General features: G+C 44.6%; 1 protein-coding gene across 1 annotated transcript; it reads right to left on the bottom strand.

The window, feature by feature from the left end:
• Window positions 1-25,729: 25,729 nt before the first annotated feature.
• COMMD2 (COMM domain containing 2) lies at window positions 25,730-35,844 on the bottom strand. Its single transcript, XM_066347566.1, has 5 exons — window positions 35,695-35,844; window positions 35,524-35,601; window positions 34,681-34,763; window positions 32,440-32,613; window positions 25,730-26,103 (listed from the first exon to the last, which is right to left on the bottom strand). Exons 1-5 carry the CDS (start codon window positions 35,759-35,761, stop codon window positions 25,906-25,908), a joined length of 600 nt encoding a protein of 199 aa, XP_066203663.1. The 5' UTR covers window positions 35,762-35,844; the 3' UTR covers window positions 25,730-25,905.
• Window positions 35,845-72,089: the final 36,245 nt, after the last annotated feature.

A 72,089-nucleotide genomic window follows, 5' to 3' on the forward strand; every position in this document is an offset into this window, starting at 1 on the left:
TTTTTCGTTGCGCATTGTGACACATAGTTGTTCATTGATTGCTTTCTCATATGTGCCCTGACCGCGGGCCTTCAGCAGACTGAGTAACCCCTTCCTCGAGCCAGCGACCTTAGGTCCAAGTTGGTGAGCTTTTGCTCAAACCAGATGAGCCCACGTTCAAGCTGGCACCTCGGGGTCTCGAACCTGGGTCCTCGGCATCCCAGTTTGACGCTCTATCCACTGCATCACCGCCTGGTCAGGCCAGGCTGGCTTTCTTTAGTAGGGATCATCTAACTGCGTCCCACTTATTTTTTTCTTATCTTCAACCACGTTCATCTTCTCCAATTTTAAAAACATTGATTTAACAAACTCACATTCTAATAAAACATCTTTCTCAGGCAAATAATTTCTAGGGGAGAAAAAACTTAAAAAACAACTCTAATTCCTTAATAAAAAGACAAATAGACAAATTTAACCCCTTCCCCCCACACACACATACACACTGGAGGCCCCTGAGATAGAGGTCATGGAACCATCTGAAAATTTCTTCTCCAGAGGACTTGAGAATTTTGTTTTTTTAATTCAGTGAGAGGAGGGGAGGTAGAGAGACAGAATTCAGCATGCACCTCACTGGGATCCACCCAGGAAGCCCACTAGGGGGCGAGGCTCTGCCCATCTGGGGCGTTGCTCTGTTGCTCAGCAATTGAGCTCTTCTTAGTGCCTGAGGCTGAGGCTATGGAGTCATTCTTAGCACCAGGGGCCAACTCGCTCTAATTGAGCCATGGCTGCAGGAGGGAGAGAGAGAGAAAGAGAGAGAAGCAAGAGGGGTGGTGTGGAGAAGCAGATGGTTGCTTCTCCTGTTTGCCCTGACTGGGAATTGAACCTGGAACATCCATATGCTGGGCTGATGTTCTACCACTGAGCCAGCTGGCCAGGGTGAGAATTTTTGATAGGTAATTACTTTCTTGATAAAAAGATAAATCACTGGCCAAAACCTGAGAGAGGCATGTCCCTGAGCCTATGGAAGTAGCAAGTCTCCAGGAAATAAACATAAATCTTTGAGGAAGTACAACATGTTCACTGAGTCCAGCTAGGTAGCGGCTCTCAGGTAAACGCTGGGTCAGGGCAGCATTACCTGGGTCAGCACAGGTGAGCACCTGGCCCTCAGGAAGCCCAGACCGAGTGCACCATGGCCGTAGTGGCAGGAAAGTCTGCAGTCTTGAAGGAAGGGCTCAGGTGCCATCGCAAACCCACGGCGCAGACCCTGGCCTTCCAGGAAGGACCCCCGTCACCCATCAGGGTGAACATGCACCAGGAAGAGGGAAATAGGGGTCTGGGATTTCCTGGCACTAAAGGGAGCCCACAGCAACCTGGATGCCTGGTGGCCCACTGGCCGAGTGGGGTCTTTGCTACTCAGCGGATGGAGAGGGTTTGGGCCCAAGTCCAGCGCATAGGAAACTCAGCACCAGGAAAACCCCTTGAAGCGTGTCCTGGGCCCTGAGTGTGAGTGGAGCAGGCCTCCCCACAAGTAACAGAGGCCACCTGTTGACCCAACACGGCCCACATGGGAGCTTCAGGGGCTCACTCTGCCCATCAGAACCATAATCCAAAAGCAACATGGCATCACCAGCGAGCTGCATGGACAGAGCCGCCACCAAGACTGGCCGCAGGCAGAGACCGTGGGGCCCGTTGAGCTCCCACACACCCGGTGGATGATGTGTACTTGTGTGAAGATCAGGGAGCCTTTGGGGAATTCAGTGTGTTATCAATAATCTATTGCCACTGCTGCAGCATTCCCAGGGGCGTGCCTCTTCACCAAAGCATTCCCGAGGCGTGTGGCCCTTGCTGCAATGTCCTCGACTTAGCTAGTGCATTTCTCTTTCCTAATAAGCGGAGAGAGAGAAAGACAATGACCCCCTCCTCCCAGTTTACTCTCAACTCAGCCATGACAGCAGTGGCCTCCTGGGACCCTGGGACCTCCAGGGGTCAGGTGATATTTCAATGTGAACTAAGGGGTCTTCAAACTCTGAGCTAATAGGACTGTGATTGAATGTAACAATTCTATCATGGTCTCTAAGGGCTTGCTGCGAGACATTTCACTACTTCCTTGCCAATGACAGCAATGGTTCAGACAAGAGATCAGCGCACACAACAGTGTGCAGAATTTCCTGCAAAGCAGAGTGCTTCTGTACGGCTGGCGGCCTCGTCACCTTAAATCTCTGCTCTAATGGACACTAAGACCGATTCCTTCCCACCAGTTCATTCTTTCATTACTTTTTAAAAAAGAGAGAGAGAATCACTTTATTTTCACAGTCAGCTTCTACTTTTGATCAATAACTTCATCATACCTGACATGGAAATATTACACCCCTGAACTTTTTTATAATTTGTCAAATGGTAACTTTTGGGGAGCCAGGTTACATAGACTTACTTTTACTCTAAAACAAAGTACTATTGTCAGGGGCTTAATTTTTTTTTCCTCAAACAAATCAACTTTTGACCCTAAAAGCTTTTGTACCATCATGTCCCAATGCACCAAGACTGTAGAAACAGCAAACAGAGAGACAACATGCCTACAGACGCCAGGTCCCCTGTAAGCAAGTCTAAGCATTTTGTCCCACTGAACGTGGGGGGTGGCTCTGGGCTTCTGCAGGGACAGTGACTGGGACCACATCAGGTGCCAGCCCCTTCCTGACATGTATCAATTTCTCAGAGAAAAGGAACATAGATTGCTCTGGACATAAACAAGGTCTTCAGAGAGAGGTACTAATTAACCCAACAAAACCCCAAATGCTACAATGAAAAGTAAGGACAACTCCCTAAACCTGGAGACTCACAGATCAGACTGGTCTCGTGTTTCTTTGTCCCATTGACAGATGTTCCTCTTCATGATCCACCATCAGTAATAAACCATTTTACTTATTTAGTATGGCATATAATATAACACTATAAAGTATTATGTACTTTATAGTATAGTATAGAGTATAATACTATAAAGTACTACTAGGGTTTTGTCACCAAATTCTGCAGCTCTGCCAAACCACTGTGTCGTAAAAGTGGATATTTGATGGTCTCAGCATTGATGTTTCTCCCCCTGTCCTTCCTCAAATGCCTATGTTCACTTGAGGATTGCTATGGTTCCTTGGAAGATGACTCTACTCTTATTCTAGCACATTCCAACCCCTTGACCATAGCAATTGGTTTGTTAACTAAACCAGTGCAATCTAAGTGAATATGAAAACATTTTCTTTTTTTCTTTTTTTTTGTATTTTTCTGAAGCTGGAAACGGGGAGAGACAGTCAGAAGACTCCCGCATGCGCCCGACCGGGATCCACCCGGCACGCCCACCAGGGGTGACGCTCTGCCCACCAGGGGGCGATGCTCTGCCCCTCCGGGGCGTCGCTCTGTTGCGACCAGAGCCACTCTAGCGCCTGGGGCAGAGGCCAAGGAGCCATCCCCAGCACCCGGGCCATCTTTGCTCCAATGGAGCCTCGGCTGTGGGAGGGGAAGAGAGAGATAGAGAGGAAGGAGAGGGGGAGGGGTGGAGAAGCAAATGGGTGCTTCTCCTATGTGCCCTGGCCGGGAATCGAACCCGGGACTTCTGCACGCCAGGCCAACGCTCTACTGCTGAGCCAACCGGCCAGGGCCAAAAACATTTTCTAATAATGATGCTGGGAGAGCCTGACCAGGCAGTAGCACAGTGGATCGACACTGAGGACCCAGGTTTGAAACCCTGAGGTCGCCGGATTGAGCATGGGGTTGGCCAGCTTGAGTGTGAGATCATAGACAAAACCCCATGGTCACTGACTTGATCCCAAAGGTTGTTGGCTTGAAGCCCAAGGTCACTAGCTTGTGCCCAAGGTCACTGGCTTGAGCAAGGTGTCACTGGCTCGGCTGGAGTCCCCCAGTCAAGGCACATATGAGAAAAAAGTCAATGAACAACTAAGATGCCACAACTATGAGTTGATGCTTCTCATCTCTCTCTTCCTGTCTGTCTTTATCTCTTTCTCACACAAAATAAAATAATATAATATAAAATAGTAATTACAATGATACTGATATAAAGATGGAGTCACTTTCCCGGTGCCTTTCGCAGCTGCCATCTTTGGCCATGAGGAGGGCCTGAACTATGAGGAAGCCAACACTGAGGCAAGTAAGAAAAGCAGAAGGCCAAGTGGTGGTCACTGGGGCCATCACTGGGCCCCCAGGTCGAATTTGCCTGAAACCAATACCATCTCTGGGCTTGAGAGGAACTTGTACCGGGGAATTCTTTTTGCCGCATCAGCCATTCTCAGTGGCAGTTACAAGCACTAGTGGGGTTCCAGGTGCTGCTGAATCCAGAGTGTGTGAATTTCTTCAACAGGCTCAGTTATCCATCAGTGAAGCAAGTCACAAAGGAAGACACTCCAGTAACTGTCATGTTCTTAACTTTTGCTGCATGCCACAATCACGTGAAGAGCTTTTATAAATCTCAGGCCAATTAAATGAGAATCTATGAAGGTGGGACTCAGGAAACAGAGTTTTTTTACCCCCTGCCCCCAAGAGATTTCAAAGGGCAGCCTAGGCTGAGAACCACTGGTCTCAGTAAACATCTGGCTCTGTCTATTCAATGGAATCTGCAGACTCCATGACCTAACTATGTCTTCCCACTAAAGCGGAGAAAAACAAACAATAACAGCAAAAAGGCCGACTTGTAACTTGTGAGAATAATGCAAACCATTCTTGTGTGACAGGAGAGCAAAATTTATTTGGAGCCTATTTTACCTTTAAAGTTTGTGTATTATTTTCCATTTCATATTCCACTCTCCCTCTCCCTATCCCTCCTTCCACATTTAGTCAGAGCGTACCACATACCAGTCACAGGGAAAGACACCAGAAATCCAGAGGGAAAAAAAAGGAAACACATTTTCTGCAATCCAGTGAAAACAGGTAATTAAATTATTAATTATGACAAAACCTGTAAACCCTGTGATAAGGATCACATGAAGCACCACGTACACAGAACAGGGTCTGCCCTCCCAGGGGAAATCTGGTTTAAGCTAAAATCAGAGGACGCACATGAGTTACCTGGTCGATGATGGAGGACCCAGACCGTGGAGAGAAAGAGCTCATGTCGCACGAAGAAGAGGAGAGGACCAGAGAGATGAGGTTGGAGATGAAGACCAGAGCCAGGACATTATCCCAAAAGCAATGCAAGTAAACCAAAGGGCTTTAAGCAATGAATGTGATTTCTCTTTCTGAAAGAAAATTCTGCCCTGGTCTCTATCTCTCTTTCCCTCCCTCAGTTATGGCTCAATTGGCTCCAGCGAGTTGGCCCTAGGAGCTGAGGGTGGCTCCGTGGCCTCGCCTCAGGTGCTGAAATAGTTCAGTTGCCAAGCAGTGAAGCGGCGGCCCCAGATGGGCAGAGCATCGCCCTACAGAGAGGGCTTGTCGTGTGGATCCCAGTCGGGGCACATGCGGAAGTCTGTCTCTCTAACTCCCCGCCTCTCACCTAATGAAAAAGAAAGACAGAAAATTCTGGCTGCTGTGTAGAAGGAAGGCAGAGCTTAAGAGGGAGTCAGGGAGACTGGCTAAGTGCAGGCAGATACATTGTCCAGCAAGAACATGGTGGCCACAGGAAAGGCGTCAGGTGGAATAATCTGAGTGACATGTAAGAAGGTGGAGCTGACAGGACTTAGTCACTGACCAGCTGTGCTGACTGAGGGGCAAACAGAAGCCAAGAGTGACACACCTATCTCTGGTTTGAGCAGCTATGTGGATGGCAATGTCATTTCTTGAATAAAGAACGCCGGAAGAAAAGTGAGTTTATCCATGACCTGTGGTGGCGAGGTGGGTAAAGCGTCGACCTGGAATTGAGGTCACCAGTTCGAAATCCTGGGCTTGCCTGGTCAAGGCACAAACAAGAAGCAACTACTACAAGTTGATGCTTCCCATCCCACTTTCTCTGTATCTCTAAAAAGCAATCAATCAATCAGTCACTAAAAGAAAGTTACAAAAAAAAACAAGTTTGAAGGAGATGAGTTGAATTTTGCTTATCTTGAGCTTGAAGTGTCTTTTGGACATGTGGGTGCAAAGAGCTGGTGGATGGTTACACGTCTCTTCAATTCAGAAGAGCAACACGGGCTAGAGTTGTCTAGCTGACAGTCATCAGGACATTAATAGTAATTAAAGCCAAGAGAAGAACCGAATGACTTGGTGTAGGCCTGTCGAAAGCAATGGCTCAGGAAGAAGCTCTGAGGAAAATCTACAACTAAGAGGAGAGTAGAGGACAGTCTTTCAGAGAAATTGGGAACACATCACCAGAGATATTGGAGGAAAAACCGAACAGGAGCATGTTTTATACACACACACACACACACACACACACACACACAGATGGAATGGGTAGGGTTTTTTTGGGGGGGGGTTTGTTTTTTTTACAGAGACAGAGAGAGAGTCAGAGAGAGGGACAGATAGGGACAGACACACAGGAATGGAGAGAGATGAGAAGCATCAATCATCAGTTTTTCATTGCGACACCTCAGTTGTTCATTGATTGCTTTCTCATATGTGCCTTGACCGTGGGGCTACAGCAGACCAAGTAACCCCTTGCTCGAGCCAGCGACCGTGGGTCCAAGCTGATGAGCTTTGCTCAAACCAGATGATCCCGTGCTCAAGTTGGTGACCTTGGGGTCTCAAACCTGGGTCCTCCGTATCCCAGTCTGACACTCTATCCACTGCGCCACCGCCTGGTCAGGCAAGGAATGGGCAGATTTTTTTTAAAAGAAACACATAGTGATCAATCTGCCAAAAACTCTGGAAGGTCTAGTAAGATGAGGACTGAAAAACGTACATTGAATAGAGCAACATGGAAGGGTCTGGAAATGCTACCGACAGAAGGAACTCAAGAGTTTAAATGTTAGCTGGAGTCATGGTGGCTTTGGTTATGGTCAGTGGGCATGATGGTAAATGCAAGGAAGAGCTTTGTTCCAGGAGCTGGGAGGCCGGCACAGCCCTACAGGACTACCTGCTGGTGGTCCACTCTTGTCAGGCACACAGGACTGAACGAGGTCTGGGAGGGACCCACTGTTGTACCCCAGAAGACTGTAAGTAATACCATTTTGTGCCCCTGGGAGATCTGTGAATGCCCCTTCTTTGTGCTTCAGGGGACTTCCAGAAAAGCCTTTGTGCTCCAAGGACACCCGCTGACTATAACCCAATTCCCTTGAAATCCCCAAACTCCTACCTGCCCTCTCCTTATAAAAATGCCAGCTGGGAGAGGTGGTGGAGACAGTTTGGGAACGTAACCCCGTCTCCCCAGGTTACCGGCCTCCGAACAAAGCACCCAGAGAGGTTCAGTCTGTCTCTGAATGGGTGACGGGCAGCACGGACTGCGATGTATTTTCTGGCTTCACTACCAGGAGTACCTTGGGAAGGTGAACTTTTTAAAAAGTTAAGAAAGTGGAGAAGAGAGTGAGTGTGCGGTAACTGAAAAGGAATGTGGGTCAAGGGATATTATGATGACATATACTGGAATTTTTTTTAATGAAAAGAAATCAGGAAGATGGATAAGTAGAAGGATCAAAAGTTCACAAGTTTCAGGGTCCAGGAGTGTGCGGGATGTCTGCGTGACCAGACTGGAGAGGGAGGAGCAAAGTGCAGGGCACTTCGAGGGCTGGAGGTATGCTGCCCAGAGGTGGGGAGAACGCCTGTCTGCTCCCTGCCGTTCGTTCTGTGAAGGAGGCAATCCTGCAGCGGGTGAGTCAGAGGTTTCAGCGGAGTGGAGAAGACGGAACCAGCTAAGTGGAAGGACGGACAGGGGCCTTCATGTACAGTGGGCGAGACAGGTGCAGCGGTAGGTGAAATAAAAAGGACTTAGAATATTGGCAGTGATGGGCTGTTTGAAGTGATGGGATGTGAATCCAAGCGAGATAGGGAGGAAAACAGAGATAGGCAAGGACTGTCAGATGGAGAAGGAACTGACCGATGAGTTGGATCAATTTCAGAGGATGGGACATCTGAGACTGTGATTTCAGAAATGGAACCGTTCAGGCGGGGACAATGTCCAGGCTGTGCCGGGGGGAGCCAGTGGCTGAAAGGACCCGAGAAGAGCGTGGGAAATGAGGCCCAGAGAACGGGAAGCTGAGGTGCTGGATAAATGACACACTCTCTTTGATGGAAGACCTTGGGGGAGAAGAACACTGGAAGCCCAGGGTCCCACATAACCCAGTCCTCAGGTCACTGCTACCCACACCTGACTCCAGCCACGCCACCCTCCTCACACCCTCGCAAGCATGCCAACCTCATTCTCGCCTCAGGCTTTGTGTACATCCATCTTCCAGTCTTGAATACTCTTCTTGCAAATGGTCCACAGCTCCCGCCCTCTCCTCATTTTCTCTTCTTCCAAACGGTCCATGGCTCTAGCCCTCTCCTCGTTTATTCTTCTTCCAAATGGTCCACGGCTCACGCCCTCTCCTCGTTTACTCTTCTTGCAAATGGTCCACGGCTCACGCCCTCTCCTCGTTTACTCCTCTTCCAAATGGTCCACGGCTCACGCCCTCTCCTCGTTTACTCCTCTTCCAAATGGTCCATGGCTCACGCCCTCTCCTCGTTTTCTCTTCTTCCAAATGGTCCACGGCTCACGCCCTCTCCTCGTTTACTCCTCTTCCAAATGGTCCACGGCTCACGCCCTCTCCTCGTTTACTCCTCTTCCAAATGGTCCACGGCTCACGCCCTCTCCTCGTTTACTCCTCTTCCAAATGGTCCACGGCTCACGCCCTCTCCTCGTTTACTCTTCTTCCAAACGGTCCATGGCTCACGCCCTCTCCTCGTTTACTCCTCTTCCAAATGGTCCATGGCTCACGCCCTCTCCTCGTTTTCTCTTCTTCCAAATGGTCCACGGCTCACGCCCTCTCCTCGTTTACTCCTCTTCCAAATGGTCCACGGCTCACGCCCTCTCCTCGTTTACTCCTCTTCCAAATGGTCCACGGCTCACGCCCTCTCCTCGTTTACTCCTCTTCCAAATGGTCCACGGCTCACGCCCTCTCCTCGTTTACTCTTCTTGCAAATGGTCCACGGCTCACGCCCTCTCCTCGTTTACTCCTCTTCCAAATGGTCCACGGCTCACGCCCTCTCCTCGTTTACTCCTCTTCCAAATGGTCCACGGCTCACGCCCTCTCCTCGTTTACTCCTCTTCCAAATGGTCCATGGCTCACGCCCTCTCCTCGTTTACTCCTCTTCCAAATGGTCCACGGCTCACTCCCTCTCCTCGTTTACTCCTCTTCCAAATGGTCCACGGCTCACGCCCTCTCCTCGTTCAGGTTGCTGCTGCAACATCACCTGTTCAGAGTTCTCTCTCACCAGTCTACCTGCAATGGCAACTCCTGACTCTGACCCCTCTCCCTAACCCCTAATCAATCCAAGTTTATATACTGCTCACAAAAATTAGGGGATATTTCAAAGTGAATATAAAGCAATAAAAAAGAGAAGCATTTGATTTATTTTTATTAAGCAAGAACATCAGAAAAGCAAACAAGTCAAAGAAAGTTGTTCAATTATGCAAATGAGAGGCAAAACCAAGTTTTATTTCATTGGTGAAAATGCACCATGCAAAAGGCTGAAAGTGCCTGACCAGGCGGTGGCGCAGTGGATAGAGCGTCGGACTGGGATGCAGAAGACCCAGGTTCGAGACCCCGAAGGTTGCCAGCTTGAGCGCGGGCTCATGTGGTTTGAACAACAACAACAAAAAAAGCCCACTAGCTTGAACCCAAGGTCACTGGCTCCAGCAAGGGGTTACTCGGTCCGCTGAAGGCCCACGGTCAAGGCACATATGAGAAAGCAATCAATGAACAACTAAGGAGTTGCAATGCGCAATGAAAAACTAATGATCGATGCTTCTCATCTCACTCCGTTCCTGTCTGTCTGTCCCTGTCTATCCCTCTCTGTCTCTGTAAAAAAAAAAAAAAAGGCTGAAAGTAGTGGAGTTTCTGCACGTTCCCTGATCCCCTAACTTCTGTGAGCCATGTAGTAAACATTTATTATCTTTCTTATCTATCACACCACTAGGATGCAAGCTCAGTGAGGGCAGGGTTTTTCTCCCATTCCCACTGTATTCTCAGCACTCAATACAGATCCTGGAACTTAGTAGGTGCTCACTAAAAGCCAGGAAGTACATGAGAGGCGGCTGTTAATGATACGGGGCACAGTCGAATGGCACACCTGCTAATGGGCCAGGTCCTGAAACAAGAGGGAAAGGGGCAGCTGGAGACGCGAGGTGGGTGACACTGACACCACCACCACCCCCGCCGCCCCTCCTGACTTCCCCAAGGCTCCAGACAACACCCACCGGCCAAAGGAAAATGGGTCCTGAGGGGAGAACCAGGCCTGAGATTAGCGACAGGGTGTCAATCTGCACAGGGGCAGCCACAACCCCTACCACAGCTCGGCCGGTGACAGAGGGCGCCCTCTGATACCCCACGGCTGTGCCTCTGCTCTGCTCGTGGTCACCTCCTGCTCAGAATGCCCACCTCGCTCATCCACCTGCTCAGACCGGCCCTTCCCGCAACAGCTCGGGAGCGCCCCCTGACCACTTCCGGCCCTTCCCGCAACAGCTCGGGAGCGCCCCCTGACCACTTCCAGCCCTTCCCGCAACAGCTCGGGAGAGCCCCCTGACCACTTCCGGCCCTTCCCGCAACAGCTCGGGAGCGCCCCCTGACCACTTCCAGCCCTTCCCGCAACAGCTCGGGAGCGTCCCCTGACCACTTCCGGCTGCCCTGCTCTCCCTGCTCTGAAGGCCCGCAGGGCGCACTCAGCCTGCAGACTACTTGCTCCCTCTATCTACTCGTCCATTTGTTCATTCATTCTTTTTAACTCTCATGTGCCAGGTACTATTCCAGGCAGTTTCACTTGATAATTACTGTTTTATGTTTTTATCTTATCTCTACAAGCAAACTGCACTACACTGATTAAAAGGATTACAGTGAAACCACCAGATTATTGTAAAGTTGAAGGAAACAGTTTATAGACACGGTAGAGAAAACACGAGAAGCACATACAAGAATCCAGCATTCAAAGGCAAATGCTAATTAAAGTTGTTTTGAATCTTCACCTCCTTTATCAACTGTGAGAGCCTAATTATGAGTTTTGTTGCATTCACCCTGTATCCTAAAATAATGCTTAACTTTTAGATGCCCAACGATTTGTAGAGCTATTTTACAAAACTCTCATTTCATGAAATAAAGTACGCAATTTTCCAAAAACTAATCTAGTTGTATTACCCCAGTAATATTCAGGGTTAAGTTAAGCAGAGAGGATTCACTGGACGTGTTTTGGTACTCGAAGGAATCAAGGGGCAGCGCCTAGACCAGGACCTTACGGAACAAGCACAGGGACATGGCCATGAGGCCATGCCACCACCAGGAGATCATCAGCATCTCCTGAGGCTGCTACTACTACTCTCTCTGACGCCTCAGGTTTCAGAGTCCTCAGTGAGAGACTTAAGAGGCTCAGCACGAAGATAGGAAGGCCTGGTCCCTTGCCTGACAGTCACACCACACTACACGCGGCTGGGAAGATTATTCCCCAAACGGAATGGGAGTGTGAGTACTTGAAGAGCAAAAATGACCAAAGGGAAAGGAGCCTCCCTGGCGTCCCCAGCGAGCACTGCTTGCCCCTCCCTCCTCGTTTGTCGTACCCCTCCTGTGTGTCCCTGCGCTTTGCCTGAACCAGCGCCGCTCACCTTCCCCGTTCCTGCACCGGCCCGTGGAGCCCCAGACAGCACCTGCAACAGCGGATCATCGGGAGGACCATGTCCCAGAGACCCCTCGGTGCTCGACGTCAAAATTAGTTCAGAAATATTCTGAGGTGCCTGACTTTGGGGCAGTGGATAGAGCATCAACCTAGAACGCCTGAGACACTGCGGTCCCAGGTTCCAAACCCCAAGGTCCAAATGACCCCATGGTCGCTGGCTGAAGCCCAAGGTCACGGGCTTGAGCCCAAAGGTCGCCAGCTTGAGCAAGGCATCACTGGCTCCCCTTGGGCCCCTGGGTCAGGGCACCTATGAGAAGCAATCAATGAACAATTAAAGTGAGGCACCTAGGAGTTGATGCTTCTCATCTCTCTCCCTTCCTGTCTTTCTCGCTAAAAATAAATTTTTAAAAAAAATTCTGAGAAGTGAACCTAAGCAAAAGTAAATGTCTTTATTCCACTCCAGACAATTTTTATAAATTCTTCATGGTTTTATCTAATATGAAAAATATACTAAATGAATACAGGAAGACATAAATCTTAGTTGATTTCCTATCTTCTCTAAACCTTTAAAATGCCCACAGAACACTCCTTATGTTGAAAATATAAGTAGATTTCTCCTTTAGGAAATCTACTAAATAAATTAAAGAGAACACGAATGTAACTTTCTTGGGAGCTGATTTCAGCTAAATCTCCAACCATTTAGCTGACCAGCTACTTACCCGGTATAACTTTTTGAAGGAGACTAAGAATAAAATACTCAGGGCAGTGGAGAGTAGCTACTAGTAACTGGTACTTAGGAAGGAGTCACTCCCAGACTTTTCTAACTTATATCTGGGAAGATAATTCTAGAATACCATCCTTGTAGAAAATGTGTCGTTGGAGGCTCTCTTATTCAGTCAGAAGAAGGTATGAAGATCTGATACACGCTACAACACGAACCTTGAAAACGTCACACGCAGTGAGAGAAGGCAGACACACAAAGCCGTGTGTTGTCCAATCCTGCTGGTAGGAACTGTTCAGAAGAGACAGAGCCACAGACGCATCAGAGGCTGCCGGGAGGTGGCGGGAGGGGGCGGGGGAGAGTGACCGCTAATGGGGACGGGCTTCTTACTGGAGCGGTGAAAACGTGCTGTAATCTGACAGCGGTGATGCCTGCACAACTTCGTGAACATACTGAAAACCACTGAATTGCACACTTCGAAAGGATGAATTTTATGTGAACTACTTCTCAAAAATAAAAATAAAAAATGTAAAGGGAGGGAGGAGCCTTAATGAGAGGTTTGGCATGAAGATAAATTGTTTCAAGGGCCTAAGAAAAGCATGGAATTTGGTATTTCTGTCAAGGCGAAGATAAAAGAGTGGGAGAAAAAAGGCCATAGAAGAAAACACCCGATAATTACATCCTTGGAGTCTAAACTTTATTTTAAAAAGGTTTTAATTACGTTGCTCATATCATGAGACAAATTATTTTTGCTCTTTACATACTAAAAAAAAAATCTCCTGCAGCCTTTCCCGGTTGACCTAGTCTATGAATTGTGCAACCGTCTCAGCTGCAAATCAAGCAACCTAACAGAAGAGAACTGTCTTAGACGTCTTGAGCTTCCCGTGCTTTTGCCACTAGTAGGGAGAAGAAAAGGACAAAAGAGGGGACCCTAGGCCAAGCCTGCGTGTCCACCCTCGGCCTGACTACCTGATTCCTTTGGGGACTGAGTAGTTTTGAATACCTGAGTTTTCTGGCGAACTATATATATATGTGTATGTATCATTCCAAGAATTAAAACTTTGGATGGAAATAATACTGAAAATGTATTTAAATTTCCTGATCATTTTTTCTCCTTTCTTCAGATTTGCAAGTTGTATTTTTTAATATTATGCATTATCAAACTCATAAAAATGAAAGAGGAGAATCAACAGCCATAATCCAACTACCCAGGAACCACCAGGTAACAGTGTACATGGGACATAATTCAAGGCCACAAGATAATGAGACCTCAATCCTCACTTTTTTTTTTTGTATTTTTCCGAAGCTAGAAACGGGGAGAGTCAGACAGACTCCCGCATGCGCCCCACCGGGATCCACCCGGCACGCCCACCAGGGGGTGACGCTCTGCCCACCAGGGGGCGATGCTCTGCCCCTCCGGGCGTCACTCTGCCGCGACCAGAGCCACTCTAGCGCCTGGGGCAGAGGCCAAGGAGCCATCCCCAGCGCCCGGGCCATCTTTGCTCCAATGGAGCCTCGGCTGCGGGAGGGGAAGAGAGAGACAGAGAGGAAGGAGAGGGGGAGGGGTGGAGAAGCAGATGGGCGCTTCTCCTGTGTGCCCTGGCCGGGAATCGAACCCAGGACTTCTGCACGCCAGGCCGACGCTCTACCACTGACCCAACCGGCCAGGGCCTCCACAAGTATTTTCTTAAGTTTGGTACAATGCTAAACATTCTATACTCATAGTCTCATTTAGACCCCACAAGCCAAAACAATGTTAGTATTTCTATTTTAGAGATGAAGAAAACAAGACTTTGGGAATTTATCAAGGACCCATAAGAAGCCACAAAGCCTAAATTTAAACTCCTTCGTCCATCTCCAAAGACTGACTTAACTTTTTCACATTATCCCCTAAAAGGCCAAGTACTGCCATAAATAATAAGGACCCCAATACACGTGCCATTTCCACACAATGACTTTTCAAACTTTCCTTACCGTCTGGTTCTTCTCGTTCAGTTTTCAAAAAGATATATTTTCTTCCTACCATTTCCCACTCCCCTCCCTTTTCTAATTTACCCAAGCTTGGAAACATACAAACAAGCTCACTGAAATCTGAAACACCAAGAAGTTCAGCCGGTGAAGGACACAGGCTTTGTGACAAAGAGCATTTCTTCTTCACAGCTCTGTTCTAGGTTTGAGACAGGAAAGACATGACACTTACGTCTAAACATGCATCAGCTAATCCTAAAAAACCGGCACACTAATAACCCAAAATGTTTTACCCAGAGTCCAGACATATGAGCCATACAGGCAAGTAGAACAGTGATTGCATCTGCAGAAAATGTGTTCATATACAAGCTACCAAAAAACACAAAACAATCAAATGTGCCATAGAGCCAAGCAAGTAGAGCTGCCTACAAGGGTAGAGTATGTTTAAACAGGAAAAGAAAGAGGCTCATGTCGATGGCCTGTACTCAAGGTGAGCTCCAGGTTCAAAGAGATATGAGGAGACTGCTCCCAACTTACTCTGGCCCAAAAAGGCGCAGAAGGAAGACCATCAGAAAGAATAATGGAGAACAGAGAGGTGGCCAGGAAAGTTTGATACAAGTGCAGGACGTCAGAGTAATGGCAGGGTAGGAAGCGATACCGATAAATCTCCCCCAAAACTCAACAAGATCTTCAACCAGAAACAGAAAAACCTATACATGGAGCCTCCAGATGCTTCATAATACACCCAAAGGTATGGTCGAGTGAAAAATTGGCTAAATATATAACCAAACCCCAAAGGAAATAGGGAATAATAAATGCTCTGCCTTCCTCACTAACCTAAACAGGGCGGCTTTCTCTGGTAACTGTGAATATAGAAACTGAGGCGGGCAAGGGGGTGAACAGATCAAGGCTGCGGCACAAACGGCCGAACCAGGCTGTGGCACGGAGATCCAAACCGAGGAAAAACTGATCCTGTGGCAACCCAGGCAATACAAGCTAACACTCGCGCCAAACCCAAACAAAGAAAGACAAGCGGGGTGGCCATTTTACCCGGTCTCCTGGTCGGCGTGCGCGCAGTTAGTGGGCGAGAGATTTCTTCCTAGGCCCCGGGAGTGGGTGCCCGTGTTGCCCCACAGAGACGGCAGGGTCAGAGGCCTTTCTGTGGGCTGAGGGCAGAGTCTCTGGGCAGCCCCAGCGCCCTGGGAAAGCCACGCACGGGAAGGAGTGAGAACTAATTCCAACGGTGGAGATTTTCCATGCTGGAGGGGGTTTCACTCAGAGGGAAACGCGGCCGGCCTCATATCCTGATCTGCGCGTGCAGATAGGGAGTGAGAGATTCCTCTGAGTGCCTCGGCAGTGCACACCCGTGTTATCGCACAGAGGGGCAGAGTCAGGGGCCTTTGTGTGGGCCAAAGTGGAATCTCAGGCCGCCCCAGCGCCTTGCAAAAGCCACGCACGGGGACAGAGCGAGACTCATTTCCAACGCTGCAACTTTTCCCTGCGGTTGGGGGTTTGACTCAGAGCGTGAGACTGCTGGCCGGATATCCTGGTCTGCGCGCGCAGCCAGTGAGTGAGAGTTTCCTCCAAGCGCCCCGGAAGTGGGTGCCCGCCTGTGTTACCGGACAGAGTGGCAGACAGAGCCAGAAGTCTTTGAGTGGGCGGAAAGCCCGCCTGATTATGCTAGCAGCTCTGACTGACTGAGCCTTACCCAGAGCCCTGTGCTGAGTGGAAATAGAGTGGGGAGTTGCCAGCTCTTTGAGCCTCTTACTATCCAGGCAGAGGCAGCAGCAACCCCATAGCTGGATTATCAGGCTACTAATTGAGGAAGGAAAGACTAGGAGAAAGGCTCCAGGAACACGGACTCTCTCACTGTCGGAGCCTATAAATGCTAATGAGCCTCGACTGCCAACGAGACTAAAGCACAATACATGACATTGCCATAGAGACTTATCAACTGCAAACCTCTACCTGAGCGTGCCAAAGGGGCAGAACCCGGGGTACAGAGTCACCGACCAGGAAGAGGGAGAGAAAAGAAAAAGCAAGAAGATAACCTCTCAAAATCAAGAATAATCTGCAGACTTTATAACCTATCCCATTTTATTATATTTGTTCGTTTGTTTCTCTTATCTTCATTCTTGATACTTTTTTCCTCCTCCAATTTGGCCGATTAACTCTCTGCCAGTCTTACTCTCTCCTCTCCTTGAACTACACTACCCATAAGTGTTACATCTCCCATTATCTTTTCTCTTCTCTTCCTTTCTCTCTATGAGGGTTGCACTCCAAAACCCTTAACTCTCTCTCTCCTTTCTTTTTTCTTCTTTTAGTGGTTCCCTCTTTTTTTCTCTCTCTCTCTTTCTTTTCTCCCTCTATATTAGTTTCTTCCTTTCTCCTTTACATCTCCTCTCATTCAAACCTCAATAACAAACAAATTATCTTATCTGGGACTCAAACGTATGTTTGTGGCATTTTGGGGGGTTTTTACTTCACCTTTTTAACTCACTAGCAGTACTCCCATCCCTGGCTCTCCATTTTATCTAGTTCTTGTTCAACAAAATACAATAGTAATTTTTTAATTTTTCCCCCCATTTTTCCATTTTCCTCTTATTCCTCTCATCATAACTCTTAGACAACCAACACCTAAAAGCAAATCATTTTATTCCTGACCCAAATTTTTTCCTTATTTGCTTTGTGTGGGTCCATACGCTCTTTTTTTTTCTTTCTTTTTTCTTTTTTTTTTTTTTTTTGCCCCTTTATTACTTTTCCCCAATTCAGGCCCTCCATCACAGGCATTGTTTGTTATAATTCACAGTTCACCACAAGATTTCCTCAAGAAAGAGGGGAGAGGAGAGGAGAGGAAAAAAGGAGGGGGGGAATAATTTCCTTTTTTAAAAATTTTTATTTAATTTTATTTTTCTTTATTTCATTATTAATTTTTTTTTAAAAAAACTCGATTTTTTATTTTTTTTATTTTTTTTTTAACTTTTTATTCTTTATTAAATCTCATTAATACTATCAACAAAACCACTCTCAGATGCCATTAAGGAAGAGAAAATAGAATATCATGGATACAAAAGAAAGAGAGGTAACACAGCTAGATGAGGAAAAATCTATGGAGAAAAAATTTAATATATTGGAAACCTTGGAGCTAAATGACAGAGAATTCAAGATAGAAATCCTAAAAATCCTCCGAGATATACAAGAAAACACAGAAAGGCAATTTAGGGAGCTCAGAAAACAACTCAATGAACACAAAGAATATATGTCCAAGGAAATTGAAACTATAAAAACAAATCAAACAGAGATGAAAAACTCAATTCACGAGCTGAAAAACGAAGTAACAAGCTTAGCTAATAGAACAGGTCAGATAGAAGAGAGGATTAGTGAAACAGAAGACAAGCAACTTGAGGCACAACAGAGAGAAGAAAGAGACTCAAAAATTAAAAAAAATGAGATAGCCCTACAAGAATTATCTGACTCCATCAAAAAGAATAACATAAGAATAATAGGTATATCAGAGGGAGAAGAGAGAGAAAATGGAATGGAGAACATACTCAAACAAATAATAGATGAGAACTTCCCAAGCCTGTGGAAAGAACTAAAGCCTCAAATTCAAGAAGCAAACAGAACTCCGAGTTTTTTTAACCCCAACAAACCTACTCCAAGGCATATCATAATGAAATTGACACAAACCAACAGCAAAGAAAAAATTCTCAAGGCAGCCAGGGAAAAGAAGAATACAACATATAAAGGAAGGCCCATTAGATTATCATCAGATTTCTCAGCAGAAACTCTACAAGCTAGAAGATAGTGGACCCCAATATTTAAAGTCCTGAAAGAGAGGAACTTTCAGCCACGAATACTATACCCATCAAAGCTATCCTTCAAATATGAAGGAGAAATAAAAACATTCACAGATACAGAAAAGATGAGGGAATTTATCATCAGAAAACCCCCACTCCAGGAATTACTAAAGGGGGTTCTCCAATCAGATACAAAGAACAAAAAAAAAAAACAGAGCCACAAGTAAAAGCTCCAAGAAGAACACAATAAAACCAAATTTAAACTGTGACAACAACAAAAAGAAAGAGGGGGAGAAGATGGAGATTAACAGTAGCAAAGGACGATGGAGTGCAAAAGTACTCACAAAATAGTTCGCTACAATGAACAGGGTAGGGACCCTTTTCATGACTCAAAGGTAACCACCATTGAAAAAAACACCACAGAAGCACATGAGATAAAAAAGATAGCAATAGAGGAAAGATGTATGGAATACAACCAAATAAAAACAAAAGATAGAAAAACAAAAGAGAAGGATCAAACAAGACACAAAACTAACAGAAAGCAAGATATAAAATGGCAATAAGGAACTCACAAGTATCAATAATTACACTAAATGTAAACGGATTAAACTCACCATAAAAAGGCACAGAGTAGCAGAATGGATTAAAAAAGAAAATCCAACTGTATGCTTCCTACAGGAAACTCATCTAAGTAACAAGGATAAAAACAAATTCAAAATGAAAGGCTGGAAAACAATACTCCAAGCAAATAACATAAAAAAAAAAGCAGGTGTAGCAATACTCATATCGGATAATGCTGACTACAAAACAGGAAAAGTACTCAGAGACAAAAATGGCCATTTCATAATGGCTAAGGAGACACTGAATCAAGAAGACATAACAATTCTTAATATATATGCACCAAACCAAGGAGCACCAAAATATATAACACAGCTACTTATTGATCTTAAAACAAAAACTGACAAAAACACAATCATACTTGGAGACCTCAATACACCGCTGACGGCTCTAGATTGGTCATCCAAACAGAGAATCAACAAAGACATAGTGGCCTTAAACAAAACACTAGAGCACCTGGATATGATAGACATCTACAGGACATTTCATCCCAAAGTGACTGAGTATACATTTTTCTCCAGTGTACATGGATCATTCTCAAGAATTGACCATATGTTGGGCCACAAAAACAACATCAGCAAATTCAGAAAAATCGAAGTTGTACCAAGCATATTTTCTGATCATAAAGCCTTGAAACTAGAATTCAACTGCAAAAAAGAGGAAAAAAATCCCACAAAAATGTGGAAACTAAACAACATACTTTTAAAAAATGAATGGGACAAAGAAGAAATAAGTGCAGAGATCAAAAGATATATACAGACTAATGAAAATGATAATACGACATATCAGAATCTATGGGATGCAGCAAAAGCAGTGATAAGAGGGAAGTTCATATCACTTCAGGCATATATGAAGAAACAAGAGAGAGCCCAAGTGAACCACTTAACTTCCCACCTTAAGGAACTAGAAAAAGAACAAAGACAACCCAAAACCAGCCGAAGAAAGGAGATAATAAAAATCAGAGCAGAAATAAATGAATTAGAGAACAGAAAAACTATAGAAAAAATTAATAGAACAAGGAGCTGGTTCTTTGAAAAGATCAACAAAATTGACAAACCTTTGGCAAGACTTACCAAGGGAAAAAGAGAAAGAACTCATATAAACAAAATCCAAAATGAAAGAGGAGAAATCACCACGGACACCGTAGATATACAAAGAATTATTGTAGAATACTATGAAAAACTTTATGCCACTAAATTCAACAACATAGAAGAAATGGATAAATTCCTAGAACAATACAACCTTCCTAGACTGAGTCAAGAAGAAGCAGAAAGCCTAAACAGACCTATCAGTAGAGAAGAAATAGAAAAAACCATTAAAAACCTCCCCAAAAATAAAAGTCCAGGCCCTGACGGCTATACCAGCGAATTTTAGCAAACATTCAAAGAAGACTTGGTTCCTGTTCTACTCAAAGTCTTCCAAAAAATTGAAGAAGAAGCAATACTTCCAAACATATTTTATGAGGCCAACATAACCCTCATACCAAAACCAGGCAAGGATGGCACAAAAAAAGAAAACTACAGACCAATATCTCTAATGAATACAGATGCTAAAATACTAAACAAAATACTAGCAAATCGAATACAACAACATATTAAAAAAATAATACATCATGATCAAGTGGGATTCATCCCAGAATCTCAAGGATGGTTCAACATACGTAAAACAGTTAACGTAATACACCATATCAACAAAACAAAGAACAAAAACCACATGATCTTATCAATAGATGCAGAAAAGGCTTTCGATAAAATACAACACAATTTTATGTTTAAGACTCTCAACAGAATGGGTATAGAAGGAAAATATCTCAACATGATAAAGGCCATATATGATAGACCATCAGCTAACATCATATTAAATGGCACTAAACTGAAGGCGTTCCCCCTTAAATCAGGAACAAGACAGGGTTGTCCACTCTCTCCACTCTTATTTAATGTGGTACTAGAGGTTCTAGCCAGAGCAATCAGACAAGACAAAGAAATAAAAGGCATCCATATCGGAAAAGAAGAAGTAAAGGTATCACTTTTTGCAGATGATATGATCCTATACATCGAAAACCCCAAAGAATCCACAAAAAGACTACTAGAAACAATAAGCCAATACAGTAAGGTCACAGGATACAAAATTAACATACAGAAGTCAATAGCCTTTCTATATGCTAACAATGAAACAACTGAGAAGGAACTCAAAAGAATAATCCCCTTCACGATTGCAACAAAAAAAAAATACTTAGGAATAAACATAACAAAGAATGTAAAGGACTTATATAATGAAAACTATAAACCATTGTTAAGGGAAATTGAAAAAGATATAATGAGATGGAAGAATATACCTTGTTCTTGGCTAGGAAGAATAAATATAATCAAGATGGCTATATTACCCAAAGCAATATACAAATTTAATGCAATTCCCATCAAACTTCCAATGATGTTTTTTAAAGAAATAGAGCAAAAAATCATCAGATTTATATGGAAGTATAAAAAACCCCGAATAGCCAAAGCAATCCTAAAGAAAAAGAATGAAGCTGGGGGCATTACAATACCTGACTTCAAACTATATTATAGGGCCACGACAATCAAAACAGCATGGTATTGGCAGAAAAATAGACAATCAGACCAATGGAACAGAATAGAAAGTCCAGAAATAAAACCACATGTATATAGTCAAATAATTTTTGATAAAGGGGCCAACAACACACAATGGAGAAAAGAAAGCCTCTTCAATAAATGGTGCTGGGAAAACTGGAAAGCCACATGCAAAAGAATGAAACTGGACTACAGTCTCTCCCCCTGTACAAAAATTAACTCAAAATGGATCAAAGATCTAAACATAAGACCTGAAACAATTAAGTACATAGAAGACATAGGTACTCAACTCATGGACCTGGGTTTTAAAGAGCATTTTATGAATTTGACTCCACAGGCAAGAGAAGTGAAGGCAAAAATTAATGAATGGGACTACATCAGACTAAGAAGTTTTTGCTCAGCAAGAGAAACTGATAACAAAATAAACAGAAAGCCAACTAAATGGGAAATGATATTTTCAAACAGCTCAGATAAGGGCCTAATATCCAAAATATACAAAGAACTCATAAAACTCAACAACAAACAAACAAACAATCCAATAAAAAAATGGTAAGAGGATATGAATAGACACTTCTCCCAGGAAGAAATACAAATGGCCAACAGATATATGAAAAGATGCTCATCTTCTTTAGCTATTAGAGAAATGCAAATCACAACGGCAATGAGATACCACCTCACACCTGTTCGATTAGCTGTCATTAGCAAGACAGGTAATAGCAAATGTTGGAGAGGCTGTGGAGAAAAAGGAACCCTCATACACTGTTGGTGGGAATGTAAAGTAGTACAACCATTATGGAAGAAAGTATGGTGGTTCCTCAAAAAACTGAAAATAGAAGTACCTTATGACCCAGCAATCCCTCTACTGGGTATATATCCCAAAAACTCAGAAACATTGATACGTAAAGACACATGCAGCCCCAAGTTTATTGCAGCATTGTTCACAGTGGCCAGGACATGGAAACAACCAAAAAGCCCATCAATAGATGACTGGATAAAGAAGATGTGGCACATATACACTATGGAATACTACTCAGCCATAAGAAATGATGACATCGGAACATTTACAGCAAAATGGTGGGATCTTGATAACATGATACGAAGCGAAATAAGTAAATCAGAAAAAACCAGGAACTGTATTATTCCATACGTAGGTGGGACATAATAGTGAAACTAAGAGATATTGATAAGAGTGTGGTGGTTACGGGGGGGAGGGGGGAATGGGAGAGGGAAAGGGGGTGGGGAGGGGCACAAAGAAAACAAGATAGAAGGTGACAGAGGACAATCTGACTTTGGGTGGTGGGTATGCAACATAATTGAACGACAAGATAACCTGGACTTGTTATCTTTGAATATATGTATCCTGATTTATTGATGTCACCCCATTAAAAAAATAAAATTATTAAAAAAAAATGACATAAAAATGGTTTTTAATGTCAGAATAAATTTAATTTTGTTGTAAAAAAAAAAAAAAAAAGTGCAAAAAGACTAAGACATGCTTTCTTGTTCTGACTGGGGTGAGAACTGTGGATATGAAGTGGAAGAAAGGTTACCCCGAGGGGACACAGGCTATTATTTCAGTCTTGGCTGGGGTCAGTCCTGCTTATCTTCCACCAGATATGGACAAAAAAGAAGCCTCACAGGGCTGTCTTTATCATCACAGCTTGGCAGGCATGTTGCTTACAAAACAAACAAAATACAAACAAACAAAAACCCCCACAAAATATGCTACTATTTTATGCAATATAGTTTCCTTCTGTTTATGAGGTTGTAAAATAGGAAAGTTGGATTAATCAAGTTATCACTGTAATTAAAATATTTTTCTGATTAGTTTGCTAATAGCTGATGTGATTATTTTGCAACTGTAGAACATATCCCTATGGGAAAACAGTGACCCATAAACCTGCAGTGGGATGTTGGGTGGTGATTTCAACAGTGTTGTTCTTTCAATGGCCTGTTTCCTGATAAGAGTGGCTAGATGTAAACCTGTAAACCCATATCAAAGAAACACAATGTCACTTTGACCTGGAAATCTTTCACTTAAGACTGAATCCATTCCCACCCTTCCATGATTCTCCTCCCTGAGCTTCCTTTTCTCTTTAAGTCTCCCTCCCTGTGTCCCTGAACTCTGTCCAGCGGACCTGATACATCAGCATCTGAGTTTTTCAGAACAATAGCTTACAGTTACCTGCTAAAAAACAAAACAAAACAAAACAAAATTTGTAAGGAAGAAGGGATATCTCCCTGGAATGTAGTAAGCATGTTCTCCTTTGCCTTCTTTGTACTTTATTCAAAAAGAAATATAGAAAGTAACTGTAATTTCATTCATTCGCTCACAGCAAGATAGACACACAGACACACAGGAAGAGAGAGGTAAGCATGAATGCATAGTTGCGGCACCTTAGTTGTTCACTGATTACTTTCTCACACATGCTTTGATCAGGGGGCTCAAGCTGAGCCAGTGACCCTTTGCTCAAGCCAGCAACCTTGGGTTCATGTCGATGATCCCACACTCAAGCCAGATGAGCCTGTGTTTAAGCCAGCAGCCTCAGGGTTTTGAACCTGGTACCTCAGCACCCCAGCTCAATGCTCTATCCACCTGCCACCACCTGGTCAGGCTATTTACTTTCTTTTTAGTGAGAGAGGCAGACAGGAAGGGAGATGAGAACATTAACTCGTAGTGGTAGCACCTTTGTTGTTCACTGAATGCTTCTCATATGTGCCTTGACAATGGGGCTCAAGTTGAGCCAGTGGCCCTTTGCTCAAGTCAATGACCTTGGGCTCAGTCCAGTGACCTTGGGGTTTCAAACCTAGGATCTCAGCATTCCAGATAGATGTTCTATCCACTGGGCCACCACCGGTCAGGCAAAAGTGACTATAACTTTTACCCAGACAATTAAGAATCAATTCTATTACCCCTACATGTTTATAAAAGTGAATGAAAGCATGTCTCCTAGATGCTTTGGATACTAGGGGGAAAAGGGAGTCCTTACCCCTTTAAGGAGTGAGTTTCTTTCATGCTTGCTGACCCTCAGAAGTGAGTTTTGTTTTGTTTTTTTAAAAAAATAAAATTAGTTCCAGTTACAGTTTTATTAACTTATAATTGTTTGATAACCAATTTATGGAAATAAGAAAAACATACATTTGCCTTTTTTTAATGTTGCCTTACACAGTTTTAAAATACAAATTTTTGTATGATCGTACTCTGGATGGTCAGGATGCAAGAGGATGTACATGAGCATTCATACTATTCAAAGAGTTAATAAAATGCAGTATAAATCACATAAATTCGAGCACTCAACACTGAAGCTGGTTAGCCACAACCACTCAAAGTTAAGCAACATGGCAAGTACTTATCTTCAAATGCAAAGAAAAATGCATGAACTGCCTAAGCAATATAGCACCTTAAAAATATTCATATTTATTTTCAACTATTCTGTGGCTATTAACGTCCCAGGGTTGCTTTTAAAGGTCAAAAACATTGAACTGTCTGGAAATACTGTGAACAGGAACAGTATTACACTGTGACTTTCATTTTCAAAATTTTGGTCAATACGAAGAAAAATAATAAAGTTAAGCAGTCAAAAGAAATAGTAAAAAAAAGGATAGTCATTCATATATACAGAAAAAATGAACAGTAAAGATTCACTTTTGGTTAATTCAATCCTATTTACACATTTAAAGTATAAGATCACCTTCATTTGTCAAGAAAGTGACCATAGTTAGCCCCAGGAAAGGAACTTTTCGTTAGCTTTTGAACATGATCTCAAATCTTGTCACAGAGAAAGAACTTCGATAGACTCTATATGTAGTTATTACCCTCATAGTGTAGTAAGGTACCAAAAAGCTGCAAAATTAATACTGATATTCTAGGAGGAAAGGTCAGGCTTTCCTGTCCTGTCCTTCCTTTGGGGAGGGGAGGGAAAAGAATGCAGAAGTTTCTGGCTTGCGAGAACAATGAGTCCTTTAGTTTTAAATCTAAAATAAAGGTTAACCAAGAAACTTCTTCTCTTACAATGGGAGACAGAATTTATATACCACCTTGCATTGATTGTAGTTCCTCCCCCTCCCTGGAATCCTGAGAGTAACATACCTCTAGGCAAAGAAGCAAAGATGAACCCCAAAAGATTTGTAAACATCTTTGATTGTGTTACCTTGAAAGTCTTAATGTTTCTGTGTATCCCCTACACAAATGTTGTAAGCTTGTGCCATATGTCACACTCACTCCCACCCATGTGTGATCAAGGGTACATAAACAGACCCTGAAATGTATTTGGGGCACATGATTTGGGTTTGCAATTGCCCTATGTCAGCCATATGCGGACAGCATATTTAATAAATCTCCTCCTTTAATAAAACTCTTCAAAATTCATCTGGACTTGGTGTCTCTACGTAAACCCATGGAACTGAGGTTCGGGTACTTTACAACAATAGGAAGAAAATTAGAGTCGCTGCTGCATGTATCAATGCACACATGACTCAAAAGGAATGGATGGCCCAGCCAGGGCTACTTGACATTGCGCACGACTCTCCTGCAGTGGCGGGTTCCCATCTCCTCCAGGGCCTGCTCCAGCCGCTGAACCAGGTGCAGCAGCGTGGCTGGGTCTGTCTGCAGAACCTCGGTGCCCTGACCTCCGTTCCGATTCAGGTGGAGCTTCAGAGTCACTGCCGGTCTTATCTGCTGCCTGAGGCTTCTGCTTGCAAGCTTGATTTCAAATGGAATGAAAGCATAACAGCGATTGAATCATCATGCTGAATACAGAATAGTTATAATTACCTCATCTCATATATAAAGTCAGGTTTCAGAGAAATCACAGACTTCACAATTAAAAGTAAACTTTAAAACTTTTGAGAAAAAAATGAGTATATGCAACCTTACGCTGTATATGATATAAAAGGCACAAATATTCATGAAAAAATGACAAATTTAACTACATTAAAATTATTACATTGTCTTAAAGGATACCTAAAAATAATGGAAAACAAGCCACAAACGGAGAAATTATTTTGTAGCACATATACAAAAAAGATTAGTATCCAGAATGCATGAATAATTGCTCTGATTTAAAGGAACAAAACCAAGAAAAAAACGTGTAGAAGACCCAAGGAAGCACTTAACAAAAGAATAACACAAATAACATAAGTAAATATGTTCAACATTATTAGGAATCAAGAAAATGGCTAATAAGACTGACTGGTGATGGAGCAGAGAGTAGAGTGTCAACCTGAGAAGCTAAGGAACCAGGTCTGAAACCCCAAGGTCACCAGCTTGAGCACTGGATCATATACATGGTCCCATGGTCGTCTTGAGCCCAATGTTACTGGCTTCACTGGAGCACCACCCCTACCCCCCCCCACACACACACTCTGGTCAAGGCACATATGAGAAGCAATCAATGAACAACTCACGTGCTACAACTATGAGTTCATCCTTCTCATCTCTCTCCCTTCCTGCCTGCCTGCCTGTCTGTTTCTCTCTTGCTGCTAAACAAGATCAAAAGGCCAATAAAAATGCTGCAGTGTCCACATATCAGACTAGCATGAGTTAAGCACCTCTCCACATGGAACCCTGCAAGTACTGGCAATGGAAACTCTCATCCACTATAGGGAGAGTGCTGAGTCACATTGGAAAAGTGTTACCAGTAATTCCACTCCTAGGCAGATGACCTAAGTAAGCTCTTCTACATATACATATATTCCTAATAGTATTTGTTCCTAAGAGCCAAAAATTAGAAGCAGCTCAAATATTTTTTAACAACAGAATGGATAAATTGAGAATATTCATACAATGAAATGCTTACTAACTGGCAGCAAAAAGAAATACACTGTGGCAACATGAATGGTCATAGATAAATCTAAAAAAGTGTTTAACCAAAAAAACAAGTCGCTGAAGAATACATGCAAATCAAAAAACAGTTTACTGAAAAAAATGTGTGTAAATAAACCTAGCAATAAAAATTAACAAAAAATTCAGGATGGTGTCCCCTCCAGGGCGCTGGAAGCGAGTCTCGTTGGAGGAGGGAGATCGTACGGCACTGGTTTTGTTCGAGTCCTTAAGCTTGGCAATGGGTACTTGTTTTTATCATTCTTCTCTAAACTGAGTATCTATATAATCTTTTGTTTCTAAGATATATTCCAAAATTTTTTAAAATGTACATCAATATATTGTTAAAAGAAAAAGAAAAAACCCACTAGAAACAATGACCAACTTGGAAATGATGCTATCTGACCCTAGCACCGAAGTGTGCTCGCAGAACATTCTCCTTTAAAAGGAAACAGGACCTCCCAAAGTAATAACTGATTCAAGTCTGGGGCAGGAATTGTACAAGATGAACCTGAAAGATCCTGCTATCGGAGAAAGCAAGATTGTTATCTAAAACTACTGCAGTAGTGTCAAAAGGACAAGAAGCCAAATCAAAGAGAATTGCAAGTGAGTAACACATCTAAACCTAAGATTTCAGGATTAACTTAATACCACCACGTAGAATGCTCTAACTTCTTCCAATTAACTCTAGGTCATCTGTGCAAAAAAAGAACCCAAGGTATTGATCCAAAGCTGAAATGTAATGTCTCAAAATAATTTGGAAACTATATAAATCCCTTTGGGTAAGCTAGTCCTCAAACACAAAATAGGTATTTGTAAGGTAAGTTATCTGTATAAGATCATTTGTCTAGTAGATTATAGAAAAGCAAATGGTAATAAATATAATTATTGAAAATACTACTTATTCAATTACGCATTGTTTATACTTCTTTTCTTCTCTACCTACACTGATAGAAAAGGACCAAATGTATCTAGGTGTGTAATTAAGCAGTTAATTTTTGTTGAAAGACTTAAGGTCACTGGATCTATTCTCCCATTTTTATTTACTTTTTTTTTTTTTTGAGAGAGAGAGAGAGAAGTAGGGAAAGAGAGAGAGGGAGGAGAGAGATGAGAAACATCAACTCGGAGTTGTGGCACTTTAGTTGTTCATTGATTACCTCTCATACATGCCCTGACTGGGAGACTGCAGTCAAGCCAGTGACCCCCTTGCTCAAGCTTGGGCTTCAGGTCCTCCTTTGGCCTCAAGCCAGCTACCCTGAGATTGTGTCAATGACCTGCACTCAAGCTGGCGAGCTCAGTGTCCCAGGTCAACCCTGAGATTGTGTCAATGACCCTGCACTCAAGCTGGCGAGCTCAGTGTCCCGGGCCAACGCTTTATTCATGAGCCACCACTGGTCAGGCTACCCTCCCATTTTCAGATAACATGATATCTAAATTAATAACCTTTACAGACAGGTATCTGCACCATTCTTTAAAATTTGTAGATAAAGATTACATAACATTCTTAACAAATACCTAGCAAGAAAAATTAGGCCTAATTTTTCTCAGAGAGAAATTTGAATGACAGTAGTACTCAACAAAGTTCATAATATGTATGAACTTATTTTTAATGAGGAAGAAATCCTGCCCTTCTCCCTGTAAAAATAATGATAGCAATTTTAAATAAATCATCCCTAAAGGGTAACATCTTCCTTCACTAATCTCAGATACATCCAGTATTTACTGATGTTATTAACAAAGGCATTAATTACACTTGCAATTTATGAAGTACAAGAAATGTTTCTATTAGAATCTAAACTATGATGATTAATTTATTCCCCATAAGCAAATGCACAATAATTAGATGGTAACTATTCATTCACCACTCGTCTCCAGGAGACAAATCAGTTACTCAAAAACGAAAGCTTCTGTACTGTTACTAGTTTCCCAGCCTTTTCGCTGATTTTCATTTGACAAGTCTTCCTCCCATATGTAGAATACACTCCAGTTAAAATCCCTCGTAATAATTTCAACTAGTAAGCTCACAAAACCAATTCTCCGAGTAGCTTTTTTAAATGCGTTTCACCATGAGGCAACACTCTTTCTGTACACCCTCAACTTTAGTCCGTGTTAATCCCTGTGCACACAGTAAACGGGGCTAATCCTTGTGGTAACACAGCCGTTCAAACTCATTTCACTGGATAAATGAGCACTCTTGAGTTTAACTTTAGAAAATTCAATTGCTTAACATTCTAACTTCTAAGAAATGTCTTCAAAATGGAAAAAACTCAAAGCAAATCAAGAAAAATAAAGAGCCTCTCGGGCCTAGAGGATCCAAAGAGTCAGGAGATACCCGTTTGAAACGTGTAGTCACTGCTGAGCCACAGGAACACGCGCATCCCCACCCTCCTCTGCCCGCTGTCAGGAAAGGACCCGAACACAGAGGCCTGGCCGGCGATCTCCTCCTCCAATCAGCTCCACAGGACTTGCTGCTTATGATGACCCCCAGAGCGGCCACTGTACCTTGTTCTCTGCTGTCTCCACACCACAGGACAGGCACACAAGAAATACCTGACCAATACTTTATTTAAGATGGTGTTTACCACCGCTAGTCCCCTCCCCGCCGTTTTTATATTTAGCAGTGAATGCCTATTCTGTGCCAGGCATTGTGCTGGGGACATAGGAGTCAACAAGACACTGTCCCCGTCCTCGTGGAGTCTATAACGAGGCTTATACCATATCCTGTGTTAATATCTATTCAAGCACTCATCACACTAGATTATAGTGGCTCAACTCCCCTAACTGAATTTCTGTAACCTATTTGGACCACCTCACCAATATTGGAATCAGGAAGAATTCAGCGTAACAGTAGTTTACAAATTTTACTGCATATTAGAATTACCTGGGGGAATGGGGAATTATTAAAAATCTTGATGTCTAGGCCAAACCCCTTACCAATAAGTCAGAATCTCTGGGGGGGGGGGGGGTGGAACCTAGTTTTTGAAAGCCCCCGGGTCATTCCAGCATACTGGCAGGTCTGGCTGGGCTGGAGCACTAGGCCACATATTCAACACACTCATTCCCAAGCGCTCGGGCCTTCTTTTTTTTTTTAATTTTTTATTTTTTTATTTTTTTACAGAGACAGAGAGAGAGTCAGAGGGATAGACAGGGACAGACAGACAGGAATGGAGACAGTTGAGAAGCATCAATCATTAGTTTTTCGTTGCGCTTTACGACTTCTTAGTTGTTCATTGATTGCTTTCTCATATGTGCCTTGACCGTGGGCCTTCAGCAGACTGAGTAACCCCTTGCTGGAGCCAGCGACCTTGGGTCCAAGCTGGTGAGCTTTTGCTCAAGCCAGATGAGCCTGCGCTCAAGCTGGTGACCTTGGGGTCTCGAACCTGGGTCCTTCCTTCCACATCCCAGTCCAACGCTCTATCCACTGCGCCACCGCCTGGTCAGGCCGCTCGGGCCTTTGCAGTGGACACCGTCTCCTCTGCCAAGAACATTTACCCTGGTTTTCTCCACTCATTTATCCTTCTGAGATTCCACCTCCTTTTGCTGAATCTTTTCTGGATCACTCCAGTGTACATCAAACTGAATTACCTGAGCTACAGCTTTCTTGAAATACTCAGTTGTACCTTGATTTACACAATTCTATTCTTTTCCCCTCCAGAATCATATTTCATAACTATCTCTAATTACTAGTTATTTTGAGACCACCTAATATTCATAAATGACATATCTTTTACAGCTGAGAAGGCATCTTACACTTTTGTTTCCCAAAACATTTAGCAAGGCTCTGGTCAGCAAATGGATGACATTCAATAAACATCTCTTAATCCAGTGTTTTTCAACTGCAGGTCCGCAGACCACTCCGTCAGAAATTTCACACTGGTCCACAGAACAGTTAACCACCCTGCCTGACCTGTGGTGGCACAATGGATAGAGCACCAACCTGGAATGCTGAGGTCGCCAGTTTGAAACCCCGTCAAGGCACATAAGAGAAACAATCAATGAACAACTAAAGTGAAGCAACTACTAGTTGATGCTCTTCTCTCTAAATATCAATAAATAAAATCTTAAAAAAAAAAAAAGCCCACCACCCTGCTGTTGTATGAGGATTATAGACCCAATGATCTTAGCCAAGTTCACTTATGCTCAGGGTGGTATCTGCCTCAGCGGCCCCTGAAATAACCCTCCTACTTTCACAGGTCCCCAAGTGTAAAAAGGTTAAAAACCACTCATTTCTATGGCTTTCAAATCTACTGAATCAGCTCTGACTGGATGGCTCAGTAGAGCACCAGCTGGCATGCCAGAGGCTGCAGGTTTGACCCGTCAGAGTACATACGAGAAGCAATCAGAACAAATTTCTCTCTCTCCCTTCTTCTCTTTTTCAGGAAAACAAACAAACAAAAAAAACCTACTGAACCTCATAAATATAATATGTGCCCGACACAAAAGAACATTTGCTGAATCATTCTACATACACAAAGTTCAAGGTCAGCAAAAGTAATCTATGTGTGAGAAGTCAGGGAAAGAGGAAAGGATAAGAATTCGTAGGAGGCGAGAAGGATGCCGGTCATGGGGAAATGTTGGTTTCACGGATGTTTCACTATAATTCACTGAGCTGTACTTTCACTGACCTGTGTATTTATTTAAACAGAAGTTTTAAAAAAATCTAAGCATCACTGCCTGGCCTGTGGTGGCAGAGTGGATAAAGCGTCAACGTGGCACACTGAGGTTGCTGGTTTGCAACCCTGGGCTTGCCCAGTGAAGGCACATGTAGGAGTTGATGCTTCCTGCCCCCCCCCCTCTAAAATGATAAAGGCTTAAAAAAAAAAAGAAACCCTGAGCTTGCCCAGTCAAGGCACATGCCAGAAGTAATCAATGAACAGCTAAAGGGAAACAACTATCAGATGATACTTCTTGCTCCACCGCCCTCCCTCCTCCCTCTGTAAAATCAATAAATCTTAAAAATAAAAAAATCTAAGCATCATTTAAAAAAATCTGCATAACCATTTACCTCCTTTTCCAAAAGACTCTATTTCTCACAATCTTTGAAAATTAAACCAATTTGACACATTAAAAATATAAGAAAGTGAACTATTTGTGAAATGGCCAGAAAATGAGCAAGAGAAAACTCAAGTTTCAAAGCAAAGTTTGGTTACAGTGGTAAAGAACACAATAAGCCCAAGGACATAAACCCGAAATAATTAACTTTAAAAAAAGCCCCACCTGCACATCTAGTCGCCACTCAAGGCTGTGGTAACTGGGAAGGTCTGGGGCCAGTTCACTCAGAATCGCTCTGATCTCCTTCCTGTTGTCCAGGTAAAGCTGAAGCAACAATTTGTTCAATTCTTCAGAGAATCCCAGAATAAGAATGGAGTCTTGGAAATCCAGTTCAGAGATCTAAAGTGAATTGAGTATAACAGAACATCAAAATTCAAAATTTACCTTTGTCTAGGAAATTCTGAAACAGCTGACATACACAAAAGGCCATGAAACTCCCCTAATTCTTTTCTGTCTAGTAAAGGCAACAACACTCCTTAATTAAAGGCAACTATTTTATTTTTTGCTTTTGAGAGTTCATTTTTTAAAGCTGGGGACAGTGAAACAAAGGAGAGACTTAGCGTGATCTATGGGGGCGCGGTGGGTAAGTCCTTGACCTGGAATACAGAGGTCGCCAGTCGAAACCCCAGGCTTGCCTGGTTAAGGCACATAGACCAGCAACTACTATGAGTTGATGCTTCCCATTCCTCTCCCCTTTCTATCGCTCTCTCTCTTTCTCAAATCAATAACAAAATCTTTAAAAAAAATAACAAAGGAAGGGCTTAGGGGAGAGGCAGCAAGAGAGCCTGGGTGGTGCTCTGCGCCGGCTCGTAGACACGTCACAGGGAAGACGAGGGTCACATGGGCCACGTGAACTCCCCGAGAAGTCAGTCACAGGGACAGAAGTGCACCACGGCTCTCGGCTCACTGAAGTCAAATAAAAGTGGCACTGGAGACAGGTGCGTGGCTAAGCCCAGATGAGCGGCCACTGCCTGCTGCTCCCCTGCTTGCAAGTCTTGTGGGGGCCCGCAGAGTTTAGGAGAGAAACAGGCACGTGGGAGAGGGTAGAAAGGCGTGGGCGTGCTCCCGAGAGAGCCCACCTTGCCCGCTATTTTAAAATCTGAGTTTCTGATACACAAAAATACTTTATTCAACTATAAAAGGAATCACTAAAACACCCAGTTTTCTCTCCTATTCTTCATCAAGCCAGACACTGCTAAGATGCAAAAAAGCTAACTCATTCCACTCTCCCTTCTCTTAGGACACATACTGCGGTATATGTTTCAATAACACGCAGATACAAGCAGTTCTAATTTACACTAACATGAGGTAGGTACTCATGCTAGCAGGCAGTTCTAATTTACACTAACATGAGGTAGGTATTCATGCTAGCAGGCAGTTCTAATTTACACTAACATGAGGTAGGTATTCATGCTAGCAGGCAGTTCTAATTTACACTAACATGAGGTAGGTACTCATGCTAGCAGGTCTGCACAGACACATGCTTTAGGCACAGCTTCACCAAATCAAGTATAAATCATCAACAACCTTACTGAAATGAGCAGGTACCTGCGGGGGCTTATGATGTAGAGCGGGGTTTTTCTTTTTCTTTTTGTGACAGACACAGACAGGAAGGGAAAGAGATGAGAAGCATCAATTCTTCATTGCAGCACCTTAGTTGTTCACTGATTGCTTTCTCATATGTACTTTGACCCGAGGGGCTACAGCAGACCGAGTGACCCCTTACTCAAGCCAGCAACCTTGGGGTTTCAAACCTGGGTCCTCCGCGTCCCAGTCCAACACTCTATCCACTGTGCAACGGCCTGGTCAGGCTAAATCAGGGTTTTTCAACTGATGCTCTGCAGAATGGTGTCATTTTGCAAAAGAGTTAACCGCCCTGATGCTGTAACACCAGGGTGCTTAACTCTTTCTTGGACCCACAAGAAATCTCTGGCTGACTGGCAGGGGTCTGCAGAGCAGTGGTACACATGCCCTTTTTTTTTTTTTTTTTTTGTATTTTTCTGAAGCTGGAAACGGGGAGACAGTCAGACAGACTCCCACATGAGCCGGACCGGGATCCACCCGGCACGCCCACCAGGGGCGAAGCTCTGCCCACCAAGGGGCTTCGCTCTGCCGCAACCAGAGCCACTCTAGCGCCTGGGGCAGAGGCCAAGGAGCCATCCCCAGTGCCCGGGGCCATCTTTGCTCCAATGGAGCCTTGGCTGCGGGAGGGGAAGAGAGAGACAGAGAGGAAGGAGGGGGGGGGGGGTGTGGAGAAGCAGATGGGCGCCTCTCCTGTGTGCCCTGGCCGGGAATCGAACCCGGGACCTCTGCACGCCAGGCCGACGCTCTACCACTGAGCCAACCGGCCAGGGCCCACATGCCCCTTTTAAGGTTCATGTAACACCAGTTTACCCAAGCCCTTACCATGAGCTTTGAGCTTTCAGTGAGGAGGTATGTTAACCCTTCCACGCCATGCTGGACAGTGTCACTACTCACACTGAGTTTTCCTGAGGAAAAAAGGAAAAATGAGCAAATAAATTGTTGTGTCATATTTCTCACTTTTACTCAAACTCTCATTTAAGAATAAATATTCTCCATTATTCCCTTTTCTTTTTCAAACTCTGCCCTTAAAGCCCTGGCCAGGTTGCAAAGTAGCTAAAGCACCGACCCCGCCACCCCAGCCGGTGGAAATCGCAGGTTTGATCCCAGTCAGCAACCAGTGAGCGCACAGCTAAATGGAACAAGTCAGTGGAACGAGGACTGGATGCCTGTCGCTCTCAAATCAAGAGGAAAACAAAGAGTTGGCAACAGCCTCTCATTCTCTCTCCACTCCCAGCAAAAGCCTGCAGCATTTGTCGCCTTGTCCCTTTCTTTACGGCATGCACCCCTGGAGACCAGTGCCGGGGGTAGGCGCCCCCCACACCCCCTTGCTCAGCGCCCTCAGGCCGGGCGGTCACCGCTCACCCAGTACGGGGACAACAGTGCCCCCCCCCCCCCAGGAGGGGAGCGGGGCCCCATAACGCGCCTGCGCGACACTCAGGTCGCCGGGCTGTCCCGCACACTCGGTGCCCGTCTTACACAGGAGGGCGCCGACCTGGGAGCTTTGGCACCCCCGCAGTCACCGGAGACCCAGCCGCCGGGCGCCCCGACTGCGGAGCCTTCGGGTCTGACGGGACCGCAGGGAGAACGAGACTCCCCGTCCCCTCCAGGCCGACAACGGTCGGCTCTCGCCCCGCAGCCCGCCGGGCCGGCCCCTCCGCTCCTTACTGGCCGCGCCGTCGTAGACCTTGGGGTTCGCGCCGCGCCGCAGGAACTCCACCGCGATGCGCCCAAACTCCGCGACCACTGCAAGGGAAGCCGGCAGGCCGTGAGCCCCGCGCGCGCCCCGCGCCCGCCGCACCCCGCACCCCACCACCCTCCGCCGCTGCGTCGCCGCACCCGCATGGTCCACTTGCGGCAGGAAGGCCAGGTGCTCCTTATGCTCCTCCGACAGTTCCAGCAGCATCCTTGCGAGGAGGCCAAACTCCTCCGTTAGCGCAGACCCCGCCCCCGCCACTTCCGGGTCCGCGTCCCAGCGCGAAGGCGCTCCGGCGCCTCCGCACCCCGAGCTCTGGGTTCCGGCTGTGCTGGTCCCACGCGGAAACGCCCCCTGTCGGGCTTGCTGGGCACGGGGCGTGCCCTCCAAATCTCTCTGAGACCTAGCGAGCCCCCCTCCCCGCGCCTCCCCCCTCTGCTATGCTCTGTGGGAGACAGAAAGACGTTAAAAATCCGACACCACCCCTCCCCCCTGCAGAGCTTACTGTACAGTATCAATAGCTAACAGTTGTTAAACACTATGTCAGGAACTATTCCTGCCACTATTTCCCCCATTCAGGATAAGGTAACTGAGAAGTCAAGCAACGGAAACTATTGTAGAGCTATTACTTTGCACAGAGATGTTCCGTCTCTTATTTAATGTGTTCAGTAGCTGTTTCCTTATTCTTCCAGGTGATGCATCAAAGCTAGACCATCACGTAATGAGCCAGAGAAGAACTGGAAGGGCATGATCAGGTCCTTTGACCACTTGTTCCAAAGCCCATCGGTCTACATGGCAGGGTGGAAGCTGAAGGATTGTCACAGTTCTGAGAGTGGTTATACGTTGGGATACAGATGATGAAGATGGCCGCAAGGATTGCTGCTCAGAACAACTTGTTTTTATCTGTTGAATAAGGTGGGAGAGTTTGGTTCCTTTCCTGTCTCTTGTCACCTGCCTTCATTCAGATACAAGAGACTTCAGCGTTGCTGACTGATAAGAATATGACTCTCCAGATCTCACCCGCCTTGTGTGTGGCAGGGGAGAAACTTAAGAGAGAGAGAGAGACACTGCTTATCTATCCTCTATCTGATTGATACAACTGTTTCTATATTGAATCTCCTGGGCAGAAGTGGAAGTTGGAAGTTTCTCAGCTGTGCTCTGTGTCCACTTTGTCCCTCACATCCGACATGAAATAGTTTCCTACAAGGGGGCACAGAAAGGCTGGTCCTTGCACTTGTTATAGTAGTTAGGTCTTGAAGCAGCATTTGCAAAGAGAGCATAATTTTTATTTCCACTGTAAGTTGCAGGTCAGCAAAAATAGCATTATTTTCTGTAGAGGCCTTTAGTCATACATTGTTGAGAAAATGTCCATTATTTAAAAATAATTCTTGCCCTGGCCAGACAGTTCAGTTGGTTAGAGCATCGTCCTGAAGCACAGAGGTTGCAGGTTCAATCCCTGGTCAGGGCATATAAAGGAACAGATTGATGTTCCTGTCTCTCTCCCTTCCTCTCCCACTAAAATCAATAAGTAAAAATTTGTAAAGATAATAATTTTCAGGGAAGGTAAAATAATGATTTTTCTACAAATATATAATGAACACACCAAACGTTGTATTGTAATCATGAGCCCTGGCCAGTTTTCTCAGTGGATAGAATGTCGGCCCTGGGCACTGAGGAGAGCTCAGTTGATTCAAGTATCACCCTCAGAGGGGGGTTGCCAGGAGGATCCCTGTGGGGGCACATGCAGGAGTCTGTCTCTCTAGAAGGAAGGGAGGGAGGGAGGGAGGGAGGGAGGGAGGGAGGGAGGAAGGAAGGAAGGAAGGAAGGAAGGAAGGAAGGAAGGAAGGAAGGAAGGAAAAGTGAGAAAGAGAGGGGGGAGGAAGGGAGGGAAGGAGAGAGGGAAGAAGGGAAAAAGGGAGGAAAGAGGGAAGGGAGGAAAAGAAAGGAAAGGAGAGAAAGAGAAAAAAGAAAAAAGAAATCATGAATTAGTGAGGAAATCAGTAAAGTTACAGTAAGTAAGAAGTAGTTGCAACAGAGTCAAAGGAGATATTTAAGAATCATACATATACAGATATTTCTCTTTTTTTTTCCTCCTTTTTTGAAGAGGAGAGAGGAGAAGCATCAACCTATAGATGCTTCACTTTGATTGTTTATTGATTACTTCTCATACATCCCTTGATTGGTGGACTCCAGCTGAGCCAGTGACCTATTGTATGGGAGGCTGCAAGTGTCAAAGCCTTTGTAAGTTCCAGGCTTAGCAAAAGGCTAAATTCTCCCCCACCTCCATATTGGCTATGAAGCTGAGTATTTGCAATCATCCCATCTTCCCATTTCACTTGCTTGGTTAAGTTGCTAGAAGTAATTTACATGCCCCTCCTCTCACCCTTTCTTTGTTCTGATGTTGGTTGATTTCAGTTATGCAGAGTGAAGGGTTTCTGCACTTGAGAGAATTCTTGGGTTGCCTTGGAGATGTGTGACTTTGTAGCAGAGACTTCCTTATTTGCATATGGCTATAATAAAGCAGGCCAGGGGCTCTTGGCCTTTTGCAAGCTATCTTTTGTGTGATTTGGGGCAAGTATCCTCACCACTCTGAGCCCCTACTTTCTCAGAAGTGGGTTTACAATTCCACTGTTTCAAGTTCATCAGTAAAGCATTGTGTAACACTGAAACACCAGGGACAGTGTAAGGGCTTATTAACTTCACATGACTGGTAGAAAGGGGATTCATGTTTTCTTGAGAGGAATAGAATTAACATTTGTTGAACACTCACCACTTAATGATTCTGGAGGCTTTAAATATCTAAACATCTTCTAATCTCCCAAAATGACCCCCAAGGTAGAAGCTGCTATGGTTGGGCCCATTGTACAAATGGGGAAAACTGAGGCCCAGAGAGGTGAATTCTGGTCCCGAAAGTCATGAATTGGAACTGGAGAGATTACAATTGAGGAAGCCAAACTTCCAAGGAGGAAATGATGGGAGGGCTTAGGGGGGAATTTGGGTGGGCTGAGCCAAATAGCTAAAGGCTCCCTCCACCCAGCTGTCTGATTTGACATTTGCTTTGCACCTACTTTCCTCCAGTGCCTGCCACCCTCAAGAGCAGGCCTGGTGTGAGTCACCCAGGCTGTCATTCGCCACTTGCTTTTGTGACTGACTCAGACTTTGTCAAGGGTCTGCTCCTGGCCTCCCAGCAGCAATGAAGTGAAACCTGTAGGAGGAAGGTCTGAGAATAGATTTTGCAGTGGGGTAGAGTAGACAGGGTTTTGGAGATAGAAGGTGTCAGAGGCAAGAGAGAGCTGCACACAACTGGAGAGTGGCAATGAATATGTGCTTATCTGACCAACATTTATGGAGTGCCTGCCAGGATCTTCCCAGGCAGTGGGGTGCAGTAAGGGCAGATGTGATTGCCCCTTGCTCTCTTTCCAGTTGGAGGAGAGGAGAGCCATGAATGAGTCATCAAATAAGGAAGAAAGATAACAGGGTGAGGTGATGGGAATATCCCAGGAGAACTTTGATCGGGGTGCCAGAGAGGGCCTCTCTGAGAGGTGGTATTGGAACTGGAACCAAGACTTAGAGAAAGAGAAGGAGCTGGCCATGGAAAGAACTGGGTGGGTTGGGATAAGGATGATCTAGAAGAGGAAACAGGTTCTGGGCTGAGGCCATGTTTGGCCTGTTGGAAGAAGAGCTAAGTGGCTGGAGCGGGGTGATGGCTGGGAGAAGCAGTTCATGGAGGGCCTTGTGGGCCACTTAAATGATGTGGGTTTCCCCCTCCCCACCCACCAAGGGAGGTGGGAGCCCTCGAGAGCTGTGGCCTGAGAAGGGCAGGACCTGATTCAGGTGCTCACAGGGAGCTGCTGTGGGGAGGACAGACTGGAGGTCAGGGTGGGAGCTAGGGGACTAGGGCAGATGAGTGCGTTTCATTCTCCCAGCAGCTCCAGAAGCTGGAGATTATCATTGTCCCCAATTTACAGATGAGGGAACTGAGGCCAAGAGAGATGAAGTGACTTATCCAAGGTCATACAGCTTATAAGTAGCCTTCAAGGTCAGAATAAACAGCCAGGGACCTCTCAACTGGATCGTGGCCCATACAGACTGAGCAGCCTGTTAATTCATTGCCTCAATTTTTTAATTATTTGAAATATTCTTGTTAATTTTAGTATTTGTTAATTCATGGTTTCTCTATCACAACCTGTCCAGTCCAAGAGAGCTGGGGCCAGATCTGTCTTGGTCACTATGGTGTTTCAGAAGCTAGGACAGGGTGTGGCACATGGTAAGTGCTTGGTGTCGGTCAAATAAGTTTGCAAATATATATGTTTGCTTGCTTATAGTTTGCATTGGGTGTGGGAGACAGGCTGTAAACTGGCAAAGTCATTATAGCCTAAGGCTTAGTTTCAAAACTAAGCTTTTCCTCATACCCTTGACTGTTGCATGAGAGTGGTGGTACACTCTCCTGAGGAATCCCATTATGCCCTAGATAAGTGGCTTTGTATCAGAAACTTTCTTATTTGTAGATTGGCTTAAAGGTTTGGATTTCTACACTATAAAATGGGGCAGACCGAGGCTTGCTCTCTCTCTTTCTCTCTCTCTCTTGGTTCCTGAGATTAGCATTAGAGAGGAGAGCAGAGAAAGGCCACATAAAGGAGAGGAGAAGCAGCCAAGATGGCGGAGTGCTAAAGGAGAAGCCAGTTTATGCAGAGTTTGTGCAAAGAGAAGGAGATGGGGAACAGAGGTGAATAAGGCTGGTGAGGTACAAACCTTTGATTCTAGGAAACTCGGATAAGTCAGTGGCTTTGGGAGCCCTGAATGGAAAGGGAAGTGTTTTCCCACTGTGTGTATTTCTTGCCCGCCGGGTGCAAGCTAAGATGAAAGCTAATGGCCCACCAGTTCTTGCCTCCATTGTTTCATTACTGTCTGTTCGAATCAAATGTGAACCTGCATGGGCCAGGTGGCTGTGATGGTGGCTGTGGCTACTGGCTTTACACTTGGTAATTAAGTCATTTTGACAATTATTGAACACCTGCTGTGTGTGAGCCTGTGGGGGGTTCTGGGGACACAGACCTGTTACCTGCAGTGAGTGAGAAGGTAGATTTGTCTATTCACTTATCCAACCAACATTTATTGAGGTCCTACTGTGTGCAGGCCCTGTGGGCACAGTGGAGTGGTCACCCCTGGAGGTGACCCATGACAACCCCGCCCTCTCCTTTCAGTGTGCATGGCCCAATGCCAGAGACAGAGACTGTTATGGGGTAATTAGGGCTGTGATGGGGAACTGTAGGGGGCTGCTGGAACCCAAAGGGGACCCCTGGCTAGCCTCGAGGAGTTGAGAAGCTTCTGGAAGGAGGAAGTAAGCTGAGACCTGAAGAATGAGTCATGGGTTGGGAAAAGTGCTCCTAGAGGTGGGCAGAGCCTGGCAAAAGCAGAGGAGGCCACATAGGATAGGGCAAGTCCAGTCAGTGGGGCCACAGTTTCCCAGAATTGGGGGCTCAGCTATAACACCTGCTGCCCTAGCACCCCGGGTGGCCACTACCAGCTCCCAGGCCGGCCAGCCCCACATGCCCACATGGCCTCGGTGTTTCCTGGGAAGTCCTATGTTCCCTCTAGGCCAAGCAGCTGTAAAGAAAAATAGGGAAATTTTTTTGAAATGTTTCTCTTTTAAAAACTTTGAAATGTAAATATATAATAGATAATTTGTTTTTGAACGTCAATAGCTTTGTCCTAGCTTGGAACGATGTCTTTCTGAGGTGCTTGGATAGTTAACAAATGTTCTCCCACTCTCTGGGCCCAGGGAGGGTAGTGCTCTGCCCAGCGTCATAGACTTGCGCAGCCACAGCTTGGCTTGGACAGAATTGAGGGAACGGCGTTGAGCTGCATTTGAATCTCACAAATTTATCTCTCCTGCCCAGTCTCACTGTCCCACTGCCTGGGGAGACACGGGGGAAGTGAGAGACCTCCCCGCCCAACTCCCCAGCCTGCCCTCAGTCAACGTAGCACTGCACACAACTAATCAACAGATGTGTACTTAAAATTGTTTCTGTTGAATAAGGAATACATTCCCATGATTCAGAATTCAAAAGGCACCAAAGAGGAGTCTGGGTAAAGTTGCCCTCTCTTCCCTGATCTCTTCCCTGATTTGTATTCAATCCCTGCACCTGCACAGTGTGACCTCCCTGCAACACCCCTGAATACCGGTCAAGTCCTGTCTCCCATCTGCCCACAGCCCTCTAGGGCTCCCACCTCCATCCCTTGGACTAGAAGCCCAAGCCTTCACAGCGACCCACAAGGCCCTGCACTACCTGCCCCCATCCCCTCCCTGCTTTCACCTTCTCCCTCTCTCCCCCTCTCTCACTTTACTCCAGCCACACAGGCCTCCTCGCGCGCGGCCTGGTCCTGCCCCAGGGTTTTGCATCTTAGATTTTTATTTTCAATATAGTCAATATCAATATTTACTATCTCACATAAAAAGAAAGCTCTTTGGGGGTTCTTTTATTTATTTTCTTTAGTAAAAGGGTTATGGGGCACGAAAGGGAGAAAAAAAACACAGTGGTTTATCCTCAGCCGTGATTGGCCCTGACCTCATAAAGGCACCATGGTGATGGAATTCCAAACTGACCTATAGAAGGCCCTGGCTGGGCTGAGTATTTTGTCTGTTACAGCCCAGGAAGCGTTACAGTGACCTGAGGTTTTAGACACATTTGGACTGTGATTTTTTGGATTTTGATTTGTGGACTCGGATTGATTATATTGGATTTGGAACTCGGACTGCGACTCAGATTACTCTTTTTGGATTCCGATTTGGTTAGATCCGAATTTTAACATCATCAAGTACCATGCCTGGAGTAACCACTAGGTGGAAGAAGGGCAAATTATCTGAGGTGGGAAATTATCGGTTTATTCGCACTTTGGGCACAGGGGTCTCCGGCACAGTAAAGCTGGCCCGGCACTTGCCAACGGGCATACTCGTCGCCGTAAAAATTCAAAACTTAGGGGACTGCCCTAACGCCTTCTGGGAGGTTGAGTACCTGAAAGCTTTAAATCATCCCAATGTGGTAAAGCTGGTGGAGGTGATTGTCACGGACTCCACACTATTCATTATTATGGAGTATGCCAGCGGCGGTGACCTCTCCAACTATTTACCCCGCCACCGCAAGACCACCGAGGCGGAAGCGCGGCGCATTTTCAGGCAGCTCATTTCAGCACTGGAGTACTGCCACAGGCTGGGTATCGTCCACAGGGACCTAAAGCTGGAGAACGTCCTGGTCGATGCGGACAATAACATCAAAGTCACAGACTTTGGTTCAGGGAGGAGGATGAAAAAGGACGAACTGGACACATACTGTGGGACCGAATGCTATATGGCGCCCGAGATGCTGCAGTGCCAAACTTATGAGGGCCGGAAGGTGGACATCTGGGGCCTCGGTGTAATCCTGTTTAAGATGGTGACAGGAAAGCTGCCATTTGAGGGCTGGGACTTAACTAAAGTGAAAAAGAAAATTATGGCTGGGAAACTCACCATACCAGGTTTTTTGTCGGTGGAGTGTCAAGCCTTACTAAAGAAATTAATGGCTTTCAACCCCAGCGAGAGGTCAGCCGCTGACGAAATCCTCAAAGATCTGTGGGTAAATAATGGCGAGAAGGAACAACTAGAGCCGTACGGCGACGTGCCCCGGGGGAACCTGGACCCCGAAATAATAGAAGAGATGATCCGCATCGGCATCCAGCACCATGAGATACAGGAGGCACTGAGAAAACAGTCATATGATCACATAATGGGGACCTACCTCCTCTTGGAGGCAAGGAAATATCAGAGGAATGGACACACTGTCCCCTTAAGGCCCTGCCCTCAGACTCGTGACATCATCGTTCCCTCACCTCAGGCTCCAGTGGAGGAGGGCTCTGCCAGTAGCCCAGAAGGAGGTATGTCCAACCCAGAGTGCCAGGCCAGGGCTCCACCACCCGGCCCAGCCTCCCGGGCCAGCACTCCACCACCGAGCCCCGCCTCCCAGGCCAGCACTCCACCACCGGACCCAGCCTCCCGGGCCAGCACTCCACTACCGGACCCAGCCTCCCTGGCCAGCACTCCACCACCGGACACAGCCTCCCAGGCCAGCACTCCACTACCGGACCCAGCCTCCCTGGCCAGCACTCCACCACCGGACCCAGCCTCCCGGGCCAGCACTCCACCACCGGGCCCAGCCTCCCGGGCCAGCACTCCATCTGGCCCTGCCTCCCAGGCCAGCACTCCACCACCGGGCCCAGCCTCCCAGGCCAGCATTCCACTACCGGACCCAGCCTCCCTGGCCAGCACTCCACCACCGGACACAGCCTCCCAGGCCAGCACTCCACCACCGGGCCCCGCCTCCCAGGCCAGCACTCCACCACCGGGCCCAGCCTCCCGGGCCAGCACTCCATCTGGCCCTGCCTCCCAGGCCAGCACTCCACCACCGGGCCCCGCCTCCCGGGCCAGCACTCCACTACCGGACCCAGCCTCCCGGGCCAGCACTCCACCACCTGGCCCCGCCTCCCAGGCCAGCACTCCACCACCGGACCCAGCCTCCCGGGCCAGCACTCCACCACCGGGCCCAGCCTCCCGGGCCAGCACTCCACCACCGGGCCCAGCCTCCCGGGCCAGCACTCCATCTGGCCCCGCCTCCCAGGCCAGCACTCCACCACCTGGCCCCGCCTCCCAGGCCAGCACTCCACCACGGGACCCAGCCTCCCGGGCCAGCACTCCACCACCGGGCCCAGCCTCCCGGGCCAGCACTCCATCTGGCCCTGCCTCCCAGGCCAGCACTCCACCACCCAGCCCAGCCTCCCAGGCCAGCACTCCACCACCTGGCCCCACCTCCTGGGCCAGCACTCCACCACCTGGCCTGGCCTCCCGGGCCAGCACTCCACCATCTGGCCCCGCCTCCTGTGCCAGCGCTCCACCATCTGGCCCCACCTCCCAGGCCAGCACTCCACCACCGGGCCCAGCATCCAGGGCCAGCGCTCCACCATCTGGCCCCGCCTCCCGGGCCAGCACTCCACCACCTGGCCCGGCCTCCCGGGCCAGCACTCCACCACCTGGCCCCACCTCCCGGGCCAGCTCTCCACCACCTGGCTCAGCCTCCCGGGCCAGCACTCCACCACCTGGCCCCGCCTCCTGTGCCAGCACTCCACCATCAGGCCCCACCTCCCAGGCCAGCACTCCACCATCTGGCCCCGCCTCCCGGGCCAGCGCTTCACCATCTGGCCCCGCCTCCTGTGCCAGCGCTCCACCATCTGGCCCCACCTCCCAGGCCAGCACTCCACCATCTGGCCCCGCCTCCCGGGCCAGCGCTTCACCATCTGGCCCCGCCTCCTGTGCCAGCGCTCCACCATCAGGCCCCACCTCCCAGGCCAGCACTCCACCATCTGGCCCCGCCTCCCGGGCCAGCGCTTCACCATCTGGCCCCGCCTCCTGTGCCAGCGCTCCACCATCTGGCCCCGCCTCCCGGGCCAGCACTCCACCACCGGGCCCGGACTCCCAGGCCAGCACTCCACCATCTGGCCCCAAGTCCTGGCCCAGCACTCCACCACCTGGCTCAGCCTCCCGGGTCAGCGCTCCACCACTCGGCCCCAAGTCCTGGCCCAGCGCTCAACCATCCAGCCCAGCCTCCTGGGCCAGCGTTCCACCACCCAGCCCCAAGCCCTGGCCCAGCGCTCCACCACCCAGCCCAGCATCCCGGGTCAGCATTCCATCATCCAGCCATGAGGCCGTGAATGCTGCCTGCAGCCCAGCACTGCAGCCTGACCCTGTGTGCTCTCCCACCACACCCAGCAGCAATAACACCAGCTGCGGGTGTGGAACCCAAGAAGGAAACACTGGGTTGCCTGATGGTGAGACCCCAGCTTCTTCTGGCCACCACCAGGGCTGGTGGAGGGTGACCAGGAGAGTCTTAAGAGGATTTTTTAAATCCCTTTGTTGTGGCCTATGCAAGACAAAGGCATCAGTCAGACGGGTGCAAGTCCTACCAGTTTGACTTGTTGATGGCGAAGGCAAGATGCGGGTGAGGTCAGTATTTAAAATGCTGAATAAGAGGTATATTTTCTATTAGCTGCACTTTCCAACTTTTCTTAGGAAAACCATTAACCATGATTCATATATGTGTGTGTGTTTAAAATCCTTGCCACGGTTCTGCAATTAGTCCTTGAGCAAGAAGCATAGTTGCCCATGTGAGAACCAGCTCAAATGCAAACCAATGCCTGGAATTCTGAGCATCTGTCCTATTATTTGTTAAAACCACTGACTGTCTTCACAATCCAACTTATCTCAAAATGTAGGATAGTTCTTTTCCAAAGAGCAGCATATGGACCTCCCTTTCAACCTCTGGAAGTTGAATTTTCCTCCACTTAAGGTGTCTTCAGTTGCCCTCAAAAGGGAATATATCATAAATTTCAATTATATCTGTGTTTTAAAGTCAGATGACTTCCCACTTACCTTTCATATTTACTGATAGCCATCCTCATAATCCCTCTCCTTGGGCTGGTTTCACAGCCTCCCAAAGTGAATTCTGTAGATGCTACACAGCTTATATTTTTACATCAGATCATTTAAAACATAACCAATAAATTTGGTGACTATTCACATATCCATTTTCTCATGAAGCAGATTTAACTTTTATATGGTTTTGAGAGATTAAGTAAATGGAGTTAGTCGTCCCCAAGCACAGAATATTTAGGTGTGATTACTTCTAACTCAAGCTGTCAGTTTATTGTTAAAATTCAGAAATAATTGGAAGATTAATAAACATTGTTTGCATGCTCTTTGAAATCATTATAGCTTCCTCTCTTTTGACAAGCTGATATTAAAAAAAAATCAATACTACTAACTCCCATAAATGCAGTTTTTAAATATATAGTAGTTCTATTTTTACAACAGCATTTAACATTCATAAAAATTTTAAACATTAAAATTATCTTTTTTCTGTTAAACAGCCCAAACTAACAGACACACATACACACACACATATATGTTAATTATTCATTTACATTTGCATTGTTGAGAGACCATCAATAATGAATCCCACTAACCCTGTTGTCTTGAGTTTCCATATTATTTACATTGAGCTCCTATTTCAATCTTCTAGATAGCCTAACCTACCCCTATTCTTGCTTTATGTCTTTGAAGAAGACTAAAAGGGATGATTCAAGAATACATGTCTATGAATATGTATGTCCCTGTTCTTGGCCTTCTTTGAAGCCATTTACTACAGGGTTAATCCAATGCCAAAAACAACATTAAGAGGTCAAAGCACATTGGATAATGGAAGAGAGGACACATTAAAGGGTCAGATGGCCCAGGTTCCTGTCTGGCTGTCCAAAGTCAGACCATTGTGCAGGTGCCCGGGTTTCAGGGGCAAGTCCTTAGGTACTCCTGCTCTCTTGGAGTGCTACAGGCAGTGCTGTCTGAGACACATCATAGGCAAGACTGAGAGCCCCTGTGTGTCCTGAGAGCAGGTCTCATAACGCTGGCCTATGCTGAGCCATTATAAAGGAAGCAGAAACCATAGTGATAACTGCCACAGAACTCCATCTTTGCCGGGGTCCAGCCCCGGGGGGGATCCAGGGGTCCCACAGGAGGAGACGGCGTCGGCGAAATTCGAGTGAGAGAGCCGAATTCTTTTCTTTCTCTTTATTCTCTAGTTAGCATTTACTGCCAGGCATCTCTCTCAAATGCTAGTATAGCTCCTTTTTTATACACACACACCAAGTTACAATTACATGGTATTAATCATTGCTTCTGTTTCACTATGTTTACATGTTTCCAGATAACAGTTAATTTATATCTATAAACTACAAATCAGGTGGCAAATCATTCAAAGTACAATTAAAAAATAACTTGAATAGCGATAACATCGGTAAAAGCTTTTAAAGGATTAGTACTAACTAATAACTCAACTTTATTGTTGTTGTGAGTCAAGGGGCAGAGAGAGATTAACAGACAAAATCATTAAGGACTAGCAAATGACCACCGCTTGCTCAGGCAAATGGCCTTGAGTTTATGCAGTGTCCTAACTTTCCTCACAAGATAACAAAAGGCTTGCCCATTGAGAAATTGACATAACATTAAGAGTAACTTTTACTTAAAGATATATAGAGTGCACTCGCAAGATAGCTTAGTAGCAACATAATTTCAGAAGACATTAATTGCTATTGCTTCTATGGATGCCCCCCCCCCATACCTCTCATTATCAGAAGAAAGAATTTTTGGGAAAGTTTATAAATCTCATGAGTGTCTCACTGAGAAAGCCCAGCAACTGCCTTCAGTCATAAAACAATTCTCTTAGCAAAACATTCTTTTCTTGCTGACTGCGTTCCCATCCCAGGCCATGCAATGGGCCATTCCATAACACCTTACCTAAGATTCTATTGTCTAGTCAAACTTTATTTATTTACTGTATTCACACACTAGTTAAGTTCTAACTATATTCTTCTCAGAGTGTACCACTATCTGCAGATCAAATAAGCAAGAAGAAAGGAAAGTTTCTCTACTCTATCACCTGAAAAGGCTAGGGAGGAAAAATGATGAATTAAGTGAAGGCCGAAAGGTGCTCTGCACAGCCACTGCCTCCTACCCATTCACAAGTCACAATCTATTCTTTCTAACATGATTAAGAAGAAATTCTCCTACAAACTTAACCCTTTATGAGGGATATCATAGCCAGCCTCTTATGTTTATGAGCCCAGTTCAAGGGGCTTACAGGCTTTTCTGTGGAACTTACACCTTCTGTCTCATTTCCAAAGAAATTACTACAAATCTACAGGGAAAGCACGGTACTATTATCCCTGTGCCACAAATAATAGCACACACCCAGAAAAATAGGGGATATAAGGCCAGATTAATTCAAAAGATTAAAGGGGGAAGTATCATGCCTTTCCTTGCGGTGACTTTGTCAACCCGCAGCTGTTGGTCTTTACTGCGGTGACTCTATCTTCTTTTGCTGTGACTTTGTCAACCAGCAGTTGTGGATCTTCTTCTGCTGTGACCTAGTTAGCCAGCATTAGTGGATCGGCTCCCGACACATCTTCACCAGAACACTGGTGCTGATAGACTCTCCAGTAGTCATCTTGTGTCCCTTACTACACAAGTTCAGGAAACTTGCTTTGCCACTGCCCTGGTTCCTGGATTCTTGGGTCGCATCTATTCTGAGTGGCATATAACTGCCTAAAGTGGGTCATTTGAACCTGTCCAACCTAGATTTACTACAACCCTGAACCAAGAACATTGCCAGCTGGTGCCAAAACATCTATTTTTCCTGATTGTTTATCTATAGTCAGACAATTCTGGATTAACAAGAGCAAAGGTGTGTGCGATCTGATTACTGAATGGCAGAAATTCCGCTTGGAGCTTCACAAGCTCTACCTTACCTAGTTCCTATAAGCTCATATGAGGGAACTAGAAATGATTTGTGCAAAGGTGTCTGCTAATTCAAACTGAATTACCCAGGGCAGGCAGCGAGGACGCCCCTTTGCTTAGTGCCCCACGGGGTTTCCCCCTTCTACTTGCTTAGTTGTTTGAAGTAGAGTGCAATGAAGGAAACCACTGGCAGTACATTTCTTAAGAGCAACCGCTAGCTCAATAAATAAAGGTGATTTAAATAATAAAATGTTAATTCACATGTCAAAGATCTCTTTGTACACAACATTTCTTGTATAGATCTTTCCATCATTTTTAAGCTCACCTTGCAGAGGACCATCAATTATTTTTAATTTTACGTGCAAATGGGTTAATGTCTTGAAATAATTCCCCCATTTCATTAAGTAAGGTCTCAGGAACTCTTTTATTCCATTCTAAACATGCCGAACTGGCTTCTGAGGGATCAAGTATATGTAATTGAGCAAACTTTCTTTTCCCATCAGAAGGATGCAAAGTTCCAGTTTGATGGTAAACTTGACCATGCAGTCGAAAGCAATAAAGTCCTGGTCCAGGCAAGTCAATTGGTTTGTTCCCCATGGACGCAAAAGCAAACAAACTATTAATGGATCGAATGCTATCCATATACTGTTTGCTATTTGGATGCTGATTAGTCAATAATTTATTCAAGAGTGGTGAATAATTCTCAATTAGTGGAACTACAGTGTTTCCGTACTTGCAACATTGAGAAAATCCTTTCTTGCCACGGTCAAATCGATTAGTTTCTAACTTGAAGTTTAAGGACTGACAGTGTTCACATTTAATATTCATGTCACCAGAGGAATGCTCAAAAATTAAAGTTTCTCCATTTGAAACTGTTTTAATCCTTTTTGCATTTCGGTCAGCATTACTCTGTTGGGTTTTTTTTTTTTGCATTTCTCTCCTGCCTTTGTTCAAGGGGCTCATTTTGTCAAGACAGGCTTTTTTGTCTTGCATCTGAGGCAAGCCTTGTTTCTCTATGCTCATCAGTCTCATTTTGCCGAGAAAGACGCATTTGCTCTGTGACTGAAGCAAGCCTTGTCTTTCTCTGCTCAGTGGTTTATTTTTGTTGAGAAAGCCATTTTTGTGCAGCTTTAGCTCCTTTTCTCTCCTCTTCAGTGCTGTATTTTCTAGGAGGCATTCTTAAAAGAAATTACGTTAAGACGTAGTTTTTATGTAAAACAGGTGATTGCCAATGCAAACAAATGTTCACCTTCCCCCTGACCCACTCAATTTGCGTTCAGCCATGGCAACTTCACCCCATTGGCTAGTACAGTTACGCAAGCAACCAATAAGCTATCGGCGACAAACAGACACTTAAGCTGCATATAATAAAGATGCTGAGTGCGTTCACCCTACAGGAGAGGAAACTGAGCCTCAAGGTTTGGGAAGCTTCCGGAGTCATAGAGCTAATAAGTGACTAAGCCTGGCTTTGCACACACACATCAGGCTGAGCATGGCCTATTTAATCACTTCATCAAACCACTTCTTATGAGAAAGACAAGCTGAAATATATGACCTGGAAAAAGAATCTGGCCAAGACAGTACATTTGTGTGTTATTAAGAAAACTTCTATAGAAACAAGAGCATTGATCAGTAGTGCCCCCAAATAATATACAAATATAAAACAAACCAAACAAAGATTTAGCTTCATAAATCAAACTCATACTTCTGCATTTTTCTATGACTGTCCACTGCTTAGTCAAGGATCCTAAATCCATTCCTATTTATCAGCACAACATTCATCCTAAAAGCACCTAGTTTCAGGAATTCAATTGAGCCCATTCACTACAATCCACACAGATCTGGGCCTTCACCATCAGTTACATGTAATCAAGAAAGGAATGTCCAACCTGGCCGCCTACAGTTGAGAGGGCAGAGATTTGCAACAACAGTAAGCATGCAGTACTAGCAAGCTTCCTCTCTCTCTAGACGGAGGTAACAGTCTTCTATATGAATTCTTTCATTGACTGTCTATGCTCCTCTCAGTATGTCCTCCACAGTGCAGCCACAGTGTCCTTTTCAAAACACAAGTCTGATCATGTCTCTTGTCCTAGAACACTGCTCCCTCCCCTCTTCTAGTCAGTTCACCTGACCCTTCGGTCAGATTTCAACAATTCTGACCATCACTTCCTGGGCAAACCTCCCCTGGCCTTTCTGACCTTGTTAAATTTAAGACTGATTCTTTACATTATTAATCTTAAATTATTTAAAATATTATATGTCCTTAGAGTACCATGAGCCTCTTCACAGGCTGTGCCACAGGCTGCAATGTCACACAGCAATTTGCTTTTCTGTCTCAGCATCTCTCTACGCACTCAGCACAGTGCAGGATACCGCAGAGAGTCTCATAGGTATTTGTTGAATAAAGATAAGTGATCTGGTGCAGTGAATGGGGGTGGGAGGACATCAATTTGCATTTGTACTTGGACACCGTTAAATTTGACTCCAGTGACCAACACATCGAAGTTCATTAAAGCAAATGTTCAATAAAACCTTTACAAAGGATGACCTATTTGCAATATAAGGGCCATAGTTTATCCACAATCCTGAAAATTTTTGTTGGAGATAAAGTATAATAAAGAAAAAAGTTGTCTTTCTTATAGTTATGAGACAATTGCTTTGACAGCTCCTGTTTTACATTTTGTCAAACTGGCTAATTATTCTGTATGCAGGAAAACTATTCCTCCTTGATTATAACTTAGCATGATACTTCCTTTTTTCAAAGAAATGTGACTACTGGCTATCTTGCCTAGAAAATCTTTAACTGAAATAGCATATGGAGGAATATTCCTGTTTATTTCACTGTTTAATCTCCAAGTTGAGATGAATCACTGAGCACCATTCTCTCACTAAGTGCATGTATTAAGAGACAACCCACCATCAAATCATGCTTCTAGTGTGCTTGCAACAGTCCAGACACACATTCTAGTAACTCTCTTCTTTCTCCCCCTTTTACCCTTTAATATGGCGATAATCAGAACAAATTGATTTTGTTTTTCAGATTGCTAAAACCCTCCCAACACTTTCTTCAACACTGTTGCCAAATAAATCATTGTAATGTTCCCCTGAAGTGAATTGAAAATTAATTTACACAACCAAGATGATTCTCCTAGTAACAGGGTACATGGAATGGGGAAATTGGAAATCACTACCCAGCAAACATTATCTGCAGTATTTTTGTAGCTGCTTTAGATTGCATTGAAATAGAAAACTAGGAAACTGGCCATGCAGAAGTTTAAAAGGGTCCCCTGAAGAACGTCTGCTTTAAAATTGATTTTTTAAGAAAGCATTAAAAAGCTATTGAAATTGATTGTCTGCTAATATAAAGGAAAAACTCTTTGCCACAATTAGAGTTAAGAAAGAGCATCTTCATTCATGCATGTTATAAAAACTACTGGCCTGAAAGTCCCTGTAGAAAGATAAAGGATATTGATGGGATATTAAAACAGCAATCTTTACCTTATCTGGGATTTAAACTTAATATGTTGCTTTCATTAATTTAGCAAGAACCATTAGTTAGGATGTCAAAGAGTAGATTTACAATTAAAGTGCTATAAAATGGTGGTATCTTTAATAAACAATGAGCCAGGAATTTTTCATTAATCTTCTAAGCATGAGGTACACCTCTACAAAGAGTAAATTCTAAATTTACAGTTTTCTTTATTGCTAAGTTTATAGTACAGCAGCAATAAAAGTCATAGCTGATAACACCCCTGATTAGCTCCTGAAGCTTTCCCTGAAATAGGGTAATAACCAATCAGATCCTAGCTATTGGCCTGAGAAAAAAATGGCATTCACCATTAAAATGTCTTTTGAGCTTAGGGAGGTTTCCATGGATATGATGCAGTGGCTCTTGTTTGAGAAATGATATCATAGACAATATACAAACACATAAGCCCAATAGAGCGCCTTAACACTAAATTATTTTCTTTTTACAGGCTTTTGATTTTTGCCACATTCTGTGTGAAGATGCCTTGTCTCTTTTAATACATGATTAAGTAGGACTACCGTAATTCCTTGGTTTTTGTTGACTTTGGTTATCATCGCTTTTTTTTCACGAAAAGTTTGTCTCGGTTTTCGTTGGTTGCCGTGGATTTCATCAGCGTGCCCACATGACCTCACTGCTAATTTTGTGAAAACAAAGGGCGACCCACGCGTTCTCCTGCTCAGTGTGGCATTGCCTCTCACTGTGTGAGCATCACCCCGCACGTCTAGTCCAGTGTTTCCGTGCTTTTTTTTATTGCTTGCAGGTGCTAATACTAAAATGAAATGTAAGTGATCACTGCGTATACAGTATCTGCACCTCTCTCCCCTCCTCTCCATCTTCCATACGCCAAGAAGAGTCTTCAGAAAGGTAAATGCCATGTTAAATGTTCATTTATTCTTTACATCAGTCTTTTATATTCACTTTATATTAATTTCTTATTGTTTTTAGTATTTAACACTACATTTATTCTCTATAAAATGTGTTTTTGATATACATTTTGGAGTGTCTAGAATGAATTAATTGGATTTACATCGATTCATATGGAAATAATTGCCTCAGTTTTTGTTGCTTTCGGATTTCGCTGATTGTTCTTGGACGAATTATTGACGAAAACTGAGGTATCATTGTACTGTACTTAGCAGCAAGGAATAATGAGTAAGAAAAGTCTTTTCAAATGTACTGTATTATTTTTCCTTAAAAGTTATCTCAGAATTATGTTAAACTTCACCCTCACACCAGTCACTCCCTTCATCTCTCTGCCTGTTTGAATGGACTGTGAATAATGTCGATACCGATGAACTGTATCAGAAAACATTGGGTAGAGAAACAGTAGTAGCAGAGCTGTAAGCATGGAAACTACAGTGACATTCCTAGAAGGAAAATGACGCACTCAGACCACCTTGAAGCCTCCCTCTTAGCACTTCCATCAAGTCCTGGTGATGTAGGAGAAAAGGATCATAGTGAGGCCTGTGGGCACCTCAGTTATGAAACCTTTGGCCACATAGGAATGAACCCACCTACTTTATACTGAATTCTGCATTATTATGATTAGCCTAGTAACATGTTTTTCATGTATCACCTTCAAATATTAACATGAGACCTTAAATGTCTTTTGCACTAAACAATTATTTATTAAATTATATTAATTAAGCCTGACCAGGTGGTGGCGCAGTGGATAGAACGTCGGACTGGGGTGCGGAGGACCCAAGTTCGAAAGCCTGAGGTCACCAGCTTGAGCGCGGGCTCATCTGGTTTGAGCAAAGCTCACCAGCTTGGACCCAAGGTTGCTGGCTTGAGCAAGGGGTTACTTGGTCTGCTGTAGCCCCACGGTCAAGGCACATATGACAAAGCAATCAATGAACAACTAAGGTGTCACAATGAAAAACTAATGATTGATGCTTCTCATCTCTTTTTGTTCCTGTTTGTCTGTCCCTATCTCTGACTATCTCTGTCCCTCTCTCTGACTCTCTGACTCTGTAAAAAAAAAAAAAAATTAAAATAGTTTCCTAAAAATTCCTATATTTATTTTTATTAATATTTTATTTTTAGTTTTCCTGGTTTAAAGGATGAATTATGTGGCTACTTTATTTATAAGTAACTTCTGAAATATATAATTTTTCAGTTGTTTGAAATGGAACCTAGCAGTTATTTTTTTCAAAATAGTTAAGCTTAGAGTTAAAAGAGCAAAGTTTTTATGCCTTCAAATAAATTTTAACTTCTCTGCCACCCATGAAACTCCCTAAAATTGAAGATTACAGTTGATCCATGTCATTATTATAGATATTTAATTTTGTTAATATTGGTAATAGAGTAAATTATATTGTTAAAATGCAAATAAGAAATATAAGAAATTGCCTGACCAGGCGGTGGTGCAGTGGATAGAGCGTCAGACTGGGATGCCGAGGACCCAGGTCCGAGACCCCAAGGTGGCCAGTTTGAGCGTGGGCTCATCTGGTTTGAGCAAAAGCTCACCAGCTTGGACCCAAGGTCTCTGGCTTGAGCAAGGGGTTACTCAGTCTACTGAAGGCCTGTGGTCAAGGCACATATGAGAAAGCAATCAATGAACAACTAAAGTGTCACAACAAAAAACTGATGATTGATGCTTCTCATCTCTCTGCGTTCCTGTCTGTCTGTCCCTATCTATCCCTCTCTCTGACTCTCTCTGTAAAAAAAAAAAAAAATACATATAAGAAATTAATAGAAACAATGAAAATTAATATTATCTCTATTTATTGATTTGTAACACTTTCAAATTATAGAAGTCTTTTTAACAAGGTTAAAAAGATTTGAATCACTAAAATAAAATTCTCCAAAACTAGTTCCACAAAGGCAAACATTGCTAACAGATCTTTGTCTATAGATTTTTTTTAAAAAAAGGTATTTTACTTTTTAAAATGAAACCATAATATTTTTAAACCAGTCTTTCCACTCTTAGGCAGAAATCAAAAAGAAAAGATGTTTTAAATGACAAACATAATTATACTTCTTCTCATGTCTTCCAACTCTGTTGACAAAAGGCGAAGAACCAAACAGCACACGAGGACCGAGGAGGAGACCTGCACCGCCCGTGGGGACCCCAGGAGTCTGCCAACCTCTCCTTACCCACCGCTGCCATCTCCAGATTCCTGAGCTCTTTAGTTCAAGTTCTTTTTGTTTAAACTCTCCACCAATATTTCTACAATTAAACACCACACCAAAACTACAACAAAGATAAACGAAAAAGAGTAAGGTAATATGAATACTTTAATTTTTAAAACAAACTTCCAAAATGAACTATCCAGAGTCTTCCTTAAATTGAAAGGTCTACTTATTACATGGATGCTACTATATGCCAATGCATATTATAATTAATTAATAGAGGTTTGAATGTTTATGATAAAGATAATAATTCTATTGTGAAAATGTAAATTAGTAGTAAAAGAAATTGATAAAAACAACAAAATTTAAAGTAATTTGTATTAATCTTAGTTTACTATTGGTTTGTATTTTTGAGAGTACAAAGGTCACATATACTATAGGAGATGCTTGTATAAAATTATTCTTTGTGTGAGCTTTAGAATTTTCTTTTCTCATGTAAGTTCTCACTAGTTAGAAATTAGAATTTTCTATTCTAACCAATAAGTTAGCACAAATAACCTCAAACACCTTGTGTGTTGGATACCAAAGTAATATTAACATTGAATTAGACAATAAAAATATTTTCCACAATCACTGATGATAGAGAACAAAATATAAATAATTGCAGTCTTACAGTCCCAGAGTTAAAAAGAAACAGTAACCATTTTAAAAGTTGGGTTATTTCTCATAAGATATTATATTTTATTAGTACTTTTAATGACTTAATGTCTCTCACTTTTGAAAGAGGTAAAAAGAGGCCCTGGCATGTTTGGCTCAGCAGTAGAGTGTCCGCCCCAGCATGTGGAAGTACCTGGTTTGATTTCCAGTCATGACACACAGGAGAGGCAACCATCTGTTTCTCCACCGCTCCCCCTCCTGTTTCTCTCTCTCTCTTGTCCCCTCCAACAGCCATGGGTTCAAATGATTTGAGTAAGTTGGCCCCAAGCACTGAGGATGGCTCCATGGCCTCATCTCAGGTGTCATTATAGCTCAGTTGTTGATCAAGGGAGGAGCAGCCACAGATGGGCAGAGAATTGCCCTGTAGGGGGCTTGCCTGGTGGATCCTGGTTGGGGTGCATGCAGGAATCTCTCTCTCTGCCCCTGCCTCCCTGCCTCTCACTTAAGAAAAAAAAAAAAAGGTAAAAAGATAGAAACTTCTACTAACGGGTAAGAATGTCAGTAGACAGGGACATATTCTTCCAGAAGAAATTAGTTGTACAATAATTCTAAAACCACTCTAAATATCAAAAGGCCAAAGCGAAGGGGGAAAATGAAAGTGAGATAAATGTATCTTACTAACAGGTATAGCCTCTGTCCTTCAAAAGAGTGAGATATTATTTGGAGGGGGAGTGTCCATAATCCTTAAATTGGTAGAGCTCATCCACTCAATTCTCATTTAATTGCTTAGTAAGTCAAAACTGCTGCTCCACTACATGCATTCACAAGAGGGAAGCCCAACAACAGTCACTGGAAAGCTGAGAAAATATGTAGGTATTGGATGTGCTTACAGAAGTGGAAAGAAGTCAGGACATGAGAAAGGCAGAGAGGTAGTTACATCTTTTATAGTTTTTAAAGTTATAAAATACTAAATAGCATTGTCTGATGTTTCACCACTTCTTAGTCTTTACAAGATAGATGAAAGGACACTGAACAAGTAAATACCGTTCACCTTTATTACCTGCTAAGTTGGTTTCAAAAAATAGTGAGCATGTCAGCTAAAATGCTTATCCCTTGGGAAAGGTAGCATATAAATACACACACACACACACACACACACACACACACACACCCCAAAGCTGATAGAATATCAAATATTTCCAATTTATACTAAAAAGTGCAGGTCAATGTCAAGTTTCCTTAGAGATGTTTAAAATGAGAAATGCAGAATTTCAAAATCTCACATGTATTATTCTTTTTAAGGAAGCACTACTCTAACTTTTCTTGTGTTAATTAACACATGAAAAGAAATTGAACAATTTGAAGAACTAGCTCATTCAAAGTACATTCTTTTTAATAAGACTAGACATCATTCTTTAACTGTCTTGCCCAGATCTGGAAACTGTTGCCATGTCACTGCTGGCAGCTATAGAAACCGGGACCCCACCCCCCACCCCCACCCCCACTGCAGCTCAGCCCTCATGTCCACATTCTCCCAGCTGTGCCAGCCATCAAGAAGTTATTTGGCCTGACCAGGCGGTGGTACAGTGGATAGAGCGTTGGACTGGGATGCAGAAGACCCAGGTTTGAGACCCCAAGGTCACCAGCTTGAGCGTGGGCTCATCTGGCTTGAGCAAAAAAAAGCTCACCAGCTTGGACCCAAGGTCACTGACTCAAGCAAGGGGTTACTTGGTCTGCTGAAGGCCCGTGGCCAAGGCCCATATGAGAAGGCAATCAATGAACAACTAAGGTGTCGCAATGAAAAACTAATGATTGATGCTTCTCATCTCTCTCCATTCCTGTCTGTCCCTATCTATCCCTCTCTCTGTCCCTGTAAAAAAAACAAAACAAAGAGGAGTTATTTGAATAGCAGCATCTCAAACAGACCACTGAGAGACAGGTTAGACCTCTTTTTTTTTTTTTTTTTTTTTTTTTTTAATTTTATTTTAATTTTATTTATTCATTTTAGAAAGGAGAGAGAGAGGGAGAGAGAGAGAGAGGAGAGAGACAGAGAGAGAGAGAAGGGGAGAGGAGCAGGAAGCATCAACTCCCATATGTGCCTTGACTAGGCAAGCCCAGGGTTTTGAACCGGCGACCTCAGCATTTCCAGGTCGACACTTTATCCACTGCGCCACCACAGGTCGAGAGACAGGTTAGAAATGGAGGGAAAAAATGAGAGAAGAAAATTGCAAAAGTCAGGCCCAGACCTCAAAATACGGCCCTACTCTTTACTGTGGAGTGGAAAGTCCGAGTTTTCCTGTCAGTGTGTTAGCCAGACTTCTGCTACCTCTTTGGTCCGGGCCACACTCTCACCAGCTGCTTTCCATGACTGCCTCAACTCGGTGACGAGGACAACTTATCTCTATTCTTCCTTTCCCAGCAGCCACAGCTTCAGGTAGAATCAAGTCTAGGTAGAGTGAATGAGAGAAATACTGTCTTCCAATGACCTTCCCTCTTTCTCATTTGTTTGTATGACCTGCTTTCTTAGCAGCGTGTCTTGCTTTCCTTTATTGTTCAGCGTGGCTGTGGCAGACAGGAGCATGTACCTTCAAAACTCCAACCACAGGAGCGTAATTGACCAAGGGACCCAGCTGCTGCATCTGAAACCCCCACTGTGCTAGGCCCAGACTTCCCCCAGGCTGCTGGCAGCAGTGACTGAGTGTGGCAGGAATAGTGATGCGGGCTCGTTTCTGAGAGATAAATCTCCTCTAACAGGCACCTTCGGCTCAGGAGCTACGCATAGGCCTTGTCAAACGTTCTCAGAACAATCCAGTAGCACGAGGACCTGTCCTGCCCTCCCTTCCTGCCCTTTCTCTCGCACAGGAGCCCAATCTGCACCGTGACTTGAAAGCTCTCCCAGCCTCCTTGCACGTTCCCTCCAACCCATCCTTTGTGACTGCTTCTTGGAGAACCCAAAGTGGCTGTGCACCTTTGCTTATCCAGACCTGTTCTGTAGTCCAGTGGTCCCCAGGCCCCCGTGACTGCTTCCTGGAGAACCCAAAGTGGCTGTGCACCTTTACTTATCCAGACCTGTTCTGTAGTCCAGTGGTCCCCAGGCCCCCGTGACTGCTTCTTGGAGAACCCAAAGTGGCTGTGCACCTTTGCTTATCCAGACCTGTTCTGTAGTCCAGTGGTCCCCAGGCCCCCGTGACTGCTTCTTGGAGAACCCAAAGTGGCTGTGCACCTTTGCTTATCCAGACCTGTTCTGTAGTCCAGTGGTCCCCAGGCCCCCGTGACTGCTTCCTGGAGAACCCAAAGTGGCTGTGCACCTTTACTTATCCAGACCTGTTCTGTAGTCCAGTGGTCCCCAGGCCCCCGTGACTGCTTCTTGGAGAACCCAAAGTGGCTGTGCACCTTTGCTTATCCAGACCTGTTCTGTAGTCCAGCGGTCCCCAGGCCCCGGGCCGCGGACCGGTACTGGTCCGTGGGCCATTTGGTACCGGTCCGCAGAGAAAGAATAAATAACTTACATTATTTCCGTTTTATTTATATTTAAATCTGAACGATGTATTATTTTTAAAAAACGACCAGATACCCTCTGTTACATCCGTCTAAGACTCACTCTTGACGCTTGTCTCGGTCACGTGATACATTTATCCGTCCCACCCTAAAGGCCGGTCCGTGAAAATATTTTCTGACATTAAACCGGTCCGTGGCCCAAAAAAGGTTGGGGATCACTGCTGTGGTCTATTCCTTGGAGGTCTGCTGAAATGATAAGCTGCTCTGAAAGACTTAAGCAACTAAAGGGGCCTCGTGTGTATATTTGAGAATGTTTACAGTCAACCATGTGGCAAAATGCATCAGTGCACATGCACAGTGACACAGAGTGGAGACTCAAAGGTTGGGGTTCAGAGCTCAGAAGCTCTGATGGCAATGTTCATTTTCAGACCCCAGGAGACTGAAGCCACACACAGAATTACTTTAAAGGCATTGGGGAAGGAATATATTAAACGGTAACATTAACAAAATGTGCCAGAACTATATCTGAAGCAAAAATGCTTTTCTGTTCAGAGACATACTTTTATATCAACTGCCTAGAACAACAGCACAGAGGATATAAACTGTGCTGCTTACCAAGATATATGGTAACTGTGAAGAAAGGGAATAAAATTCTCAGAGAAAATATAATGTTGAAGCCAGGTCAGTAAACGTTTTCTCAAAACAGCTGGTTAACACATAAAACTATTCTTAGTGTGGAGCTCATGCAAAAACAGATGGACAGCCACATTTGGTCATTAAGCCAGTGGGTTTGTTACCCCTGGCTTAGAGCACTGGTGAGCAGTCATATCTGACCAGGAGCCAAGACAGAATATATAAAAATGCCACATTTACATTTCATTCTAAATGAAAATAATTTAGTGACAGGGAAGTGTATATTGTTACAGTTTAAATGATCAACTCCAGTAAATAAGAATGTTACCAAGAGAATCTGCATTCTCTCTAAGTCATTAAAATGTTAAACATCTTAGTATGTTTGAGAAATAGCAAAAAGAGAGCTTTCTGATCTCTGGGCATCAGTTCCATGTGGAGCTACCTTATGCAGTTAAGTGGGCCCTGTAGCCAAAGGCTGAGTGGGGGGTTCTCGGTGACCCACACAGCAGCGAGACTCTGGTTGGCCCTGTCACCTTTTCATTCTCAGGGGATAAGTCTACCTTTCCTCTTTTCTGAAATTTTGGTCTCCACCAATCACAATTTGCTACCAATCATGTAGCACTTGTTTATCATTAGTGATAATGATGACATATTTATTAAACATATTTTCTATATGCTTAACTTTAATTTGACATTATGAGGCTGGTGTATTTATGGATAATGAAACTGGGACTCAGAAAGTTAATATGATTTGACTAAGGTCACAGAATTAATCTACCTGCAGTAGTCCATTTTGGTCTTTGCCCGCACAGTACTCTGTGCCTTTATTCCGGTAGTAGACGAGCCATTTCCATACTGTCCATTTCAAATTGGATAGGATTCTGGTAAATATATTACTTACATGGCTCTGCTTGTCCCTGACTTAACTTAGCAAGTGTGGCTAAGTCACCATAATAGATAGTCAGGGTGGATGCAGTGATGGACGTAGGAGTGACCATGTGTTCCTTGCAGGACCAGATGCCAGGACAGTGGGTATGGATGCTGGGAAAGAAATGATCTCTCTACTTTTATGACAGCAATATGAGTCGCAGATATTTAGGGTACTAGTGGCCTTGTCATTACACAAACACAGCCTTGGTGAGTGACGCCAACAGTGAGGAAAGCAGAGCTGAGAGATGGAAAGAAGGTGAACAGTACGACACCTGCTGAACCTGGGAGTAGTTGAGGCCGAGGCCACTCCTCGGACTTGCTGATATCAAAAGCCAATAAATACTACTTTTATTAAAACTAGAGTTGGATTTCTATTAACGCAACAGGAAAAGTCCTGATTAATAAAATACTAGGGCCAGAACTTGAACGAACCCCTTTGAAAAGACAAATTTGAGATGGTAGTTATATTATTAATAGTATAATAAAGATAAAGTGGAGAAATTGGACCTTAATGCCCTATGCATAGACCCAGTCATGATAATTAGCATTTTTGTTATTATTATATTTTTTGTTTTCTTGTGAATTTTTTTTGTGTGGCAGAGACAGAGAGAGTATCAGAGAGAGGGGCAGATAGTGACAGAGAGACAGGAAGGGAGAGAGATGAGAAACATCAATTCCTCGTTGCAGTTCCTTAGTTGTTCATTGATTGATTTCTCATATGTGCCTTGACCGGGGGGCTACAGCAGAGCGAGTGACCCCTTGCTTGACCTTGGGCTTAAGCTGGTGAGCCTTGCTCAAACCAGATGAGCCCATGCTCAAGCTGGCGACCTCAGGGTCTCGAACCTGGGTCCTCCGTGTCCCAGTTCGACGCTCTATCCACTGCGCCACTGCCTGGCAAGGCCTCTGTGAATATTTTGATGACAGGTACTAGATCTTATTCCCCTTGTAATCCTGCTGCTGAGCTCAGTGCCTAAGACTTAGAAGTCCTCAATAAATAATTTTTCAATAAACAAATATTTATAGTAATTTATGCATAAGAGAGTGCTACCTCTTATTTGAAGTTGACTCTTGTCCAAGGTAGTTGAATATCCTAATCTCTCACTTTCCTCAGTTCTTTGCTAAAAGGACCAAACCTTACCTGAGAGGCTTCCCACAGAGGCCTCTGATACAGCATGCTCTGCTCACTGCCCTTCTCCCCATCTCACATTGGTTTGCTTGACAGTTTCCCTTACCTACTGAAACCTTTATAGCTTCTTTCCTATCACTTCTGCTAGAATGGAAGCTTCTTAAGAGTAGTGCCTGGCACATAAAAGCCTCTCAAAAATGATCAAATGATTGTATGTTTACATTGTAAACAGTGTGACTGAGGGTGCATATTAGTCCACATTCCTATCATCTTCCAACACATTTTAAATATTGATCTAAATTTTATAATGAAAAGCCTAACAGTTAAATGTAAAGTTTGTATATTCCAGTGTAAAGAATATGTTTCCCAAAGCATGAAATGTGCTTCCAAGTAAAATATTTTGCCATTGTCTGAACTCCGAATCTAAAAGTCTTTTACTAAATCCGTAATTGTAATCATATTGATTAACACAGTATTGCCATAAGACAATCTGCTAAATCAGCCATGTGTTGACTCATGTGGTTATGGTAATGATATCTTACTCTAGATGAAGTGTAATAATATATTAAATCTTAGTAAAAGTCTACATGTATATCATGATTGATCCAAATAAACCAGACCTATATTATTTTTTAAATACTTTCTTTAAATTTTTAATATAAGCCAATGCAATTTTCTACAACCATCAATTTAAGTAAACATAGATATGAACCCAAAGCAATGATAACTTACAAGGAAAATTATATTTTAAAAGCTATACATTTTAAAAATAATGCATTTATGTAGGAAAATTTCAGATAAAACTATCATAATAGAAAGTGATCATGAAAATAATAATGTCTTGACAGAGTAACTAGAGAATCTATATAATTTTCACTATTTGTTTTATTAATCTCCCAGTCATATTGACTTTAAAATAGAGTTTCAGAAACTGTGGCAATCATCATTTTTCCTTCCCTCCTGACTTATGTGCCTAAGCATTGTTCTTATTGGCAACCTTTAGAACAGGGGTCCCCAAACTACGGCCCGCGAGCCACATGCGGCCCCCTGAGGCCATTCATCTGGCCCCCCGCTGCACTTCCGGAAGGGGCACCTCTTTCATTGGTGGTCAGTGAGAGGAGCATATTGACCATCTCATTAGCCAAAAGCAGGCCCATAGTTCCCATTGAAATACTGGTCAGTTTGTTGATTTAAATTTACTTGTTCTTTATTTTAAATATTGTATTTGTTACCATTTTGTTTTTTTACTTTAAAATAAGATATGTGCAGTGTGCATAGGGATTTTTTTATAGTTTTTTTTTTATAGTCCGGCCCTCCAATAGTCTGAGGGACAGTGAACTGGCCCCCTGTGTAAATAGTTTGGGGACCCCTGCTTTCGAGCTATTGAGAATGACACACTAGGTCAGGCACAGCCAACAGTTTTTGCCCCCAGGCTAGTTTAGAAAGAAAACTTTTTTCATGGGCCGGACGAAATATTAAAATGAAAAAATGTTAAATACAAAACGATTCATTTAAGTAAACAAAATTTTATTATGTAATTTGTTTATGAATAAATATAAGTGAAAAAAGATTTTAATATACAATATTATTTTAATAAAAATATAATTACATATTGTATAAATATCCAAACTGTATCGCAATCAATTGAAACAATATTTACTTAATATTGAATGAGCTTGAAGGGGTTATATCGCAAATAAAAGAATTATTTTGTTTTACAAACAGCCTGGACATGTTTTCAGTTATCAGCTGCAGCTATTGTCTATGCTACAATGCCACTTGATTCAGCACACTTTACCACAAAAATAACGAATCGTTTGACCTTGGGTGCGCACTGGCAAACTCTGCCTAAAAGAACGTGGGTTTCACATCACCGCTAAATGTCAAACAGTTCATATCGAGTATAGACGAGTACAAAAGTTGTAAATCTTTATAATGGAATTTTTTTTTAAAATAAAGAAGTATCACGAATCCATTTGACCAATTATTGGAAGTTAACTCTAGATTAGTCACACGTAGAATTCTTTTCCACGTATCACTATCTTCTTAAATATCTCGATTTCCAATAATCAAAGATGCTTCCGCTTCTGAGTAGCTAAGATTTTAAAATAGTGGAAAATATTGAATATTTAATCGTGGGCCGCATAAACTCATTACACGGGCCGGATCCGGCCCGCAGGCCGTATGTTGGCCATGCCTGTCCTAGGTACTTTTCCATGAATACCATGAACTTTTAAAAAATATATCAGTAGCCCTGTCTAATTATAATAATAGTGCATTGTCTCTTTCTGACTCCAAATGTCTAGCTCTTCGCTCTTTATTTTCCTAATTATCAGAAGGAACAGCTGTGGTTTTACATGGGATGTACCTGGCAGCTTTAAGCATCCAGATGCCTACTCCTGCATTAAAAAGAAAAAGGAGAGAGAAAAAAAAAGAAAGCACTCCTTCTCAAGATAATGTTTATTTCAGAGGGAACTAGTGTTGGGGAGAGATTAAAGGAGAGAAATTGGGGAGAAAAGAATGCAGACTTCCATTTTATTTTCACCTGTAACAAATACAGATGAAAGGTTTTAAAATACCAGTTTCCTGGACAAGGGATCACTTCTTTTTATTTGAAATGTGTAAGTAAAGTCTCGCCTCACCCTTATCTGTGCAAAGGGGTGATTTGGCTATAATTACTACTCTACTTCTTAAAATGTAGTTTGGCCAAGTTATGGCAGAGAAGGGATAACTACATGATATTTCTACAATAGATGGAGCCCCAAGAAATATTATAAACTGGAACCCAAGGGAAAAGTACAGGCAAACTTTTATGGGTATTGTATAAAAATGCAATAGTTTAGATAAAATTATAACATACAGTGGAATGAATTATACACAACAAATGACCAGAGTTGGTTTAGACTTACTTTAAAGAATCACACTAAAATTCTGAATTTGCAAATGCCTAGTATTGATTACCTAAAGAGGGCTATCTGTTTCTGATTACTTATCCTTAAGTTCTCCGGAGAAAAATTTCCATGTGATATTCTCTTTTGAATTAAGAACAAATGAAGAAATGCCCTGGCCGGTTGGCTCAGCGGTAGAGCGTCGGCCTAGCGTGCGGAGAACCCGGGTTCGATTCCCGGCCAGGGCACACAGGAGAAGCACCCATTTGCTTCTCCACCCCTCCGCCGCACTTTCCTCTCTGTCTCTCTCTTCCCCTCCCGCAGCCAAGGCTCCATTGGAGCAAAGATGGCCCGGGCGCTGGGGATGGCTCCTTGGCCTCTGCCCCAGGCGCTAGAGTGGCTCTGGTCGCAATATGGCGACGCCCAGGATGGGCAGAGCATCGCCCCCTGGTGGGCAGAGCATCGCCCTCTGGTGGGCGTGCCGGGTGGATCCCGGTCGGGCACATGCGGGAGTCTGTCTGACTGTCTCTCCCCGTTTCCAGCTTCAGAAAAATGAAAAAAAAAAAAAAAAAAAAAAAAAAAAAGAACAAATGAAGAAAACTAATCCACTATAATTATAGTTATGTTCAAAAAAATAGATTTCTTTCTTGCATATTTAGTTTCTTTTAATTATAAATAAAACTCAGTTGGGCTCAGTGGTTATTACCAGAATGAATTTGACTGCTTGTATCAAAATTTTCAGTTCAAGAATTCAAGATGGTGAAGGAGTTCGCGGGTGTACAAGCTGCCACCTCCCAAGACCAAATTGGATTACAATTTAATTTTAAAACAATCATCTTGAAGAAACAATTTTGGAATAAATGAACAGGAGTCTATAAGCAAGGATCACGGAAAAAGCCACAACAAGATGGGTAGGAAAGGTGGAGACTTGAAGGGTACTGCCCAGCTCCCAGGAGCAAGCAGAGCATGAGGGTCCAGAGGGACTCACACTGACGGAAGGGTCGCCCTGAGAGGTGTAGGTCCTCAGCCCCAGGCCTAGAGCACCAGCCTAGAGCCCCAGAGCCTAGAAGACGTGCCCACACAGCATTTGGTGGTGAAGAGAGCAGGGTTCCTGCCTATAAGAAAGAGATGGAGTTCTCAGATATGCAGACTCTGTCCTTCAAGGGCGCAGAAAATCTCATTCACAGCCACTTACCAGGGGCACCGGTGGAGGGAGAGCTGAAAGGACGGGAGTTCTGAGAGGAGAGTGTAAAGTTGTTGGCCCAGGGAGAGACACGGTGGGGGACAGTCAACAGAACTCCTGTGCTGAGTCATTCTCCAATACCACCGTCATTATCATTCTTAGAGATGGAGCAGTCTCTTCTGACTGGCACCAATCCTGAGGAAAAGTAACCACTCTACCCTCGGGAATCTCTGCTATGCCACTTATGGTGACTAGGTTGTGCTCAGAAACCAGAAAGCAGGGGTTTGTCAGTGACTCAGATTGTTGTTGAGGCCGGGGCTTTCCCTCACACACCCTAAAGTCTAAGACTAGTAATCCAGCCTCACTGCAGACTCAGTAGAAACTGTCCAGAGTGCGAGCAGACCACACATCTGGATCTCAGAGGCCACACCCTACTGAGGTATCTGAAAAAAACTGACACCTGGTACAGAGGTTCAGAGCCACACCTACTACTGTTCCTAATCCCTGAAGGGCTGCATGCTCTAAACTCTACAAGAGGTTTTTTCAGTGGCCAAGTCCAACAAGCATCTAGAAGATGGAGGCTGCAGGAGGCAAGACTCACAGAAACCCAGGCATTTTATGCAGACCTCACTTCAGACCTAGAGCGGGTAAAAGCCAGCCTAGCTGTGCAGCTTGATATTTCTAAGCACCTGAACCAAAAAAGGCATCCAAAAAATTTGGATTGCTTGTAGATCCAAGAAAGTTGCTAAGGACCAGTCATAAGCAGTGTCTTCCACTGGTCTGGACTGGGTTCCTACGAGGGAGGCCCAGGACTAGAACATCCAGTGTCCAGCTGCAGAGAGCATCATTTCTGGACCTAAGAACCTTTGCTAGAGTTGTATCCTAAGGAAGGGCTCCTCACACCTGACCCAGCTAAATGAGTTCAGCTCTCTGAGATCAGCACCAGCACAGCATCTCATATACATTAGATAAGGTGGAGCTTCACATTCAGCTGGCCTGGGTGCTGGATATCCTGCCCAGTTGGGCTAGATTCAAAAGGGGGGAAGGAAGAGAGGCCTGGAGCATGGATATTTAACATATAGGGTTTTTTTACCCTACTGATAGATCTTGTCAAGAGCTTGGTCACTTTCTGGTGGGGGAGCACAGTCAGGTCCAAGAAAGGACTCTCTCAATCTTCCTCCCTGAGTCCAGGGTCTCATCAGCTGTAAAAACTGGTGAGCTGTCAGGAGAAAGGACTGTCGGTACAATTCTATCTGAACCTGCTGTTCACCTTGCTGGGTATAAATAAAGTTTGAGTATCCAGCATGGGCTGAAAAAATAGGCTCTGGAGTAGAGGCCACATTCCCCATACTGAGGTTCAGAAAAAAACCATGAAATAGGGGGTCCCACTAAAATTGTATTCTCAAACTCAGCTGCCTAACACAACAAGCTTGCAACCTGTTGACAAAGTTGGTTGGGTGAGGCCAATCTCAGCTCACACTAGTATTTCTACAAAATACTTGTTGGGAAGACCAGGGAGCTGCAAAAGAAGGTAGACCAGAAAAAAATTGGAGGCTAATTTTATGGAGCTTGGAAATTACGGAGATACTATCACTTCTGAGCAGAAAAAACAGAGGCTAACACAATAGTTGGCTCTTTACAAATTGCTGGTGCACCAAAAAAAACACACACACAAATATCATAATGAGCAAGAACTGCAAACAAGTAACCCACAGCGGATAACAAACAACAGCAGAACCAACGCAAGAAAATCTAGAACCAACAATACTGGTGCTGGCAGATAGCACCAAACCTGCACTAAGCAACTACAAATGCACACACCACAAAAGGAAGAGTCTAACAGGCACTAGACAGGCCACACCCCACTGAGGACTGTGAATAAAGTCTGGACAGACTGACAACTGGGGCAGAGAGGCAAAGTCACACTCATCACCTTTCCTAATCCCAGAATTGCTGCAGGCTGTAGAATTTGCCAGAGGTCTTTTCAGTGATGGAGTACAAAATGCAGCCTGCAGAGAGAGGTTTCAGGAGGTGGAACTCAGAGAATCTTGCCATTTTAAGTGGACCTTCCCCCACGTGCAGTGTGGGTTAAAGCCAGCCTAGGTGTGCAACTTGGGATTTCGATTTGCACCTGGGCCCAGTGGAGACAGCCACAAACTCAGGACTGTTTCTAGCTCCAAGAAGGTTGCTGAGGGCCAATCACAGGCAGTGTCTCCCACTGGTCTGCACCGGGTTTCTGCCAGGGAGGCCCAGGCTGGCACATCCAGTGCCCGGCTGCAGAGAACATCGGTTCAGAACCTAACAACCCTTACTAGAGTGGTATCCTAAGGAATGGCTCCTCACACCTGGCCCAGCTGAGGCAAGTTCCGCTCTCTATGATCAGCACCGGCACAGAGGCTCATGCACATTAGATAAGGTGGAGCTTCATATTCAGCTGACCTGAAGCTGGATATCCTGCCCTGCTGGGCTAGATTCCACAGGGGAAAGGACAGAGGCTTGGAGCATGGACATTTAAAGTGTGGGTCCCTGTGAGCCTATTGTTGGATCTGCTCATGGGGCTTAAACACATGCTGGGGGCCAAGTCAGCCCCAGGAGAAAACTCTCTCAGTCTTCTTCCCTGAGACCAAGGTCTCACCAGCTGTAAGAACTTCTACAGAAAAGAATGTCGGCCCCAATCGAAGTGACCCTGATGCTCACCTTGCTGGGGAGAAATAAAATTTGAGTATCCAGCAATGACTGAGGGATTGGGCTCTGGATGAGGAGCCACATTCCCCATACTGAACTACTGACTAAGAGTCCCCTGAATAAGGGGGTGCCTCAGAAATTGTATTCCCGACCTCAGCTGCCCGAACCCAACAAGCTGAAATCTGTAAAGGAGTTCGTTGGGTAAGGCCAGTCTGAGACCACACTACAGTCTTTCTACCGAAAACTTGTTGGGAAGACAGGCAGCTACAAAAGAAGATGGAGCATCTGAGAGGTGGAGGCAAATCTTGTGGAGCCTGAGGCTTTTATGGAGCTGCAGTCATCTCTGAGCAGGAGGAAGCTGATTCTTATACACTGGTTGGCCCATCCCATACAGGCCAGGCACAGAAAACACAGACACAAACAGCATAAAGTGCAGTAGCACAGACAAGTAGCCCACAGCAGGCAGAAAACAACAGCTGACACCAACCCAAGAAGATCTAGAACCAACAAAACTGGTAGTGGGTGGCAGACAGCACCAAACCTACACTAAGCAACTACAAGAGCACCACGCTCCAAAAGGAAGAGTCTAGCAGGCACTAGTCATGGTGGAGAATAAATACAAACGACAGAACAGATGCTGTGCGATGTGGAATACAAATGATCAAGTTTGACCCATAGAGCAAGGAATAAAAACCCAAAGGAAAAAAAAAAATTTTTTGAGAAACAGTGGATTCTACATTTAAACAATAAAATGACAGATTTTAAGATGGCGACAGAGTAGACGCATATTCTAACTGCCACTTCCTACGACCAAATTGCTTTAACCTAATTTGAGACGACCATCTAGAAAAACCAACTTTGGACTGAACAAAGAGGAGTATATAACCAAGGATCATAGAAGAAACCACATTGAGACTGGGAGGAAGGGCTGAAATGCAAAAGCGCTGCCCTGCTCCCAGGTGCCAGTGTCAGCTGAGGGACTGGAGGGACTCTCAGTGCGGGGAGTGTTGCCCTTAGAGTTATGGGCACTCAGCTCCAGGCCCAGAGCCCCAACCTAGAGCCTTAGAGCCTAGAAGCGGTGCCTACACAGGCTGTGGAGGTGAAAACGGCCAGGTTACTGTCTGTGGAAAAGAGTCGGAGCTCTGAGAGACGCCATTCCATCTGAAAGGGCCCACGCAGAGAATCTTGTTCATACTTACCCGGGACCCCAGTAGAGGGAGAGCTGAGGGGACTAGAGTTACATGAGGAGAGTTTAAAGTTGGAGGCCCAGGGAGAGACACTGTGGGGATGGCCACAGGAACCCTGTGCTGAGTCATTCTGCAATACTGCAGTTACCATCATTCTTGGGTGAAGCATTCCCTCTGAGCAGCATGAGCCTAAAGAGAAGCAACAGCTCTGTCCTCTGAGTCTCTCCTGCATGAATCATGGTGACTTGGTTGGGCTGAGAAACCCGGAAGAAAGGGGCACGTCAGTGACCCAGTTTTCTAGGTGTGGAGGTCGCGGCTGTCCCCCATATGCTCCTGAGTCTAAGACCGATAATTTCACCTTACGAAAGACTCTGTAGAAGCTGTCCAGAGTGCAGGCATACCACACTTCTGGGAATCTGAGGCCACATCCACCAGACTCCTGGGGCCCCACCTACTGAGGACTCTGAAAAAAGTCTGGACAGACTGACATGTGAGGCAGAGAGGCAAAATCACACTCCTCACCTTTCCTAATCCTGGAATTGCTGCAGGCTGTGGAATTTGACAGAGGTCTTTTTAGTGGTGGAGCACAAAATGCAGCCTGCAGAGAGAGGTTTCAGGAGGTGGAACTCAGAGAATCTTGCCATTTTAAGCGGACCTTTACCCGGGCGCAGTGTGGGGTAAAGCCAGCCTAGGTGTGCAACTTGGGATTTCCATTTGCACCTGGGCCTAGCGGAGGCAGCCACAAACTCTGGACTGTTTGTAGCTCCAAGAAGGTTGCTGAAGGCCAATCACGGGCAGTGTCTCCCACTGGTCTGCACCGAGTTTCTGCCAGGGAGGCCCAGGCTGGCACATCCAGTGCCCAGCTGCAGAGAACATCGGTTCAGAACCTAACAACGCTTGCTAGACTGGTATCCTAAGGAATGGCTCCTCACACCTGGCCCAGCTGAGGCAAGTTCCACTCTCTGTGATCAGCACCGGCACAGCGGCTCATGTACATTAGATAAGGTGGAGCTTCATATTCAGCCGACCTGGGTGCTGGATATCCTGCCCTGCTGGGCTAGATTCCACAGGGGAAAGGACAGAGGCTTGGAGCATGGACATTTAAAGTGTGGGTCCCTGTGAGCCTATTGTTGGATCTGCTCAAGGGGCTTAACCACATGCTGGGGGCCAAGTCAGCCCCAGGAGAAAACTCTCTCAGTCTTCCTCCCTGAGACCAAGGTCTCACCAGCTGTAAGAACTTCTACAGAAGAGACTGTCAGCCTCACTCGAAGTGACCGTTTTGCTCACCTTCCTGGGGAGAAATAAAATTTGAGTATCCAGCAATGACTGAGGGATTGGGCTCTGGATGAGGAGCCACATTCCCCATACTGAACTCCTGACCAAGAGACCCCTGAAAAAGGGGTGCCACAGAAATTGTATTCCCGACCTCAGCTGCCCAAACCCAACAAGCTTGCAACCTGTAGAGGAGTTAGTTGGGTAAGGCCAGTCTGAGACCACACTACAGTCTTTCTACCGAAAACTTGTTGGAAAGACAGGCAGCTACAAGAAAGGTGGAGCAGCTGAGAGATGGAGGCAAATCTTGTGGAGCTTGAGGCTTTTATGCAGCTGCAGTCATCTCTGAGCAGGAGGAAGCTGATCCTTATACACTGGTTGGCCTATCCCATACAGTCCAGGCACAGAAAACACAGACACAAATGGCATAAAGTGCAATAGCACAGACAAGTAGCCCACAGCAGGTTACAAACAACAGCTGATACCAACCCAAGAAGATC

The sequence above is a fragment of the Saccopteryx leptura genome, chromosome 8 (assembly GCF_036850995.1).
Source record: "Saccopteryx leptura isolate mSacLep1 chromosome 8, mSacLep1_pri_phased_curated, whole genome shotgun sequence".
In the NCBI taxonomy this organism is placed as follows: Eukaryota; Metazoa; Chordata; class Mammalia; order Chiroptera; family Emballonuridae; genus Saccopteryx; species Saccopteryx leptura.

Excerpts from the sequence above, each read along its gene's own strand:
- COMMD2 (XM_066347566.1), bottom strand. The coding sequence starts at position 35,761 with ATGCTGCTGGAACTGTCGGAGGAGCATAAGGAGCACCTGGCCTTCCTG. Across the intron at positions 35,602-35,694 it reads GCCGCAAGTGGACCATGCGG|TGGTCGCGGAGTTTGGGCGC; the intron begins GTGCGGCGACGC and ends CTTCCCTTGCAG. Across the intron at positions 26,104-32,439 it reads AGTGGCGACTAGATGTGCAG|CTTGCAAGCAGAAGCCTCAG; the intron begins GTGGGGCTTTTT and ends TTTGAAATCAAG.